Source organism: Ruditapes philippinarum, unplaced genomic scaffold (genome assembly GCF_026571515.1).
Source record: "Ruditapes philippinarum isolate M1 unplaced genomic scaffold, ASM2657151v2 ctg1178_1_1_1_1, whole genome shotgun sequence".
NCBI lineage: Eukaryota > Metazoa > Mollusca > Bivalvia > Venerida > Veneridae > Ruditapes > Ruditapes philippinarum.
This window is the reverse complement of record NW_026863056.1, coordinates 177,186-249,274: the sequence shown is the minus strand read 5'-3', so window position 1 is coordinate 249,274 and position 72,089 is coordinate 177,186. Positions and strand designations below refer to the sequence as shown.

The 72,089-nt window shown below is 32.2% G+C and overlaps 4 protein-coding genes across 4 annotated transcripts in view; all 4 read right to left on the bottom strand.

Annotated features, from left to right (window-relative positions):
• The window catches only part of LOC132721019 (protein jagged-1-like), a 9,478-nt gene extending 484 nt beyond the window's left edge, over positions 1-8,994 (bottom strand). Inside the window, exons 1-6 of the mRNA XM_060705267.1 lie at positions 8,842-8,994; positions 4,778-4,860; positions 3,902-3,998; positions 2,076-2,276; positions 665-772; positions 86-193 (exon numbers count right to left, since the gene is read on the bottom strand). Coding sequence (XP_060561250.1) covers positions 86-193; positions 665-772; positions 2,076-2,276; positions 3,902-3,998; positions 4,778-4,860; positions 8,842-8,905 — 661 coding nt within the window. The 5' untranslated portion in view covers positions 8,906-8,994. The remainder of the gene's footprint in view (positions 1-85; positions 194-664; positions 773-2,075; positions 2,277-3,901; positions 3,999-4,777; positions 4,861-8,841) is intronic.
• A 14,381-nt stretch (positions 8,995-23,375) lies between these two features.
• LOC132721016 (fibropellin-1-like) lies at positions 23,376-39,195 on the bottom strand. The gene is made up of 11 exons (XM_060705264.1): positions 39,119-39,195; positions 38,200-38,296; positions 36,621-36,821; positions 36,356-36,463; positions 35,138-35,245; positions 34,561-34,668; positions 33,472-33,579; positions 25,373-25,486; positions 24,604-24,711; positions 23,827-23,952; positions 23,376-23,453 (listed from the first exon to the last, which is right to left on the bottom strand). Exons 1-11 carry the CDS (start codon positions 39,137-39,139, stop codon positions 23,389-23,391), a joined length of 1,164 nt encoding a protein of 387 aa, XP_060561247.1. The 5' UTR covers positions 39,140-39,195; the 3' UTR covers positions 23,376-23,388.
• A 15,670-nt stretch (positions 39,196-54,865) lies between these two features.
• LOC132721017 (uncharacterized) lies at positions 54,866-58,548 on the bottom strand. Its single transcript, XM_060705265.1, has 6 exons — positions 58,360-58,548; positions 57,449-57,567; positions 57,017-57,089; positions 56,660-56,834; positions 55,779-55,890; positions 54,866-55,113 (listed from the first exon to the last, which is right to left on the bottom strand). The coding sequence occupies exons 1-6, from the start codon at positions 58,487-58,489 to the stop codon at positions 54,940-54,942; spliced, it is 783 nt and encodes a 260-aa protein (XP_060561248.1). The 5' UTR covers positions 58,490-58,548; the 3' UTR covers positions 54,866-54,939.
• Positions 58,549-71,161: 12,613 nt separating this feature from the next.
• Positions 71,162-72,089, bottom strand: part of LOC132721018 (uncharacterized) — a 4,479-nt gene continuing 3,551 nt past the window's right edge. Inside the window, exon 6 of the mRNA XM_060705266.1 lies at positions 71,162-71,350. Coding sequence (XP_060561249.1) covers positions 71,177-71,350 — 174 coding nt within the window. The 3' untranslated portion in view covers positions 71,162-71,176. The remainder of the gene's footprint in view (positions 71,351-72,089) is intronic.

The following is a 72,089-nucleotide window of genomic DNA, read 5'->3' as shown; positions in this document are numbered from 1 at the left end:
ATTATTCAAAGCTCTTTTGACAGTAATTCCTGAAAAAGAAAGCTATTTTAGCTTAATTAAAGATGGGATAATAACTCTTAGATACCTTTCTCGCACTTTTCACCAGAAAATCCTGGCGGACACCCACATGTATAGTCCACCAGTTCTTGCACACATGTCCCGCTATTCAAACATGGGTTGGGTGAACAAATGTCTACAATAAAGGCCATTTTATCAATTCATAATTTTTTGAGAAAAAGAGAAAGAAAAAAGATCCAACAACTTTTTTTCGACAATTACTTTACTGATGTTTATTGAAGTTAATCTACGGAGCGTTATATCTGTTTCAAAGGAATTTCGCTGAAGTCTATAAAATGTGAAATTCTTACAAGATTAAATTTCAGCATCTACTACTGCAAAACTACACAACAAATAATAATAATGATTTATACACAAAATCAACCAATATGTTAAACAAATTGTATGTGAAACCTTTAGGCTAAGCTCAATTTGAGTCAAAAAGTTTAAACGCTTATTTTTCTTTTATTTGTTTTTCGCCTTGCACAATTGAAATCATTATTTATCGGATGGATGGATTGATTATGTTTGTCAATTTAGAGATTTTTAGAAAAGAGTAGCTTATTAAAACTATATTATGAAAGATGGGGTAAAAACCGTAAGATACCTTTCTCGCAGTTTTCACCAGAAAATCCTGGCGGACATTTACACGTATAGTTCACCAGTTCCTGCACACATTTCCCTTCATTCAAACATGGGTTGGGTGAACAACTGTCTACAATGAATGCCATTTTATCAATTTATAACTTTTTGAAATACAAAAAAAACAAAAAAAAAACATCAAACAAATAAATTTTATTCAACCATTACTCGACTGATGTGTATTAAAATTCATCTGCGAACCTGCATATCAGTTTCAAAGGAACTCCGCTGAGGTATATAAAATGTTAAATTCTTACAAATAATAAATGTTGGTATCTACTACGACAAAATTACATAACAAATAATAATACAATGAATAATCACAAAATCGATCAATATGTAATACATTTCTATGTGAAACCTATAGGCTAAGCTCGATTTGAGTTAAAACTTTAACGCTTATTTTGTATATGTCGCTTGTCTTGCACAATTAAAATTTTTATTAATCGGATGGATGGATGAATAAATGGATAGATGGTTGGATTATGTTTGTCAATTAAGAGATTTTTATTAATGTGTAGCTTATCAAAACGATATAAACTACTTGCATTTAGGATACTACCATACTCGTTATTCTGAAAAAGGCATGAGTTAATTTAAACGTATATCGTAATGGAGTTTCCCAGTATTTTCTTCTACAGTACAATGTAATTTGACTGATTGGCTATCCAATGGTTCTTTCATGATTTTAAACTGCGAAAATATTTGACGCCGCCTTTTATATTAGTGACTAGGTCAACTGCTAACAAACAGTATCACGTGTGTTCCTATATGTTATCACATGTGTTCCTATGTGTTATCACATGTGTCTCTATGTGTATCACGTGTGTTTATATGTGTTATCACATGTGTTCATATGTGTTATCACGTGTGTTCCTATGTGTTATCCATCTTTAGCAATTGGATAGCCAGTTACACTGCACTGGATAGGTTCATTGCTACACATGTAGGAACCAAACATTTGGTGGAATCTTAGAAAAACATAAAACAGTTTGTCTTTAAAGTTTTTACTATTCTAGCGTTTATTAGCGCTTATAATTAAAAGCTCTTTTGACAGTAGTTCCTGAAAATGAAAGCTATTGTAGTTTCATTAAAGATGGGATAATAACTGTTAGATATCTTTCTCGCAGTTTTCACCAAAAAATCCTGGCGGACATTCACATTTATAGTTCATTAGTTCCTGCACACATGTCCCCTTATTCAAACATGGGCTGGGTGTACAACTATCTACAATAAATACAATATATCAATTTATAAATTTTTGAAAAAGGTCTATAATATGTAAAATTCTGATAAAGATTAATTTTTGGTTTCTACTACGACAAAACTACACAATAAATCTTCTACAATTTGACAATTATCTTCACAAATTTTACCAGTTCTTTCGCAGATGAAGCAATGTTTTCTTTCACACGGGATATCGTTCCATTTGTACCAGTCACTGGTATACTGCCCACATCGACCGTCGCCATCTGGTTGATTTACATACCACCGACTGTAATGTACAGAGTTCCCACTGGTGTTCCATTTCCATGTATTATCAGAATTTAGTCTGTTTAAACCAATGTAATAGTAGCCTGAAAACAATTAATTTGGCATTCAAGGAGGACACAGACAAAATTTTCATTTCTTCGGTTTGAATTTTCATTCATTACTCTATTAATGTTCTCAAAATGAGTACACTAGGCAGTCATAGGAACAAAGCTTTCCTCCTTATAAAGAATAAAATGGTGGTTTCCTACCTTGACCCAAGTGGGTCATGGTAGAGCGTTAAGATTTCGTAACAATTCGTCAAAGTGAACTCTGGAAACATTAGATAACACGATAAATGATTAACTTAGACTCGTTATATTGTTACATTGTACAGTTCAACTTCATAAATTCCTGATTTATTATTCGGGAATTCACAATTTTAACTCCGTTAATTTACAATTTCAACTTCATGAATCCACGTTTTCAAGATATGAAATGCACCATTTCAGCTTTATGAATTCCGGTTCCGTCTTCGTGAATGTACAGTGTCAATAGTGTTAATTCACGTTTTCAACTTCACGAATTCCCGATTTCATACTCCTTAATTCACAATTTTAAACTCATGAATTAACTTTTCCAGCATACAAAATTCACGAATTCACGATTTCTACCTTTAAACTTCCTTAATTCACAAATTTAACTTCGAAAATTCAATTTTTCTTTACAAACGGAATTCACGGATTCACGATTTCAACTTCGTGAATTCACGATTTCAACATCACGAATTCATGAGTCCGTCACACCCATTTCAAAAACTGACCAATAATTTGAAAGTGAATAAAATATTTTGACTTTTCACAAACCGTGTCCATTAATTACTAAAGCTATTTTGAACCAATAAAAAGAAATATAAACATATACTTATTTCTAAAGAACAATTTGGTATATCATTCTTATTTCGTTGTTTCTTTGTGATTGCAACTGGGTTTTAAATGTTTAAAACGATTAACATTTTATCAAGATTTTTTCTCAAATGCAAAAAATGGAATAAATAATAATAATAATGATAATATCATATTGTTGTTGACAATTTCTAACAGCATTGTTTTCACATAACATTTAGCATTTATATGATTACATCTAAAACAGATCTTATTGTACAATTAGAGCAGCACGCCTCCAGATAATGTTAATTTTCATGAAAATTTTGGAAATATATTAAAAAGTAAAATGGTGTGAGGTGAACAAATAAAGTTGACATATTATATTAATTATTTATATTTACATTTTGCAATCGGCACTTGCAATACATGAAAATTACCAAAAAGTGGTCCATATATGCAAAAACAGCCCGTACAGCGTTAGGAACGCAGTAGAAATATGGTGATAAAATACTGCAGAATCAGTCTGAAACCGTATATAACATGTACAATATCACTTGGATCTTCAATAATTTTACATTTCCTAAAATGTTAGTATGTTTTTCTCAATATTGATCTTTTTTTAAAAATATTTTGGCACATCTGAAGGCGTGCAGCTTTAACAGGAACTTCCTTAGGCGAAGTGAATTATTAGTCGTTCGTGCATAAGAAAATTATAAATTTAAAATAAATTATGGCAAAATGTAAACTTATTTTCACTTTCTCACACACTATATAATGTTGGATATGCATAATATCACGTTAAAAGCAGCGGAAGTGATTTAAGCATCTAGTTAAAAGACACTTACAATCGTATCCAGCATCAGAAGCAATTTTTTGCAGGAACCTGTTTTCAATATCACTTTCTACCTCTGCCAGATAACTGCTCCTCTCCAAACACCATTTCTTCGTAAAGAAGAAAACATAAACACTACATTCCTTTAATTATCCTGTTACACAATTTTTTTATGGTTTTAAATCATAAATATGATGCTCAAGTTAGATTTATCAATATTGTAGTTTCCAAAAAACAATATTTATAAAGATATTACCAAATTTAACATCTCATGTAAATAAATAAATGGAGGTAATTAGATATTTACTTTTTACAAAGTTTAAATCAAATTTTTCAATAAAAATGAATGCATATATTTCAATAATTACAAATATTTGCAGTACATATTTTACATATTCTTCGTTGTTTGATGATTAATTTATTTGCATAATTATTTTAGATATATATAATTTCACTTAGTGTGGTTAACCACTTTGATCACAACATACAGGATCTGTAATTACTTTCCTTACAGGGTGTATAGTTATGAACTTCTATTACAAAGAACCAAGCAGACTTCAGCGATAATATCTTTGACACAGAAAAGCAAACTGCATTAACAATAAGGTAAATTTAGACTTTGCAAGTACATAAACTTCTTACGGATCTATATTAAGAAAAAAAATATACCAGCTTCATTAGTACGTTCATGTTCCTAAAAAAAATGAAATAAATACAAACTGTGAAGTAAACAACATAAGTAATTTACACATCGCAAACGGCACTTTTAATACACATGATTTAAATAAAGCGTTTAATTAGAAATGCAAATAAGTCCTGACTGCGTTAGTCACGTAGTAGAAATATGGTGATAGAATACTGCAACAAAATATAACACAATTATTCTTACCCTAGCATCTGTCCAGTTCAGTTTGTTTTTATTTAGATAATAACAGGAACTATATTGTCCCCTCCAGCCTGTTTCACAGTCTCCTGAAATATGTTAGAATACTCTTAACTTCCGGTTTGCTTCTATTTTGTTAAAGCAGCATGCCACCAGACTCATTTTCATTAATCATTTTTAGAAAATGTAGATTCTATTCAAAAATATTTTGAAGTTGAAGTGAAATAGGATATTAATTTCAAAAATAGTTAAAACAAGCAGTAAGTAACACAGTAAAACAATTAGTGACCGCTGCATTATCAGTCCTTAATCGCACATTACGAGATATGTCAATTATTGCTTAAATTTTAGATTGTTTTTTTTTTTATTTTTCATACACTCTTAGCAGATTCTTATTTCAATCCATTTTGATCATGATTGGTGTTCTTGAAAAGATTTGGCTCATCTGTAGGCATGTAACTTAAAAAAACCTTTAGTAACATACATCATATTTGAACACAAAAACCTCCTTCAACTGATATCTTATAATTGTGTAGTTTTATTTAAAAATTGTTCAGTCCATTTTAGATTATTTTCCGGACATACTGGTGTCGTTTTAGAGCCAAAAAATGAAGACAAAAATAAAATAAACGAAATAAGTAAAAATATGTTATGCAGTATCAATGCTAAGACACTGGTGAGAACACTGGATTTTAAAGCTCACCCGATGAAATTTAAGCTTTGATCTTACAAACAAACAAAGAAAAGGTCCTTAATGACGTGATATAAATGTACCAACCAAGTTTATAATCTACTTTATTAATCAGAAAATTTGTAAAATTTCTGTCCTCACTGCAGCTATCTCACACCATTGGCGACCTTAATAAACAGTGCATTTCTGCATCATTTCGCATCATGGTGCCCGTTATACAGTACACTTATCTCCTCACTGGTGCCCGTAATATACTGCAGCTATCTGTCAACACTGGTGCCCGTAATACACTGCAGCTGTTTTGCATCACTAGTCCCGTAATAAACTGAGGCTATCTCGCATCGCTGGTCCCCGTAATAACACTGCAACTATCAAGCAAATATTGGGGCAGTAATACACTGCAGCTTTCTCAGATCACTGATGCCCGTAATACACTGCAGCTTTTTTGCATCACTTGTCCCCGTCATCAACTGCAGCTACCTTGCATCTCTGGAGCCCGTAATATACTGCAGCTATCTTGCAACACTTGATCCCGTAATACCCTGCACCCGCATTGGAGCCGGTAATACCGTTAGTTAATTACGGTGTTCGTTACGATGACGACAGTTCGAAAGCACAATGGTGACAGTATGACAGAACGATTGTAACAGTTTCACAGTACGATGGTGTCAATACGACAGTTTAACAGGTAAACACAACAGCACGATTGTGACAGTCGAGCGTACTGTAATTTTGTCCCCCATTGTACTGCCATACTGTCACCATCGTACTGACGTACTGTCGCCATCGTGTTGTTGCCTTCCCTCAACATGGCTTCCGAAACTTAAAATTAAACCGTCATTTAAAAAAAATCTCTTATAGAGATTATCTATCAAGTAACTCAAAAGATAGAAAAATGAAAATATGTCTGAATAAATAAGTTTTATGATAAAATGTACACCTGTGTTTTCATACTTATTTTTGAACAGATAGGTCTAATGTAAATTTTTTGTAATTGACTTATTTGTAAAATATTGTATTTTTATAAACGACCTGGGTTTTTTAATCAAACTACTCTCATAAATACATGAATTTTACATACGGAGATAAAAAATATTGTCTTTGCATTTGACGTAAAATTAAAAGAAAAAGCAAAAAATCAAGAACTTTGATATTGGTTCCAAAATGTTAAGCTAGTGTATGAAAAGGTGTTTGCCATAACGTACATTTAATACTTCTAACGGTCATTTCATAAAACCATTGCGACTTTTCTGTAACAACTTTCAAACATTTATCTGCAAGCACAGATGTTTCAATTTCAATATATGTCATGCTCACAGATGTGCAGGGCGGTTTTGCTTCAGAAATGTTTTTATTTTTGAGCATTTTGAGGCTGCGTTAGAATATCCTAATAGTAACTGCATTGGCCGATTTCCTGAACCATCTTTTGCTTCTATTGCCTTTTAATGATTAGAACAATTTAAATACTTAAGTATTTTGTATGGGAGTCAAAATACAACATTGTCATCATTGTGCTACTTTTCTGACAAATTATTTCCGTTTCGCATATTCAGCGCTACTTTCTTCAAGTGATAAGTACTTTAAATGCTTTAAAACAATTCTGCAACTTTATAAAACTCACAATTACCTGTTATAAAGAAGGAGAAATACTGTTTCTTGGGCATATTGTACATTTAAAGTGAATTGGCTTATATGGAAAGGACGAATGTAATGTCAGGAATAATGAATTTGATAGTATTATATATTTAGAACAAACCACGAGATTGTTTTATATGTTGCGAGACATGTTATACAATATTACATATATGTATATACATGTTGCAAATAATAAACTGTTCTAGAATAATATAATATTTTTTATCATATAAATGTTCATAATTAATCAATCACTTAGAAATGTATCATTTTCCATGCAATGTCCATATGAGATATACTTCTTTTAATTTTATCAATATTTAAAATCTTAATCTATCTACAAATGTATTTAAAATTACGATTATACCATCGGAAAAGGCTTAGAAGTCCGGTTACCCTGCGTTATATCTCAGATATAATTACCAGTAACAGTGTATTTATCGAAGAAACTTACTCGAGTAAAAATGACCTACTATGTGTATAACTACGATACCTAACTTATCACGTGGGTTGGTGTCAAGATTGATTTTTTTCCATATATTTATCATTTTATTTCATGTTGGTTTCAGCATCACGAATCTGATTAAATTCATTTTCATTTCAGTTTTGAGACATTTAGCTAATTTTTTGTTTGCACTTTATTTTACCTAGAAACGTCTATCTAGTATCAAGTTATAAGTATTTAAGTGCGTCATAAAAACACACTTTTCTCTTTTAATTTACTGCGACGTCAATTATATTGCGACGTCAAATATATTGCGACGTCACGTGAATTGTTTTCTATCAGGTTCGTGTCGTTGCTATATATATTGTGAGAAATAAAGAAACCTGATGGTTTTTTAAGTACATCAGGAAGAAAACATTTCCCAAATAAGGTTTCCTTTTCATTATTGTGATAGGGATTTTGCTGAAGGAGTTAAGCAAGTCTCCAGAGTTGAAACAAGTCCAATAGTGGAGAAAATCTAGACGCGAAGCAAGTTAGGAGCGCAGCCAGTCCAAAAGCGCAGCAAGTCCAAAAGCACGGCATGTCCTAAAACCAGCAAGTCCAAAAGCGCAGCATGGTTAAGAGCGAAGCAAGTCCAAAAGTGCAGCAAGTCTAGAAGCACAGCAAGTAAGGAACGCAGCATGTCAAAAAGCGCAGCAAGTCCAAACGCGTGGCAAATCTAAAAACACAGCAAGTCCGGGAGCGATGTAAGTCCAATAGTGCAGCAAGTGCAAAATGTCAGCTAGTCCAAAAAAGCAGCAAGTTCAAAAGTGCAGCAAGTCTAGGAGCAAAGCAAGTCCAAAAGCGCAGCATGTCTAGAAGCACAGCAATTCCAAAAGCACAGGAAACCCAGGAGTGCAGCAAGTCCTGAATGGCAGCAAGTACAGAAGCACATTGAAGGCGAAAATCCCTCTGTCTAGCAAGTCCTTTTCGTAAATAAGACAAAGTCACCTTAAGTACTGGACCAACCCAGACTAACGTCTTGCAACCTTGCAATTAGTTCAAAAGACACAAAGTAACTTGCTTAAATTGTTAAATTGCTTTCGGACACACGACTAGGGTCATAGCTCAAACAGTTTACACATTCATGCATGAAAACTGTTTAAAAATTAAGCACATCTTACTGCTGCGACAGAAATACTATTCAATTTACAGCAAATAAAAATATAGAAAATAAAGAAAACTTAACTAAAAAGGAGGAGCACGTCAAACGCAAACTCTAAACATATGTCTATAGGAGTAGCTCATAATATAGCTTACCAGAAGACAAATGAATCCCTTTCAATAAAAACACGATAACCAAGGATTGAAAAAAACACTCCATTATGATGTTATAGCATGTAAAATGAATTCAAATGAGGCTTCTAGCGAACAAAACCTTTTTTTATCGAAAAAAAAACTTGAACTTAGATTACGGAAAGAGTTCAACCGTTGAAAAAAATGAGGTTTTCTATTTCTTTCCAGAGAAAATGAATATTTGTTCAACAGGAATGCGGTGTGAAACTTCCTTGATACTAAATGATGTAAACCACACTAGTAGTTAAGAAATGAGGTCGCACAAAGATACCAGGACGTAAAAAAACATCCATAATGCAAAAAGTCCCCAATACGTAAAAAGACACTAATTATACAAAATACGTCCCGATTATAATGATACATAATAAGAACACCTGCTCGGTCGTATTTTCGAGTCATTATATGACAGTTTATATTGTAAAACTCCTTAATAAAAGGCATTGGGCAAATATTTCGGAACGAACTTTATGGGGTTTAAATCATACAGCAGTGCCGTGTGAAGATTTTCTATTTTAACCATGGAAAACTGATGTTTAGAATATCTCTTTTCAGCTGTCACATAAGAAAAATATCATCAGTCAGAGTTTTTGACTGAAATATAATACTAATTACCCACCATGGCATACTATTTAATCAATAAGGAAATGAAATCTATAATTCAAAACATATAATATTGTTTTAAAAGTGTATTATAAACTCATTTAAAGGTAAGAAACAAATCATATACCCTAGTTTTAAAACAATAGAGGAGCAATAAAAATGTAGGAGTGACAAGAGGGGTGTAAGGATGTAAATTAGGGAATGAGGAGTGTTAAGGAGGCAAAACAAGTCACTGTGGAGATAGAGATGAAATGCACATTTCCCAAATTTTTTGCTAGTCTGTTATGAACAATACAACATAGAGGTATTAAAAATAGCTGCACACATTGAAAAGCAGGATATACTATAATATGTATAGATTTAAAGACTTCAACTGTTTTTTACCAGTGAGTTCCAAAAAATAAATAAAAACGAAACCAGTTCATGGTTCATCGAGAAGATCTAAAAAAAATAGAAAAAGGAATAAGTAAGTACAATATTTAGTTGAGTGACATGGTTTTCAAAATCATTCAACATCTGCGTAGAGGTCGGTGAAGTAACAGATATTAGTGAAACATTTCTATAAATATTATGGATCGTTATATTTATGTTAAAAGTGACAGCAATGATAAGTACTTCACAGACAATAAAGTGTATCAATTCAAAGTACATTTGAATGCATCTTTGCCTTTGATAGGATTTTGGAAAATCGGATTGACAGAATTTTATGCTACCGACACAACCGCTGATAGATTAAAATCTAAAGGACTGAAAAAATGACAATCTCTACATATACACTGACATTTGTAAAGAAAGCATTGTGCATGACTCAAAACAATCATTGTTGAGACAGGTTTGCAAAAAATACTAAAACGGGCTGGAACTATCAGTTTAACAAAGTGCATTATTGACCCGCTAGAAAGAAGGATCTTCTGGAATTTACTGTGTATTTAAAATGCGAAGACAGGAGTAATCACTCATTCCTGTCTTCGCCATAGAATCGAAAACTTCATTTTCCTTTTGAACTCTGAGTACCTCATGCCACCTTATCATATACTCCTTTGAATTTGATATCCTCGTTATCTTAAGCGGTAGCTTGAAAGCCTTCAAATACGAAAAAAGGTGTACAGCCACACACAAGATCAAGTAGGTGTCTTTAATACGGGAATCAACAATCAGCTACAGATTTCAATGACAATATTTAACCCATTTATAACTTATAATGTAACAAATACCTGTCAAAGTTCAGTTTCAGATATGTAGCATCCTGGGTTTAATAGCCCTTTAACACTACAAGTTAAGTCGGTCATCTTTACAAAGGCATATAATTTTGATGACAGTTGTTACTATATAATACCAATTTAACTGTATGCAGATTGGCTCCATTCGTGTTAAAGGGACACCAATGAAGCGTTCTCTTTTTGTTTATGTAATGTGCTTATGATATGCATGGCACGACATCAAGGTCATGTTTGCTATCCTTCAGACTGCCTTTTGATATTTTGTTACAAATTAATACTCAAAAATTTGTTGATTTGTTGTATCAAATATGTAAAAAAAGTAACTAATAGTATACTGTACATGAACAGAAATGAAGACCTTTCAATAAAACATCATAACCAAGGTTTGAAAACCAGCCTCCGTTTTTTTTAGAATGTTAAATATACTGAAATGGAATCCTTAGAAAATAAAACCTTGTTTTACGAAACAATTTTAACTGACATATCGTGATTTCTACTTTACAACTTTTCAATTGCTAAGCAGAGTATAAACATATTTGATACAACAAATCAATTGAATTTTGTGTATAACTTTGTAACAACATATCACAAGGCAGTCTGAATGACAGCTAAATCCCCTTCCGCAGTGAACATGAATGTGCACTTCTTGACCTTTAATCAACCATGACATTTATGTTGTGCCATGCATATCATAAGCACATTGTCTCATGAAAGTGATTATGAGTGCTAATTTATTTAAATCCTTATATAAAGTCAAAAAGTTATTGGGGATATATAACCTTGACATTGGGGTAGCAACCTCGATGTTGAGCTCTGCAGATTGTGTCATGGTGGAGATCGTTTGTGCCAACTAATTTTGAAATGTTTGAATTGTCATTAAGTTGTACAGCTGACATGAAAAAATATATGTTTTTACATTGGACCATTGAGTGTGGCCCTGACCTTCAGGGTTGTGATTTGATTATTATGCTCTACCAATGATGTCATAATGGTAATCATTTTTGCCAAGTTATCTTGAAAATATTGCAGCGGTTTAAAAGTTATGGAGCGGACAATAAATGTAGACGTTTTATTATGAAATGAAGACTATTTAACATTTGACCTTTAAGTAGGACCTTAACCTTTGGGGATATCAATTCTTGTTCTTGAAATTCAATACTTTAGTAAGTCCTATATTATTTGTTAAATAGAAACGTGACATCTTTACAATTTGTGTATTTATATTGCAGTGATGATGTACAATGTACAAGTCCAATATAAAAAAAAATTGTTATGTTCTGTTCTGTACGATACCCAAATAGTCCTGTGGGTTGACCACCTTGCAATCAGTTCAAAAGACACCAAGCTAAAAAAGAAAAATCTTTCGGACGGAAAGAAAAACTATATCAATTAGTGAGAAAACTGAACTAAAAATGATGTGTACGTCATGCACAAACTCGACAAACAGGTTTTTAAGAGTAACCTATAAAGCTTACATGAACAGAAATGAAGACCATTCAATAATAACCAAGGTTTGAAAAACAGCCTCCATTATTTTTAGAATATTAAATACACAGAAATGGAACCCCTAGCAAACAAGACCTTGTTTAACGACAATTTTTTTTTAAAGACATATATGTTGAGCTAAAATGAATTATTGTATCTCTTTTCGTTTAATTTTCCCTGCATTAATAACTTGATTGTTGATTGCGTGTCACAATACTACATCACTTACAACGGAAAGAGTTCAACCGTTAAAACGATTTCGTAGTGGTTTTCTATTTCATTTAACAGAAATTAAATATGTTGTCAAACGGAATGTGGTGTCAAACATCCTTGATACTAAATTATGTATAACCGCACTATTTTACCCCATTCTTACACTGCGATTTTTTTTATAGAAAACCTTCTGTTGTTTGGACGGAGCGATATCAAAACCATAATCGGAACACACGGTACACATTCCATATATACTACATGTAATATTCTTGTAGATTGCCTAGCTACCGAGGATATAATTAACATATTAACAAGTAAAATGTTGATGCTGCACATCAAAGACGCCGCCAAATGATGTGAACAGTCACAGTATTGAAAATCGTTCTCTATTGCAGTTGAATATCCGAATCACTTATCATTTTTCCCCATGCATGTTCCATGCATGTTTCTTGGTATGTGTTCTTTGCTCAATAATCAAGTTGTATTTTTTGTGAAAAAGTAGCACCTAATGCATAAATTCACAAAAAAGCCATGTCTGCAATTCTAAAATGTTTTTTCTGTTTCTACAAAGATTGAAACGTTTGGTCGGAGCAAAATAAATGGGATAAATGATTGGTATACTTCAAAAACATTCAAGTCAATATGCGCCGAGAATATGACAAACGATTTTGAGGACGACCTGTTCTGTTATTTTTACAAATAGCAAAAATGTGTCTTTAATATCAAATAAAAGTTATGAATAAATTGTTAAGTATACTAGTAATCAATTATTAGTTACGATTTGTTTACCTATTTATTAAAGATTACACCACTCGATTAAACTCAAGATTGTATATTTGCCAGGAATCTCGGTATAGAACCAATAAATGTAATAAAAATCTAGGGAAAAGAGAACAATCGTCAGTCACGGAATCCTTCAAAATAACCTATATATTCGTGATACATCTTAAAATGAACGATCTATTTTCACTCAGTTAATCTGTTTTATAACTTAAATGTTAATTATTTTCATGTAGCACACGTGTCGCAGTTTTGCAAAACATATGTCCGCTGTGGCCGTAGAGCTTATAAATCTCAGTTGCGTATTTTAGTCATATCAATGCCCGAATTTGATTCACGTCATTAGACTATAGATGGGTTTGCGTTGTGGGAGAACCGCCGCATTGATAGTGGGCGCGGTTTAGGCTTTGTAACTTGTAATTTAATGATTTGTCAAGTGAACTTGATCATATTTGTCAGCTTCTCTTCCCTCCGTCAACGAAGAGTAAATGCTAGCATACAGAGCATCATATAAAATTTGGCGACAATTAAGGGCAGAGCCGTATTTCAACAGTGGGGTCATCTACTAATCATGACTAACCTCCATACCATTGACTATTGGTCAAAGGTTTCTTAAGTAATTGGGCAGACCAGCTTTATATAGTCAAGACCCCTGTGACCTTGACCTTGACCCAATGACCTCAAAATCAATTGGGATCATCTAATGGTCATGATCAACCTCCATCCCAAATAAGAAGACTGTGGGTTAAAAGTTTCTGAAGTAATTGGGCGGACAAACTTTTTGAAGTCAAAATTCCTGTTACCTTTACCTTATACACAGTGACCTCAAAATCAAATAGTGTCACCTACAAATGATAGCTAACCTTCATGACAAATATGAAGACGGTGGGTCAAAGGTTTCTCAAGTTATTGGGAGGACAAGCATTTTTTAGTCAAGGCCCCTGTGACCTTGAAATTTGATCCAGTCACCTCACAATCAATTGGGGTCATCTACTAATCGTGACTTCCTTAATGACAAATATGAAGACTGTGGGTCAAAGGTTTCTTAAGTCATTAGGCGGACAAACATTTTGAAGTCAAAGTCCCTGCTACCTTTGACCCAGTGACCTCAAAAATAAAAGGGGTCACTTACAAATGATAACTATGATCCCTGCCAAATATGAAGACTGTGGGTCAAAGGAATATTAAGTTATTTGGCGGACAAGCTTTTTATAGTCAAGGCCCCTGTGACCATGACCTTTGACCCAGTGGCTTTAAAATGATAGGGATCATTTGCTAGTTATAAACAACGTCAATACCAATTATGAAAACTGTGGGTTAAAGATTTCTTACGTAATTGGGCGGACAAGCTTTTTATAATCAAGGCACCTGTAACCTTGACCTTTGACCTAGTGATAAAACGGTCAACATGGGTCATCTAGTAGTCATGACTAACCACCATGCAAAATATGAAGACTGTGGGTCAAAGGTTTCTTAAGTTATTGGGCGGACAAGCTTTCTTTAGTCAAGGCCCCTGTGACCTTGACCTTTGACCCAGTGACCTAAAATCAGTATGGTTCAGCTACTCGTCATGACTAACCACTATGCCAAAAGGAAGGCTGTGAGTTAAAGGAATCTTAAGTTATTGGGCGGACAAGGAAAACCCGACGGACGGACGGTCGGACGTCCGGAAGGACAAGCTGATTCCAGTATATCCGCCTTACAACTTCTTTGTGCGGGGGTATACACATAAAATCATCAAATAGTGTAAGAAATCTTGGTGCTGGTTTGGACAACAACATGACAACGGAAAAGCACATTAACTCAGTTTGCAGATCTTGCTATGGACAACTTCACCATATTGGTCACATAAGAAAGTACGTGAATACAGATACATGTATTTTTTTCTTCTACTTCAAGTATAACATGTGATGTTCCCCAGGATTCAATCCTTGGGCCCCTCCTTGTTTTGATTTACGTTAATGAAATGTCAGTGGTAGTGAACAAAATAGACTGTTGTTATATGCTTATGTTTCTGGAATACTTGTTTCTGGAAAAAATTATTCGAGGTAAAATTTCTGTATCTGAAGATTTGTCTCCAGTAAGTCAGTGGTTAATTGATGATACGTTATCGTTGCACTTAGGTAAAACTGATTCCATTTTGTTTGGGTCTAAACTAAAACTCAGGTCACTTTCAAAATCAAATATATCTTGTTACGGCACTGCTATAAAAGCGTCCATATCTATGAAGTACCGTGTGGTAACTATTGATCAGTACCTGTCCTTTGGTTCCATGATATACTAAGTTATTCAGAAGGCTAACGTCAGGTTAAAGATCCTTTACCGTAAGAAAGATTTCCTTACGCAACATAGGAAAAGAATGCTTGTCAATTCCTTAATTCAGGTTCACTTTGTCATTGCCTACTGTGTCTGGTATAAGGGTATTTTTGGTTTCTTGTATTTGGCCTTTTTCAACATGGGTGGTTCCAGTATTCCTTCCTGAATACTGTATAATCACCCTTGGGATATGTTGCCTGCTTTATAAATTTGTTTTTTGACGTCTTGTCTGTATTGTGCAAGCTTCATAACCCCAGATCCTCCACGAACAGGCTCAATCAAACAGAGTCTGCAACATTTTACAATTTTGCCGTGTTGCGCTTTCTTTAGGAATTCTGTTTTTCTCTATTTTAACTGAGGTCTTGAAAAATAGATTACGGACATAACAAAATAAAATGATAAGATTTGTTCTAAAATAAAGAAAAACAGAATCCCTAAAGAAATCCCAACACAGCAAAATTGAAAATGTTACAGGCTTGGTTTGATTGAGCCTGTTCATGGACGGTACTGGAAAGTTCAAGTTACCGTTCACGCCCCCTAGCACCGCCTTAAGCAGAACTCAACATTTTAGACGAAAATGGTGAAATTGTGTATTTTGAAATATCCGCGGATGTGTTCCATGGAACATTCAATGTGGCACAGTAGTGCCATTCCATGAAAAGCGGCGTATGGTCCCCAAGTTAAAGAATGTGTGTGCCCTAAACGAAAACAAAACACTAAAACAATGGGCTGAACTAAAAAAAATTAATTTTGAGGATCTGAGGTTATGAAGCCTGCATATACAGATAAGACTTCAAAAGACATATTTAAAAAGCAGGCAACATATCATAAGGGTGATTATACAGTACTTATGGAGGAATACTGGAACCACCCAAGGTGAAAAGAGCCAAAAAAGAAGAAATTTAAAGTACCACATAACATGTATACACATGGATAATTGGTTACCAGTTTGTAAGAGAGTTGAACAAATCATATTACATGTATGTCATGTTCTTAAGGATAAAAGGGAAATGGCCCCAGAGAACTTAAGTGATTGTTTTGTTTCTCAGAAATCTATGCATTTTCATTGCACCAGACTAAGTAAAAAAGGACATGAAGGAGGGTATTTTCTTCCTAAGGTTCAAGTCTTTTAGTTGTATTGGTGCTTACTTATGGAACAGTCTTCCAACTTGTGTGACTGAAATTAGAAAAAAGGTAGCCATCAAACGTCTCTGTTTAAGTAGCATTAAGGTATTTGTCTTAAAATTTCTTGTAGGAAGATTTTATATATTCTCATTTGTTTATTGAATAATTTTTCGGCTTAGGTTTACTGTTTTACATTTTGTAATTTGTGGTAATTTATTTTTATTAAGACTTTTAAAACTTTTTCTTCTTTTTTTTTGAGTAGTGTAATCTATGGCATGTACCTTCCTTACATACTAATAACTGTATGATCATATTTTAGTTACTCTTGATTCACCATGGTCCCTGTGATCTGTGATAATAAATCGCAATAATCCTTTAAACAGTGATAATTTTTAATGTATTTTTTCTTGGTATACACGTAATTATTTTTTTAATGTGATACTGACTTTTTAATGAATAACATTACATATTCTCTAGGTACTGCTTGTTGTTTTTTTAGAAACTTTTAATACTACTTAATTAACTGTGATAATAATTTTGTTATAATCTTCAAATTGTAATAATTTTAAATGATATCCTTCATTAAAGTGACATTTTTTTTCTTTTATGAAATACCTATCTTTGTCATGCCACCAAATGCTCAGGACCGCACTGGAAATAAGAGCTTGGTCTTTTTTGTGTTATCCTTGGTTTTGGAACATGTTATAATTTATGAAATATAGTATTTATTTATTTATTCATTTATTCATTTATTTATTGATTTATTCATTCATTCACCTACCTACCTGCCTATCTGTCTGCCTGCCTGCCTGCCTGCCTGCCTACCTACCTACCTACCTACCTACCTACTTACCTACCGACCTTCCTATGCAACCAAATCTTTAGTGAATTCTTTAGTCACCTCACGCATGGACCTTTGTAATGCATTTTATATGGTGAACCTAAAACATGAATAAATAATAAAGTACAACTTCTTCAAAATACAGCTGCCCACATCATGACAAGAACATCCAGATTTGACCTAATAATTCAACTATTGAAGGAACTACACTGGATTCTTGTTGTTTACTAAGTGGACTTGAAAATTATTGTGCAAACTTACAAGCCCTACATGACCAGTCACCAATTTACCTTACATATTTACTGAAACTACTTCAACCAACAAAAAACTTAAGATCAACGAACTCTTCAAAGCAAATTGCTGTTCAAAAAAATTAGACTGAAAGATATGGTTAACGCAGTTTCTCTTCCGTTGCACCAAAACTATCACTAACTAAGCTCTCCCAGACAGTTTCAGAGACTCAAAAACTGTAGATATTTTTAAGAAATTAAAAAAAATGTTCTGACAATTTATAGTTACTAATGTGCTGTATTTGTTATCACTGTTAATTGTTGAGCTCTCTTTTGTTCTGAGTAATCTGGGTACACATTTGGAATATTATAGTCTGTTTTTATGTCACATTTAAATTATTGATTCATGCTTTATCAAATTTTATTTAAATTTCAGTTGTCTTATCTTGATTTGTACTTTTTAAATTTAAAGTAGTTTAACCTTTCTGTACATTTTATTTTTTAGTCTTAAATTATGTACATATATTTTTTTGTTATTTTCTTTTTGTACGAACAACTGAGGGTTAGACTTTTATATTAATCATTGTTTTTTATATTTTGTAAATGTATTCATATATGTATCTTACTTTTTTCTTTTTTTTTAAGTCATTTTTAATGGTGAAGCGCTTTTGATCATTTTATTTTTGAAAAGGGCACTATAAAAATGTGATAATCATTATTATAATTTTTAAGATTAGCATTGAGGAAGTATTCTTTATTTAAATTTCAAACAATGAATAAATTTTGTAACAGATATAAATAATTATACACTTTAAGGCAACACGATATTTGTTAAACAACCCACTACATTAATCAATAGCAAAATTTAAACCGTATACAGGTTATGAGGTAACTGATACCTGGCAATTTTCAGATTTAGATATGTATAATATCCTTATAATTGGACAATGTAAAGTCGGTCATCTTTACAACGGCAGATAACTTTGATGACTTTACATTACCAAGTTAAATGTATGAATCGTAAGATAGCACGTGTGAAAAGGACTGCAATGAGGTTGTTGTTGTTTTTTTTTACATGACGGGACTGAAAATAATTTTCCGAGATTTATGTTTCATGTGATGTAGGTCTAGACAAATAAATGGTGGGCTAAATTTTAAATTCATTCGCTCAATGTTTTTTCCTGCATCATTACTCTAATTGCCGACAGCTGAGTAAACAAGGTTAAAAAGTAGTTTATTAAACTAGATCAGCCTTTAGGAAATGTTCGTTTGCTTCCTTGTTGTTGACCGATAAGTAATAGTTAAAGTACATGAAACGAGTTAGTTACGAGGATATAAAACTGGCCGGGGCGACATCAAGGGATGTTTCTGCTAGAAAAAGGCGAGGCCGTTTGCCCGAGACAATTTTTTGCAGAAACATACCGAGATGTCGCCCCAGCCAGTGTTATATCCTCGTAACAAACGAGTTTCATATACTATAACGGTTTCATCGCAATGACATATTTTTCTATTTTTGTAATAAAAATAAATGAATAAATAAATGAATAAATAAATAAATCGTTAGCTACATTACAGTTATTTATGATAAGGTAGTTTTTTTCAAGTTGTTTTTGCTGCTGCAAAGAAAGATATACAAAAGACATCCAATGTTAGAAGCGGATGGTAAACTGCTACTTATATTGATTCAAGATTAAAGGGCTTTTTCAGTGGAAACATTTCATTCAACCTTTTGATTAAATGAGTGTAAATTTCATTTCATTAATTATCTTTGTTTATATTTTCATTGTATTTATTTATTTTATTTTATTGATTACATTTTTTTTCTACTGGAAATGTTCGTTACCACTGCCCCATTGGAGCCTATGTGAAAAAACTACATTGATATATACAAGGTGCGAAAAAAACACCGCTATATAGCAGTCCAGTTTTATTCATTCTAATATGAATCAATGAAAAAACTGTACTGCTATAGATCAATTGAGTTTTCAAATGCTCATTGAAAGTATACTAAGTATAATGTGTTAGTAAGAACAACGGAAAAGTTCCAAACCATGGGATTAAACAAAAAGATAGTTTAAGTAAGAATTTTCTTTCTAGAATAGTGTGTTTTTTTGTGTGAAAAGCGACACTTATCATCGTTTATTGCAGGAATAGTTATTATTATTATCCCATATCACTTTGTCCCGTTTACTGTATATCTTTAAAAATGTACGTATGAACTATCCTGGGAAACATAGCATGGAACCAGTTTGTTGACTGATATATCAAGCCGTTCTCCATGTGGTCGATTAAAGGGAGATGCATGTAATTTACTTGCTGTTAACTACTATGTTGAGTTGCTGATGAGAATGCATGTGGAAAATTAAATTGTCGTTTTCAGAAGGTTCCCACTGTCCGGAGGTGCGGTTTTAAGGGGATTAATTGTAATTATATATTTACAATTTAAGGGAAAGAGTATTACGTCTGTAAAACTATTTTATTTACATTAATTTTATCGATACAAAATACCGACAAAATCGTGTCTAAGGTAGTATGGGAAGTTAATAATTCGACAAAGTAAGATGAATTGAAAATAATGTAACCTAGAATGACAGGCGAGAACACACCGAAAACGAAAGGACAAAACAATTATTGCAGATCAGGACGATGTCACTATTAGAAGTGTAGAATGAGGACAATATATAAATAGAGAAAATCAAGGACGTAAGAGGAGTATGTGTTTATTACTGGAAATAGATGAGGTACCCGGGCAATGAGATGCTGTCGATGTTGACAAGAACGAGTCTGCCACCCATGCATTCTGTTTATATAAAAGTACACAACATGTTTCACTGAAATGCCTCTACAATTCTTACTTTGAATTTTTTATTACTCTGAAAGAAACACTTTTTTTAACGACTGAAAAAAATATTTTCTGATTTAAGTAAAAGACCACCACGTAAGTTTTGGTAGAAAATTAATAAATGCCGAAGTAAGACTGAGAATACAAACTGTGATGTTCATTTTGATGATTTTGTTAATTATTTTCCTAACATGCCAAAAATACAGATATAAATGATCTAAAAGTAAATTAAAGTTAAATATATGTAGATATTTTGGAAACAAAAATCACGAAAGATGAAATCTTAAATGCGATTTCTTCATACAACAGAAATAAAGCTGCATCAACGGATTAAATTGTGGCCGATTTTTTCTTATCGACGCTAAAGATTTCATCACACCGTACTAAGTGACATTAAATAACATTATATTTGATGCTTATCCTGAGTCTTGGACCAAAGGGTAAAATGTCCAAATTTACAAAAATGGTGATAAATCCGATCCTAGTTACAAGGGTATCACTCTTGTAAATAGCATGGCTTAACTGTTATTCCTTGTTGTAAGAAACATAATAAACCAATTGTGCGAGACAGAAGATATGATTTGTGAAAATCAGTTTGGTTTCAGTGATAAAAAAGACATAACCGATTGTATATTTTTATTACATTGTATTATCCAAAACAAGTTACATGATAAAAGGTAATAGTATTGCGCTTTAAATTTATAGACTACAAAAATCCTTGATACAGTTAATAGAGCAGCAGTATTTGTTAAATTGTTAAAAGAGGGAATAGGCAGTAAAATGGTAAATGAGATAAAATCAATGTATGAAAATGTTTCGTCACGTGTTAAAAATACTTGTACATTTTTAGATTTTTTTTGATATAATTATTAGATTGAAACCAGGAGAGCCACTCTCGACGATAATGTTTATACTCTTCATAAATGATGCAAAAACATTGACCTTAATATTTAATCAGATTATGATCTTACCAAATATGTTTATTTATGTTGCTTTTTGCAGATGATATGGCTGTGTTTTCTACCGATCCTTTTACTTTGCAGAATCACTTAAACTGTATATCAATATTCACAATATCACTTAAAATTTATATCAATATTCGAAATAAGGGTGTCTAAAGATCAATATAAAGAAGACCAAAATTTGTATTTATGAAAAACGTTACCTAGGCAACGATGTGACATCTCAAAATTGCCAAAGATCACTATTGTGCGTTGATTTTGTCCGTCGGAATTGATTTCACAGTGCTGCAACTTCTGAATGGATTGTGATAGAGTCAAAGGCTTTTTAGCGTTGGTTACATGTTACCATATGATCGACCTGGGGTCATATTAAGCCTCTCACAAGTCCAAAACTTACTTTGCGAGGAGGGGGCTGCCCTTCAAACCCCCAAACAGAGGGGGTACATCTCTCTCTTCTGACAGCCCCCTGATGTATCTCTTGGATAGGGGGCGGCGCAAAAAACGTGCTCACTTTTTCAAACAATATTTCTCAAACAAAAACAAGTGTTTGGAGCCTAAATTAGGCATTTTTTACCATTTGAGACAACAAAAAGGGGGTTGGTGTAAAAGACGTTAGAAGGCGTGTGTATCTGGTAATGGATTAAGGCAATGTACAATTTGTTAAGTCATTTTACAAGAATGCATGCATACACCAATTCTGCTTTATTCTGCGGAGGCATGGGGAATATTTTGTCCTAAAGAGATTAAGATTCACATAGAATTTTACAAAACCATATTAGGTGTGAAATCGCAGAATCCAAATTACGCTGTTTTAGGTGAATTAAAAAAATTTCCCTTATTGGTTATTTGCCAAGAAAAATCTCTAAAATATTACACTAAATTTAAATAAAATTCATATTCATTAATGTACACGTTATTTTCTATTGAGTGTTATATTAATAATGGTCAAAATTGGGCTCTCTCTGTAAAAAGGCTATTGTATAATCTTGGTTTAAATGATATATTGGATAATTTTAATCTACATGTAAACTATATTCCTACTTTGTCACGAAGATTGAGAGATCAATTTATCCAACATTGGCATTCTTCAATCAATAATTTGCCGACTTTATCTTATTATGTTCAATTCAAAACTGTAATTGAATCAGTGGAATATCTTAATAAAAGAGACAAATTAGTGAAACTGTTTGCATCCGTTAGGTTAAGCAGTCATAATCTAGCTCTAGAAACCGGCCCGTTATCGAGGTGTAGATAGAGAGGATAGATTATGTAAACATTGTATAATGCATGTAGTTGAAAGCGAGTACTATTTTCTTTTAATCTGTACACATTATTCTGAAATATTTGCCAAACACATCATGGCCATCCCTACCTAAATCTTATAGCTTAATGTCAAGTAGAAAACAATCAATTTAACTGATTATATAGAACTTTTTTAATGAAGCATATTTAAAAAATAAATTAAATAAATATGTAAGTTAAAGCATGTCATATTATTGACTGTTTCTCTACATCAGATTTGCAATCATTTAACAGATATGGAACAATTATATATCTTTTGATGCATGCGTGATTTTGTATATATTTTAGTTTGTCAACCTTTGCCAAAGGCATCTTTTATGCTGATTATTACAAATAATTTTTTTAATTGGATTGTATTGTTGAAAAAATATTCATATAAAACATCCATTGTTAAAACAATATTTGATACGTTAAATTTTTAAATCACATGAATAAAAATATGTACTAATGTCACTGATTTCCTGCAAAAGAGATATGTTGAAAGTATAATGTACATCTTGTAAAGCATTGAGTAAATTTCCTAGCCTCTTTATTAATTAGATAAGCGTGAGTAATTTTGCAACACACTCTTTAAATGTAATATGCAACACTGTCTTTATATGTAATTTTGCAACACTGTCTTTATAACAAGGGCCAATAACACTCCTTGAAAGCAACACACTGAAATGATAAAATATCAGGCATTAAAAAAGAAGAAAGAAAGAAACATCAACAACAAACAAAGCTGACACAATTTGAATGATATTACGCACTGGTTGAAGCGATTTAAATTCACAAAATATTTATATAAAATAAACTTTGTTACAAATAACATTTACGTAGAGAGAGGATGTTGTGGTTTCATAAAGAAAATATTGTGTGTGTCTTTAAGGGTCTATAAACATTCCTACACAATCCATAAAACCTAGTAATTAAATTGTATTAATTAATTTTATTAATAGCATATTGTTTAAACAAAATAGCAGTACGCAGACTGTTTGAACAGAAAATGAAAATCTTTACCTTTAAATGTAAAATTAAAATGATAACGTACCTATACCAGCACTGTTGGTACACAGGGTGCCTTCATAGCCGGTTACGCATGCGCATTCAAACCCACTGTTACCACTTAAACAAGTACCATTATTCTTACATGGGTCGGATGAGCAATGATCTATCCCTGAAAATAAGCAGAAATATATTTCATCCATTATCATTCCATGATATGGTTCCATGAATTTGTCAACTATGTTATTTAAGTAAAGTTTCGAAAAAAAGTAAAACATGGCAATAATGTTAATTGTAGCTGTACTATGAAACAGAGAACAAATGTGTTTCACTCCATGTCATATTTGTTTTGAATAAGCTACTTGTGCGAGTTATGTCCAAACCATACATATATATTTCTGACTTTAGGGAACTTAAACGATGTTGTTTTCTATCTATTTTCACACGAACGCATCTGTCGTTTAACAAAGACAATCCATGCATTTTTAATCCATTTGAACTGCAGATTGAATAAATCAATCATTGATATTTTGCATGTTCACGCGCAAGTAACAATGGGGGCATATGATTCAATAACGCTTCTTGATTCTGCAATCCGACCAATCAAGCCATCATGCTTCGGTATTGTACCGATCATGGGATTTTTTACATTCTGGATAACTCGCGCATGATAAATTGAACTATTTGGGCATGCATATGATAGTTGTATTAGGAACAGAAAAAAAAAATATGTCAATAATGTTTTATTATTCCTTTCTTTTCTTATGTTCTACAGATGCATACATTTTTTGTGAGTATATTTTATTATATTTTAGATATTTACGTGTTTCACACGTGTTCCCGGTATATCCATCCGCGCATGCGCATGTGTAGTTACCCACTGTTGAAATGCATGTTCCTCCATTGTGGCACAGATCCGTGGTACATTCGCCTTTCAAACATAACAGTTTCAGATTTATAAATATACTTATATAAGCGTAATTATGCAACTTTTCTTATACTTCCTTATTTTTTTCATTTTGCAGCACAGAAAAGTAATGATAATCAGGAGATTTGACATAATAATATTGCAATGTCCACGTCATTCCAGGTAAAAGATTTGAGCTTTGCAAGAAAACAAATCACTGTCGGTCAAAGGGATCTTTTTGAAGAAGCACGATTCACTTCATTTAATTGACAAGCATGCCCGTAATTGTTTGATAAACGATTTGACATGAAATTCATTTTTTAAAAGATTATTTTTTGGGCTCCTAAGAAATACGTCGTTTTTCTCACTAAAACTTGTCAAACAAGACTGACTGTTGTACAAAGCATATCAATAAACAAGATACATGTCTTAAATACAATGGCTAACGCCCGCACAATAAGCATTGAATGTATTTTCCTACCATATATAAGTCGGTATGAATAAATTGACTCCATGAGACTGGGCCGATAGTGACCCAAAGGGTCATCTAAGCCTTAGACATTGCTGTTACTTGTCGTAGGACTTAAGTATGTTTTATTCCTCTTTTTCAATAAATGTGAATTTTATAAACTATCGTAGAATAATTAAAAAAATATATTCATGAGTTATAGGCAAAAAAACGTACCGTATTCACAGTTGGCACCAGTAAACCCCGGTTTGCACACGCAAAGGTCAGAGTCCAATTCCTGAATACAGGTGCCTCCATTCCGACAGGGGCTTAGCTCACAATCCAGAACCACTGAAATGGTATTCATTCTTGCGTAATTTGTATTCATTGTCACTAATAGTTTTAATAGTTTTTTTTTTTACAAAAATGCATCAATACTGTTCAGACAACAATCATGTTTTGAAGTCAATTCTGATAAGTATCGATTTTTTAATAAACGGCAATTGGTTTAATATAGATGATCAGTATTTGTTTTGACAATAGTCAGTATCATACGTGGCAACAAACCGAAGAAAACTTATATTTAGATGTTGTTGGTAAGTGCATGAAACAAAATTACAAATAAATATATAGCAGGTAATAAAGTGTTCTTGAAAAAAATTGCTGTGTTTTATCAAATGCAGGTATGTTTTCATACAATATCACTTTAAAACTGTATCAACATTTTCAGAAATATTTCGTAAGAATATCCAAATATTAATGAAAATTGTGCCCATTGTTGACATTTTTTCCAATAATTTAATCATTAATATTCGATACTTAAATTCATCAAATAATTGAAGGTATATAGGTACAGGTCATAAAAAGAGAACTAGTTATACGTAATTGTATTTCAAGGAAGTTTATTTATTTAAGATAAATCGATTGGTATATAAAATTTCCAACCGATACCAAAATCATATCAAAACGATATAAATTACAGTAAAATACCACCTAACGACCACGCCACAAATAGGACCACGCCGCTGTTACGGGTACCTTTTAAAAGTAAAAAATATTTGCCTTCTTTATTCATTGAGAAAAATGACCAGTATACCGACCACGTCTCTAATCCGGCATAACGACCACTTCTGTCAGACATTTGTGTGTATTTCTTATCAAATCAATAACCTGTTTTACGACCATGCAACATAATGGCCAGACAACACTTTGTGTTTTTTGCCCCCCCCCCCCATTAATTGTTGTAATCTTCCCTCTGGCGTAAACAAATACACCGGGTCAAATAAGGTCATTAATATATATCGATTGATGAGACGCTTGCTTTACGATGTATCTTTAGCATTCAAGCGTCAACATGATCAGTTTAAACCACTTCTGGCTAATTAATCTAAGCAGCTATGGTGTGAGAAACGATTAATTTGTCAGCGTAATTAGGATGTGATAAACAGGTAAATAGCATTTAAAATTGTATGGTAAAAATTGCTAATTACACCAAATTAACATGGATTTAAGATACTACCATCCTCGTTATTCTAAAAAGGGCATGAGAAAAATAAAACTTTAATCGGAATGGAATTTTCCAGTATTTACTTAAACAGTACAATGTAAATTGACTGATTGGCTATCCAATGGACCTTTCAAGTTTTAAACTGCGAAAATATTTGACCCAACCTTATATATTAGTTTCTAGGTCAACTGGTCATAAACATAATCACTTATTTTCCTATGTGTTATCACATGTGTTCCTATGTGTTATCACATTTGTTCCTATGCATTATCTCACTGTAGCAATTGGATAGTCAAGTACCAATTCTGTTGCATAAAACTGCACTGGATAGATCTATTGCTTCACATATAGGGACCTAATACAATCTGACTTAAGTTCAGATCTTCTTATTTCTTTTATGTAGATCTGATGACGACGGTACATGTTTCGTCTTCTTGATAATAGGGTTTTCCGTGAAAGTTATTTTTAGCCTAGGAATCAAACCGGTTTTTACATAGGCATAAGAAGAAGTATCAAAATACCTTTGTACGTGGAAAATGTTGATTTGTAGTAAAAAAAAATGTTGGAAGTAATTTTGAACATATTACTTGACAAAATAGAGTCAATTTTAATAGACAAGATTGCTTTGCCTGTTCACCTGTCGGCCATATTGACAACGCCATTTTTGTTTTCAAAATATTGAATATAACCTACTCAGTATTGGTTTTCCCAGGGTTAAAATCATTAACCAAATCGCTTTCAAAGTTATAAAAACTCATTATTGGCTGTGTAAATAGTCACCAGAAATAATATCGTACATTGTCATGCTCATATCCAAACGTGGAGCGTGATTAAGAGCCGATTTCAATCAGATTGGGAGCTAACATTTGTTATGATCATAGGAGAGCATCGAAAAGCTTGTCTTTAAAGTTAATACTATTTTAGCGTTTTACAGTGCTTAATATTTAAAGGTCCTTTGACAGTAGTTCCTGAAAATGAAAGCTATGGTAGCTTTATTGAAGATGCAGTTATGACTGTTAGATACCTTTCTTGCAGTTTTTACCAGAAAATCCAGGCGGACATTCACATGTATAGTTCACCAGTTCCTGCACACATATCCCTTCATTCAAGCATGGGTTAGGTGAACAACTGTCTACAATAAGACCATTTTATATATATATATATAAATTTTTGAAGAAAAAAATAACATCAAACAAACAAACACATTTATTTCACCATTACTTAACTGATGTGTATGGCAATTAATCGAGCGGAGCTGTATATCTGTTTTATGAGAACGACGCTGAAGTCTATCAAATTTGAAATTCTTACAAAGATTAAATTTCGGTATCTACTACAGCAAAACTACACAACAAATAATAATTATAATGATAAATACACTAAATCAATCAATATATTAAACATTTGTATATGAAACCTATAGGCTAAGCTGCATTTAAGTTAAACAGTTTTAACGCTTATTTTTATATGTTGTTCATCTTGCACAGTTAAAATCATTATTCATTATTTTTTACATTAATTAGGACAAATATGTTTTGCCCCATCTTGTCAACAATGAATTAATAGATAAATAAATGAATAAATAAATAAATAAACAAGAGGGCCATGATGGCACTGAGTTGCTTACCAGACACAACTGCTTTTCAGTGTTGGATTTTTTTTATCAAATTTGAGCATAGAATATGCTTAAACAATGATTTGAGGAAACGCCATGACCTGGGGCATTTAAGCTTTAGCTTAAACAGGGCTAATCAAATAAATATGAGCAAACTTGATAAAAGACTACATGAAAATGCTACAGACAAAGTTTGGTGATAATCCATCAATACGTTCTGTAAGAGAAGATGTTTAAATTTTTTTCTATTTTTAGCGCTAGAGACCCCTAAAAGGGGCCAATCAAAATAATATTAGCAAACTACTTCCTAAGAATGCTACAGACAAACTTTGGTGGTCATACATCAATTAGTTCTGTAGAAATAGACGTTTAAAGGTTTTTCTATTTTTAGCTTTAGCGGCCCCTAAAAGGGGCCAATAAAATTCATATGAGCAAACTTGAAAAAAGTCTACCCAAGAATGCTACAGACAAAGTTTGGTGATCATCAATCACTTAGTTCTGAAGAAGATGGTGTTTAAAGGTTTTTCTATGTTTAGCCCTAGAGGCCCATAAAAGTGGCCAATCAAATTAATATGAGCAAACTTGATAAAAGACTACCGACTACCCAAGAATGCTACAGACAAAGTTTGGTGATCACCCATCAATTAGTTCTGTTGAAAAGGATGTTTAAAGGTTTTTCTATTTTTAGCTCTGCTGACCCCTAAAAGTGGCCAATTGGAATGACATGAGCAAATTCAAGTGTGACTGTCACAAGAATGATACAGACCAAATTTGAAGTAAATCTGCTTCGTAGTTTCAGAGAAGAAGACGATTGTTGACGCACGACGACGGGCGACGGAGCATCCCCTTTGATACTAATAGCTCACCCTGAGCCTTCGGCTCTGGTGAGGTAATAAATACATGAATAAATAAATAAAGGAATAAATAAATGGATGGATGGATGGATGGATGGATGGATGGATGGATGGATGGATGGATGGATGTAAATTGTAGATTTTTTGAAAAGAGTAGCTTATCAAAACGATACAAATTACTTGCATTTGGTATATTAAATAATTGTTATTCTGTAAAAGGCATAAGTAAAATTAAACGTTTATTGGAATGGAATTGTCTAGTATTATTTACTTTAACAGTACAATGTAAATTGACTAATTGGCTATCCAATGTACCTTTCAAGTTTTAAACTGTGAAAGTATTTGAACGCGACTTTTATATTAGTAACTAGGTCAACTTTTCATAAACAGTATCACATGTGTTCCTATGTGTTATCACATGTGTTCATATGTGTTATCACACTGTAGTTATTGGATAGCCAGTTACCCATTCTTTCTTGCATAACTCTTCACTGGATAGGTCCATTGCTACACATGTAGGGACTAAACATTTGGTAGCATAAAACAGCTTGTCTGTAAAGTTTCTACTATTCTAGCGTTTAACAGCGCAAATTATTAAAAGCTCATATGGCGGGAGTTCCTTAAAGAAAGAAAGGTATGGAAACTTCATTAAAGATGGAATAATAAATGTAAGATACCTTTCTCACAGTTTTCACCAGAAAATCCTGGCAAACATTCACATTTATAGTTCACCAGTTCCGGAACACATTTCCCTTCATTCAAACATGTGTTGGGTGAACAGCTGTCTACAATAAAGGCCATTTTATTAATTTATAACTTTTTGAAAAAAAAATCAAACAAAACAAGTTTTATTCGACCATTACTTGACTGATGTGTATTGAAGTTAATCTACAGAGTTGTATATCTGTTTCAATGAGACTCAGCTGAGGTCTATTAAATGTGAAATTCTTACAAGATTAAATTTTGGTATCTAATATGACAAAACTACACTAGAAAGAATAATAATAATTATTAGTACATAAAATAAGTCAATATGTAAAACATAATTATGTGAAACTTATAGGTTAAGCTCGATTTGAGTTAAAAATTTTAACGCCAATTTTCTAACATATCGTTCGTTTTTGACAAATACAGTTATCATTCATCATTTATTACATTAATTAGGACAACTATTTTTGCACCATCTTGTCAAACATAAATAAATGAAAAAATGCATAAATAAAAAATAAATGAATTTATGAATAAATAAATGAAAGGATGAATAAATAAGTGGATGGATGGATGGATGGATGGATTATGTTTGAAAATTTAGAGATGTTTTTGAAAACGATATAAATTTCTTGCATTTAAAATATAACCATACGCGTTATTTTGAAAAAGGCATGAGTAAAATTAAAAGTATATCGAAATGGATTTTTCTAGTATTTATTGTACAATCTAAATTGACTGATTTGCTAACTACTGTTAGATACCTTTCTCGCAATTTTCACCAGAAAATCCAGGCTGACATTCACATGTATAGTTCACCTTTTCCTGCACACATGTCCCGTTATTCAAACATGGGTTGGGTGAACAAACGTCTACAATAAAGGCCATTTTATGATTTTATAAATTTTTGAAGAAAAAAAAAAAATAAACATCCAACAAATTTTATTCGACCATAACTTGACTGATCTTTATTGAAATCAATCTACTGAGCTCCATCTGTATCAAAGAAGGTCTATATAATGTGAAATTCTTACAAAGATTAAATGTTGGTATCTTTCTCGACAAAACTACGCAACAAATGATAATGATAAGTACACTCAATGAATCAATATGTAAAACGTTTTTATTTGAAACTTATAGGCTAAGCTCGATTTGAGTTAAACAAAGTTTTAAGGCTTATTTTTCTATTTGTCTTGCACAATTAAAATTATTATTCATCGGATGGATGGATGGATGGATGAATTATGTTTGTCAATTTAAAGATTTTTAAGGGTAGCTTATCAAATCTATATAAATGAATTGCATTTTAAATATATCAAAACTCGTTATTCTGAAAAAAGCATGACTTAAATTATACGTTGATTGGAATAGAATTTCCCAGTATTTTCTTAAATTATTATTATAGCACAGTGTAATTTGAATAAATGACTATCCATTGGACATTTCAAATTTGAAAATGCTAACATATTTGACCCCACATTTTATATCAATTACTTGATCAACTGCTCAAAAACAGTATCAAATATGTTCCTATGTGTTTTCACATGTGTTTCTATGTGTTATCCCACTGAAGCAATTGGACAGCCAGTTACCCATTCTTTCTTGCATAAAACTTCACTGGATAGGTCCATTGCTACACATGTAGGGACCAAACTTTTGGTAGAATCATAGGAGGGCATCAAACAGTTTGTCTTTAAAGTTAACACTTTTCTAGCTTTAAACATCGCTTATTATTCAAAACTGTTTTGAGAGTAATTCCTGGAAAAGAAAGCTAGTTTAGCTTAATTAAAGATGGGATAATAACTGTTAGATACCTTTCTCGCAGTTTTCACCAGAAAATCCTGGCGGACATTCACATGTATAGTCCTCCAGTTCCTGTACACATGTCCCGTTATTCAAACATGGGTTGGGTGAACAGCTGTCTACAATAAAGGCCATTATATCAATTTATAATTTTTTGAAAAAAAAAAAAAAGATGAAACAAATTTTATTCGACAAATATTTGACTGATGGTTATTGAAATCATCCACGGAGCTGTATATCTGTTTCAAAGTAACTTTGCTGAGGTCTATAAAATGTGAAATTCTTACAAAGATTAAAGTTTGTTATCTACCTCGACAAAACTACATAACAAATAGTAGTGATAAGTACACTTAATCAATCAATAAGTAAATCATTTTTATGTGAAACCTATAGGCTAGATTCGATTTGAGTTAAAAAAAGGTTTTAACGATTTTTTTTTCATTTATCTTTCGTCTTGCAACATTTTATAATTATTACTGATCGGATGGATGGATGGATGGATGGATGGATGGATTATGTTTTGTCAATTGAGAGATTTTTAGAAAATGGTAGCTTATCAAAACTATATAAATTAATTGTATTTTATATATTACAATACTTGTTATTCTGAAAAGGCATGACTTAAATTAAACGTTTATTCCAATTGAATTTTCCCGTATTTCCTCTAATTATTATAGATCAATGTAATTTGACTAATTGGCTATCCATTTGACATTTCAAATGTTAAACTGCAAACATATTTGACCACACATTTTATACTAGTTTTTAGGTCAACTGCTCAAAAACAGTATCAAATATGTGCCTATGTCTTATCACATGTGCTCATATTGAGTTATCCCACAGTAACATGCAATTGGATAGCCATTGACCCATTCTTTCTTGCATGTAACTGCACTGGATAGGTCCATTGCTAGTATTGCTACACATGTAGGGACCAAACATTTGGAAATATCGAAGAAGGAAATCAAACAGCTTGTCTTAAAAGTTAACACTTTTCTAGCATTTAATAGCGCTTATTATTCAAAGTTCTTGTGGCAGGAATTCCTGAAAAAGAAATATTTTTTAGCTTAATTAAAGATGGGATAATAAATGTTAAATACCTTTCTCGCAGTTTTCACCAAAAAATCCTGGCGGACATTCACATGTATAGTCCACCAGTTCCTGCACACATTTCCCGTTATTCAAACATGGGTTGGGTGAACAGCTGTCTACAATAAAGGCAATTTTATCAATTTATAATTTTTTGAAAGAAAAAAATCAAACAAACACATTTTATTCGACCATTATTTGACTGATGTGTATTGAAGTTTATCTACGGAGTTGTATATCTGTTTCAATGAGACTCGGCTGAGGTCTATTAAATGTGAAATTCTTACAAGATTAAATTTTGGTATCTTGTACGCAAAACTACACAACAAAGAATAATAATAATTATTATTACATAAAATTAGTCAATATGTAAAACATAATTATGTGAAACTTATAGGTTAAGCTCGATTTGAGTTACTAGTTTTAACGCCCATTTTTTAATATATCGTTCGTTTTTGACAAATAAAATTATCATTCATCATTTATTACATTAATTAGGACAACTATTTTTGCGCCTTCATGACATTTATGAATAAATGAATGAAAGAATGAATAAATAAATGGATGGATGGATGGATTGATTATGTTTTAAAATTTAGAGATGTTTTTGAAAACGATATAAATTTCTTGCATTTAAAATATAACCATACGCGTTATTCTGAAAAAAGGCATGAGTAAAATTAAACGTTTATCAAAATGGAATTTTCCAGTATTTATTGTACAATCTAAATTGACTGATTTGCTAATAACTGTTAGATACCTTTCTCGCAGTTTTCACCAGAAAATCCTGGCGGACATTCACATGTATAGTTCACCTTTTCCTGCACACATTTCCCGTTATTCAAACATGGATTGGGTGAACAAACGTCTACAATAAATGCCATTTTATCAATTGATAAATCTTTAAAGAAAATAAATAAATAAATAAATAAACAAATTTTATTCGACAATTACTTGACTGATGTTTATTGAAATCAAGCAACGGGGCTGTTAACTCTATCAAAGGAACTCCGCTGATGTCTATAAATGTGAAATTCTTACAAAGATTAAATTTTGGTATTTACTTCAACACAACTACACAACAAATAATAATGATAAATACACTTAATCAATCAATATGAAAGACTTTTGTATGTGAAACTTATAGGCTTAGCTCGATTTGAGTTAAAAAAGAGAGTTGTTACGCTTATTTTTCTATTTGTCTTTAGTCTTGCACAATTAAAATTATTATCCATCGGATGAATGGGTGGATGGATGGATGATAAATGAATAATGTTTGTAAATTTAGAGATTTTTATAAAAGGTTACCTTATCCAAAACTATATAAATGAATTACATTTGAAATATTACAATACTCGTTATTCTTAGAAAAGGCATGGCTTAAATGAAACGTTTATTGGAATTGAATTTCCGAGTATTTTCTTTAATTATAATAGCACAATGTAATTTGAATAATTGGCTATCCATTGGACATTTCAAATTTGAAAATGCAAACATATTTGACCCCGCATTTTATATTAATTACTAGGTCAACTGCTCACAAACAGTATCAAATATGTTCCTATGTGTTATCACATGTGTCTGTATGTGTTATCCCACTGTAACATGCAATTGGATAGCCAGTGACCCATTCTGTCTTGCATAAAACTGCACTGGACAGGTACATTACTACACGTGTAGGGACCAAACATTTTGAGAAATCGTAGGAGGACATCAAACAGCTTGTCTTTAAAGTTTACACTTCTCTAGCGTTTAACAACGCTTTTTATTCAAAGCTCTTTTGACAGTAATTCCTGAAAAAGAAAACTATTTTAGCTTAATTAAAGATGGGATAACAACTGTTAGATACCTTTCTCGCAGTTTTCACCTGAAAATCCTGGCGGACACCCACATGTATAGTCCACCAGTTCCTGCACACATGTCCCGCTATTTAAACATGGGTTGGGTGAACAAATGTCTACAATAAAGGCCATTTTATCAATTCATAATTGTTTGAGAAAAAAGAAAGAAAAAGATCCAACAAATTTTATTCGACAATTACTTGACTGATGTTTATTGAAGTTAATCTTCGGAGCGTTATATCTGTTTCAAAGGAATTTCGCTGGGGTCTTTAAAATGTGAAATTCTTACAACATTACATTTCTGTATCTACAACTGCAATACTACACAACAAATAATAATAATGATTTATACACAAAATCAATCAATATGTTAAACAAATTGTATGTGAAACCTTTAGACTATGCTCAATTTGAGTCAAAAAGTTTAAACGCTTATTTTTCATTTATTTGTTTTTCACCTTGCACAATTAAAATCATTATTTATCGGATGGATGGGTTGATTATGTTTGTCAATTTAGATATTTTTAGAAAAGAGTAGCTTATCAAAACTTTATTATTAAAGATGGGGTAAAAACTGTACGATACCTTTCTCGCAGTTTTCACCAGAAAATCCTGGCGGACATTTACACGTATAGTTTACCAGTTCATGCACACATTTCCCTTCATTCAAACATGGGCTGGGTGAACAACTATCTACAATAAATGCCACTGTATCAATTCATAATTTTTTGAAATAAACAAAAAACACCAAAAACATCAAAAATAACAAACAAAGAAATAAATTTTATTCGACCATTACTTGACTGAAAGTGTAAAGGAATTTTTAAAGGAACCGGAGGCTGTAAAAATTTTTCAAAGGGACTCCCCTTTGAAAGCCTAAAAAACTCGATTTGTTATTTGGAAAAAACACCCTTTTTTTTTTATATGTCGTTCGTCTTGCACAATTGAAATTATTATTTATTATTTAGTACATATATAAGGATTTTTTTTTGCCCCATCATGTCACACAATAAATAAATAATAAATATTAAATAAGTGAATAAATGAATAAATAAATAATAAAGAAATGGATGGATGGATGGATTATGTTTGTCAATTTAGAGATTTTTAGAAAAGAGTAGCTTATCAAAACAATATAAATTACTTGCATTTTAAATATTACCTTACTCGTTATTCTGAAAAAAGGCATGAGTAAAATTAAAGGTTTATCAGAATGGATTTTTCCAGTATTTACTTTAACAGTACAATGTAAATTGACTGTTGGCTATCCAATGGTTCTTTCAAGTTTTTAAACTCGGAGTTTATTTGAAGCCGCCTTTTATATTAGTTACTCGGTCAACTGCTAAAAACAGTATCTCATGTGTTCCTATGTGTTATCACATGTGTGCATATGTGTTATCACATGTGTCTGTATGTGTTGTCAGATGTGTTCCTATGTGTTATCCCGTGTGTTCATATGTGTTATCACATGTGTTCATATGTGTTTTCGCGTCTGTTTCTATGTGTTATCACATGTGATCCTATGTGTTATCACATGTGTAACTATGTGTTATCCCACAGTAACATGCAATTGGATAGCCAGTTAACCATTCTTTACTGCATAAAACTGCACTGGATAGGTCCATTGCTTCAGATGTAGAAAAAAAACATTTGATCATAGGAGAGCATAGAACGGCTTATCTGTAAAGTTTCTACTATTCTAGCATTTAACAGCGCTTATTATTAAAAGTTCTTTTGGCAGGAATGCCTGAAAAAGAAAGCTATTGTAGCTTCATTAAAGATATAGTAATAACTGTTAGATACCTTCCTCGCAGTTTTTACCAGAAAATCCTGGCAGACATTCACATTTATATTTCATAAGTTGCTGCACACATGTCCCCTTATTCAAACATGGACTGGGTTTACAACTATCTACAATAAATACAATAAATTATATCAATTTATAATTTTTTGAAAAAAAGGTCTATAAAATTTGAAATTCTTACAAAGATTAAATTTTGATTTCTACTACGACAAAAACTACACAACAAATCTTCTACAATTTGACTTTTAACCTCACAAATTTTACCAGTTCTTTCGCAGATGAAGCAATGTTTTCTGTCACACGGGATATTGTTCCATTTGTACCAGTCACTGGTATACTGTCCACACCGGCCGTCTTCATCTGGTTGATTTTTATACCACGAACTGTAATTAACAGAGTTCCCACTGGTGATCCATTTCCATGTCTTATCGGCATAACGTCTTTTTAAACCAATGTAGTAGTAGCCTGAAAGCAATGAATGTGGCATTCAAGGGAGACCCAGGCAAAATTTTCATTTCTTCGTTTTGAATTTTGCATTCATTACTCTATTAATGTCCTCAAAATGAGTACACTAGGCAGTCACAGGAACAAAGCATTTCGCCTTACAAAGAATAAAATGGTGGTTTCCTACCTTGACCCACGTGGGTCATGGTAGAGCGTTAAGATTTCGTAACAATTCGTCAAAGTGAACTCTGGAAACGTTAAATAACACGAGAAATGATAAACTTAGACTCGTTATCTTATTGCATTGCACAGTTCAACTTCATGAATTCTTGATTTATTATTTGTGAATTCACAATTTTTACTTCGTTAATTCACAATTTCAACTTCATAAATTCACATTCCCAACATATGAAATACACGATTTCAACTTCATGAATTTCGATTTCAGCTTCGTGAATTCACAGTTTTACCTGTGTGAATTCACGTTCTCAACATATGAAATTCGAGATTTCAGCTTCATGAATTCACAGTTTCGTCTTTGTGAATTTATAATGTCAACTTTGTTAATTCACGTTTTCAAAATACGGAATTCACCATTTTAACTTCACGATTTCCCGATTTCATAATCCTGAATTCACAATTTTAAACTCGTGAATTCACTTGTTCAACATACGAAATTCACGAATTCACGATTTTTACTTTTCATCTTCCGAAATTCACAATTTTAACTTTGTAAATTCAAATGTTCAACAAACGGAATACACGGATTCACGATTTCAACTTAAGTGAATAAAATATTTTGACTATTCACAAATTGTGTCAATTTATTACTAAAACTATTTTGTACCAATAAAAATAAATATAAACATGTACTTATTTCTAAAGAACTATTTGGTATGTCTGTTTTAATTTGTTGTTTCTATGTGATTGTAACCGGGTTTTAAATGTTTAAAACGATTAAAATTTTATCAAGTTTTATTCTCACAAATGCAAAAATGAAATAAATAATAATAATAATAATAATGAAAATAAAAATAATAATAATAATAATAATGATAATAGTAATAGTAATAATATTAATAATAATAATAATGATAATAATAATAATAATAATAATAAATCATAATAATAATGATAATAATAATAATAATAATTATAGTAATGATAATAATAATATTAATAATAATAATAATAATAATAATAATAATAATTATAATAATGATAATATCATTAGTGTTGTTGATAATTTCTAACAGCATTGTTTTCACACTTTACATTTATACGGGGTTACATCTAAAACAGATCTTATTGTACAATTAGAGCAGCACGCTATGTTAGGCATAATATCACGTTAAAAGCAGCGGAAGTGATTTCAGCATCTAGTGAAAAGACAACTAACACTTGTATCCAGCTTCAGAAGCAATTTTCTGTAGGAACCTGTTTTCAAGATCACTTTCAACCTCTACCAGATAACTGCTCCTCTCCAAACACCAATTCTTTGTTAAAGAAAAAAAACATACAGACTACATTTCTTTAAAGATCCGGTAACACATTTTTTTATGGTTTTAAATCATATATATGATGCTCGAATTAAGATTTATCAATATTGTAGGTTCCAAAAAGCATTATGTATAAAGATATTACCGAATTTAACATTTCATGTAAATAAAGGTAGGTAATTAGATATTTATTTTCTATAAAGTGTAAGTCAAATTTTACAATAAAAATATATGCATATATTTTAATGTGTACATATAATATGAAAAAAGTTTTGCAGTACATATCTAGTACATATTTTACATATTCTTCGATGTTTGAAAATTGATTTATTTGCATTATTATTCTTACATATATATATATAATTTCACTTAGTGTGGTTAACCACTTTGATCATAACATACAGGATCTGTAATTATTTTCCTTACAGGGTGTATAGATATGAATTTCTATTACAAAGAACCAAACTGTTATTTGTTAATGCAGACTTCAGCGATAATATCTTTGACACAGAAAAGAAACTGCATTAACAATAAGGTAAATTTAGACTTTGCAAGTACATAAACTTCTTACGGATCTATAAAAAGAATGAAATACTAGCTTCACTAGTTCGTTTATGTTTCTAAAAAATAAATGAAATAAATACGAACTGTGAAGTGAACAACTAAAGTAGTTAACACATGTCAAACGACAATTATAAAGCCCATGAATTATAAAAAGGGTTTAATTAGATATGCAAAAAAAGTCCTGTTTGCGTTAGTCACGCGGTAGAAAAATATCCTGATAAATACTGCAGCAAAATATAACATAATTGCTCTTACCTTAGCATCTGTCCAATTCATATTGTATTCATTAAGATAATAACAGGAACTATATTGTCCCCTCCAGCCTTTATCGCAGTCTCCTGAAATATGTTAGATTTCTCTTTACTTCCGGTTTGCTTATATTTTATTAAAGCAGCATGCATCAGGACTACTTTTTCATTGAACATTTTTAGAAAATGTAGATTCAATTTAAAAGTATTTTGAAATATACAGAGTTGTTATTTACAAAAATAGTTAAAAACAAGAAGAAGTAGCCCATTCTGCTTTAGTAACACAGTAAAATAAATTGCTAGTAAATGCTGCAAAATCAGTCCTTAATCGCACATAATGTGTCAATTATTACTTGAATTTAAAATTCATTGTATTTTTCATACAATCTTAGTAGATCCTCTTTTCACTCTATTTTGATCATGACTTAGGTGGCTCATCTGTAGGCATGTAACTTTAAAAGTTTAACTTTATGAAGTAACATACACAGAAACTCCTTCCGCTGATATCTTATAGTTGTGTAGTTTCATTAAAATACCTTCAGTCTATTTTAGGTTATTTCCGGGCATACTCGTGTCTTTTTAGAGACAAAAAATGAAATAAATAAAACGTGTACTGCAGTGTCAATGCTAAGCCACTCGCAAGAAAACTGAATTTTAAAGCTCACTCGATGAAATTTATGCTTTCATCTCACACACAAACAAAAAAACACATATATGGTGGCTTATTTATGACACTCATGTTTTCGCCCTGTGATCACACCACGCGAAAAGTCGAAATTTTAATAGGTTATAATGAAGGTGGCGCTGAGCGAAAACACGCTATTACGCGGGGGCGTTTGACGAGCCCCCGTCATTTTATTTCTTAAATCTTGCTCCGCGACCCCGCTAATAAGCGTGTTTTCGCTCCGCATTTTAACTTCTTAATGCTGGACCTTTCGTTTGGTGGGGTCGCGAGGCGAAAACACAAATGGCTCAAATCAGCCACCATACAATATCATTCAAACATTTAAGAGCAGTAAAGTAAGTGGCATAACCCATCAGTTGTCTTTCATCGGCAGCTCAATTTTTTTTGTAGCCCACTTAGTTACCTTTTCTACTTCTGGAAGGATAAGTCGAGTCAACAAAGTCAAAGCATATGATGGCAAAATTTCCCTAGGTATGGTGTAAAATATCACATTAAATGGAGTTAAAACGTTAATGTTATGCAGAAAAAAAGGTGTTTATATTTTAAACATGAAAAAAAGAAAGAAAGACGTCCTTGTTGAATTAAAAAATTAACACATATTAAAGGAGTTTCGAAAGCCTAATGGCCACTTTGGTATATTTACAAAAACAAACTAAGCAGTAAAGTAAGTGGCATAACCCATCAGTTGTCTTTCATCGGCAGCTCAATTTTATTTTGTAGCCCACTTAGTTACCTTTTCTACTTCTGGAAGGATAAGTCGAGTCAACAAAGTCAAAGCATATGATGGCAAAATTTCCCTAGGTATGGTGTAAAATATCACATTAAATGGAGTTAAAACGTTAATGTTATGCAGAAAAAAAGGTGTTTATATTTTAAACATGAAAAAAAGAAAGAAAGACGTCCTTGTTGAATTAAAAAATTAACACATATTAAAGGAGTTTCGAAATCCTAATGGCCACTTTGGTACGTTTACAAAAACCAACTAAGAACATTTTCATTTTAAATAGGAATTGTTCAATCTTAACTGGGACTTTGTTTCTTCAAATCGTTTCCTAAAACTAAAAAAAAAAATAGGAAAAAAACCCCAAACAGGGAATAAAGATTTATCTTAACCTGCCATTTTTAACTGGCTCAGAGCATTTTATTAAATGGGGAAACGTGTCCAAAATCATCTAATAGTATTCCCAGTCAATGCATAGTAAATCTATAGGTATTTAGCCATGAACTAGTCCTTATCGACGTGATATAAATGTACCAACTAAGTTTATAATCTACCTAAATTAGTCAGAAAATTTGTAAAATTTCTGTCTTTACTGCAGCTACCTCACATATTATTGGCAACCTTAATACACTGTGCTATCCTGTATCATTTCGCATCATGGTCCTCGTTATACACTGCACCTATCTCCTCACTGGTGCCCGTAATATACTGCAGCTATCTCGCATCACTAGTCCCCGTAATATCCTACGCCTATCTCGCATCATGGTCCCCGTAATATCCTGCACCTATCTCCTCACTGGTGCCCGTAATATACTGCAGCTATCTCGCATCACTGGTCCTCGTAATATACTGCAGCTATCTCGCATCTTTGGTACGCGTAATACATTTTAGCTATCTCGCATCACTGGTACCCATAATACACTGCAGCTGTCTCGCATTACTGGTCCCCGTAATAATCTGCAGCTATCACGCATTACTGGTCGCCGTAATAATCGGCAGCTATCTCGCATCACTCGTACCCGTAATACACTGCAACTATCTCGTATCACTGGTTCCCTTGATATACTACAGCTTTCTCGCACTGCTGGTACCCGTAATATACTGAACATATCTCGCATCACTGGTCCCCGTAATATACTCCATATATTTCGCATCACTGGTCCTCGTAATATCTTGCATCTATCTCTTCACAGGTGCCCGTTATGGACTGCAGCTATTTCGCATCACTGGTCCACGTAATATGCTGCAGCTATCTCGCATCACTCGTACCCGTAATATACTGCAGCTATCTCGCATCACTGGTACCCGCAATACACCCCAGCTATCTCGCATCAGTGGTACCGTAATATACTGAAGCTATCTCGCATCAATGTTACCCGTAATATACTGGCAGCTATCTCTCATCACTGGTACCTGTACGCATCACTGGTACCCGTACTACACTGAACCTATATCGCATGACTTGTACCCGTAATATAGCCGCAGTATATTACGGGGACCAGTGATGCGAGATAGTTGCAGTGTATTACAGGTACCAGTGATGCGAGATAGCTGCAGTATATAAGAGTACCAGTGATGCGAGATAGGTTACTGGTACCCGTAATACTCTGCAAGTATTTCGCATCACTGGTCCCCGTAATATACTGCAGCTATCTCGCATCACTGGTCCCCATGATATACTGCAGCTATCTTGCATCTCTGAAGCCCGTAATACACTGCAACTATATCGCATCACAGACACCTAAAATACACTGCAGCTATCTTGCATCACTGGTACCCGTTATACACTGCAGCTATCACTGGAAACCCAGGAGTGCAGCAAGTCCTCAAGTGCAGCAAGTACAGAAGCACAAGGAAGACATCAGTCCCTCTGTCATAGCTCAAACAGTTTACACATTCATGCATGAATACTGTTTAAAAATTAAGCACATATTACTGCTGCGACAGAAATACTATTCATCTAACAGCAAATAAATATATAGAAAACAAAAAAAACTTAACTTAAAAGGAGGTGCACGTCATACGCAAACTCTAAACATAGATCAATAAGAGTGACTCATATTATAGCTTACCTAAAGACAAATGAATCCCTTTCAATAAAAACACGATAACCAAGGATTGAAAAAAACACTCCATTATGTTAAAGAATGTTAAATGAATTCAAACGAGGCCTCTAGCGAACAAAACCTTTTTTCATCGAAAATAAATTTGAATTTATATTACGTTGAAAAAATTAAGGGGTGGTTTTCTATTCAAGAGAAAATGAATATTTTGTCAACAGGAATGTGGTATGAAACTTACTTGATACTGAATGATGTAAACCACACTAGTAGTTAAGAAAGTTAACAAGGCATCCATAATGTACAAAGGCCCCAAGACGTAAAAAGACACTGATTATACAAAATACGTCCCAATTATAATGATACATAATCAGAACGCCTGGTCGTAATTGCGAGTCATTAAATGACAGTAAATATTGTAAAACTCCGTAATAAAGGGCATTTGGCATATATAATGAACTTTATGGTTTCAATCATACACCAGTACCGTGTGAAGATTTTCTTTTTCTAACCTTGGAAAACTGATGTTTAAAATATGTCTTTTCAGCATTTGTTGTTTTCTTTTAAAGCAAATAGAGCTGACACATATGGAAAATTTATCAGTTGAATAGTTCAGGTCAGTGTCTTGGACTGAAATAGCATACTAAGTACCCATCATGGCATACTATTTAATCAGTTAGGAAAAGAAATCTATAACTCAACACACATTATATTTTTACCAAAGTGTATTAAAAATGATATACAAATAAGTAACAAATCAAATACCCTGATTTTAAAACAAAAAGGGTCTATATAAAATGAAAGGAGTGACAAGAGGGGTGTAGGGAGGTAAAATGAGAAAATGATGAGCGTTGGGAAGGCAAAACATGTAACTGTGAAGATAGAGATGAAGTGCACATTTCCACAAGTTTTTGCGAGCCTGTAATGAACATATGAAATGACAACGGATGAAATAAACTGGCACAAAACAGAAGCAATTAAAGGGCTCCAAAGTTATGTTAAACGGTTTTTCTCGAAATATAAATGATAAAAATCCTAAACAGAAGAGATCAGTTACCGACAGAACGTTAAAGGAAAATACCCAAGAAGAGGAAAGCATCACAATTATTCAACAGGTATAAAACTGAATGACCAAAGGATTCCTCCTCACTTTTCGTCGGGTTAATTCTACAACCCCGTAACTCAATTTTTGGCAAAATTGAGATTTTAATATCATTTTTTTATCGTCTCAGTGAGCTCTTCACAGTGAACATACTTAATATGTAGTTGTACTAAGAACTAAAATAAATATGTTTATTTCCAATTCCACAAACCCGTAACTCGCTATTTACATCAAACTTTAATTCTAGACTCCAGTAACTTCTCGTCCAATCAATCTTTCTTATTTTGTACCACGTGATACATGACATATCTGTAATTGCTGCCTACTTTATTACAACCAAATATTTGAAAAACCTTTAGTGATTAATTTAAAGATAATTATAGTATATTACCTTACTGTGTATATATATATATATATATATATATATATATATATATATATATATATATATATATATATATATATATATATATATATATATATTATATATATATATATAATTTGGAGAAATAAACGTTCATACAGTGCTAAAGTATAAATACCCAAGTACTTTCGACGTATTATGCCTTCATCAGGGGTGTATTACATGTATAATGTGCACACAATCGAGCAAAAAATCTCAATATGTGTGTACTGTACAGTATCAAAAATTGAATTTTTATATATTGATGATTTAGTTTGTATAGCTCTAACATCATTTTGAATTATATAGAAATTGCCTTGAATAGATGAATATGTAAATACTACATTTATTCGGATAATTACCATTTCGGACAGCCTCGATGAGTACTATAATTTTTTTGTTTCCCCGAAAGCTTCTTATTTTCAAGTTTTAACACTTTTTGATAGGATACTCATTGGCTATATACATTGTAGCTGAAGCTTTTTTTCCATTTGCATTTTGATCATTCATGAAGTTATAGCTATTAAATATTCTTGAATGGAAGACAAAATACCACTCTGTTTACATCTAGATGCAATCAGGATAAATTGTTTCAGATTCATCGCTGTTTTCTAAAGCACGAAAAGCATCTACTTGATGTACACTCTAAATCAAAAATTGAAACATTATAGCAACATAGGTATGTAACAGAAACGCATCGTTGGATACCCACGGTTGATAAACATGTAACATAACAAGTGCATACTTTTGAAAAATTGATATGGATATTACTTGATAGTAGCATTGATTTTCAAACAGACGTGTAATATTTTACACAGAATGAGAAGTTAATGATATTTTTTACTTGAATTGTGCTATGATTCCAGCCGAAAATTATTACACTTAGTCAATTTTGCTTCAAATATTTCACTTAGAACCCCGTATGTCACTTTAATGGTGTAGAAATGACCTGAATGTTTTGCCAACAACCCAGTATCTCCCGAATGGGGTTTTAGAATTCAGAACATGTATGTGTTTTCTTTTTTTATTATGAAAAATTGAAACAAATTATTTGAGATTTTAGCTTTAAAATTGTATGCACAGAAATAAAATTTGGTATATATGTATAACATACAGATTCCTAAATTCACTGAAAAGTTTATCTTTATACGGTTTATCATTAAAAAGTTATTACAGTTCAAACTTTCAAATGCGATTTTCTAAAAATGACAAAAAATGACATACGGGTTTGTAGTATTAAGCCAACGTTTTGATAAAGACGTTGATAGTGATGCATCAGTGTGATATTGGTTTCAAACTATTTTTAAATAGGATATGAAAAACACTTACAGAAGTGTCCTTGTAGACTGATTACATTAGAACCCCACTAACAAGACCACTCACCACCTGTGGTTCTTATACAAAGTTGCCTTAATAAAGAGTTGGTCTTAATATAGGATTTCCTTCGGTGTAAAACGGTTGGATCTTTTTCTTTATTTAGTACGAATTACAACTGTTGTGCACTTCATCTCTATCTCCACAGTTGTTTTGCCTTCCCAACGCTCCTCATTTCCTCATCTTACCTCCTCGTACCCCTCTTGTCATGTGACGCCTAGTTATCATACATAACATTTAAACAGTCATTTCAATTGTAAGCTAATACGAGTATTTACTTTTCTTTTTACAGCACTAGTTTATGTTCGCAAAATTGAATGTAATATTTTACGAAACAGAAATATTCCGTTATCTTACGATCGATCATAGGCCATTTTAGCCATGTCCACAATTTTCTTGGCGATCTTGTGCGTCATCATTTCTATACTACTCACATTATTGCCCCTCTTAACTTTTTAATAGAAAACCTATTGTTAGGACAGAGTGATTTCAAACCATACTCGAAACACACGGTACACATTCCGTATTAATAAAGATTAAAGAGCATAATTATACATTACTAATATCACAATAAGGTTTCGGTCCACTTTATACCTACCAGACAAGATTAAAAGCATACGATATTGACACAATCTTAAATTTTACTTATAAACAATCAGTAATTGCATGTTGACGTAATTTTCGAATACAAGAAATTTAAAAATGCATTTAAATGACAAATAGTGTTATGTGCATTTAAAATCGTAACGTCGAGTTAATCATCGTATGATCAATGATGACCTTACGTTCTGAAAACAAATTTATTGTTCGAATTATATAAATTTTAGCCGTTGAAAATAAACAGAAAACGTTTATTCATATTGGTATAATTTGTTTTTGTACATTTAATATACTGGTTGATTGCCTGACTACCGGGGATATATTAAACATATAAATAACACATGGATATTTGAGTAATGGTAAAATATCATCCCGAGGAAAATATTGATACTCCAGGCGTTATCCGAAATTTACAGTATTTTACTAAAGGATGATTTTATAGAAATAACACATGGGTCTGTGAGTAATGGTAAAATATCATCCCTAGGAAAATATTGATACTCCAGGCGTTAGCCGAGAGTTACAGTATTTTACTAAAGGATGGTGATATTATATAAATAACATATTGGTTTGTGAGTAACAGTTTATAAATAACATAGATATTACGGACTTATAAAGTATTACGTGGGAGTTATACATTCTTGATTAGGCTACGTAGGAGTTATCTTTTTTTACCGAATATGTCCAGTACATTGGTCATTTACCAGAATAATCGTTTGCTTCTGTTGCCTATACGGAATTAGTAGAGTTAAGATAGGTTTCTGAAGTTAAAATCTGACTTTATTTACATTGTGTTTCTGTAATAGCACATAATTGCACAGTCAGTGCTATTTTCTTCAAATAAGTGATAAGCATCTAACATGATCTAAAACCATTTTAAACAATATAAAATAATGTGAGCCTCTTATTAAGGAAGAAATGTTAATTCATGTCTGGGGCCTATAATTTAACCTTTTTGGATGATATATTGTAATTGAAACTAAACTGTATCTATTCGTCTGGTTATTTTAGTACTGTGTGTAAATATGATATCCCATTATAAACATCTAACTACCTTAAAACTTCTATTAAATCGATAAACTTAATGCTTTTCTCAACTGATATGTCCCTTTTGCTCCAAAAATTAAAATATATGTTGTACTATATGTGAACAATACAATAGATAAAATGAAATGTAATTAAGGGTATATAGCAGGACCATATATGATATTTTTATGACATTTATCAAATGCAAAATAATGTTGCTTCTATAATATCGTCGTTGATTATCCAGGAATTATTGTACGTAAACACAATAACATGTTTTCTGGATCAAAAAGCTTTTTTCTGATTTAAGTATGGTTTTATCCGTTAAGCAATTATTCATTTTAAGGCAATTTATAAGAAGTGTTATTCTCAATTCTCAATTTTCAAGCATTTCGAAAGTATTCTTTATTTGTATGTCAAATAATATATAATTTTTGCCACAGGTATATAACCAGCATTATAAGATTAAAGGGGATACGATATTTGTTAAACAATCACCTAGTACATTTATCACACTACATTTGACAACATTTAACCCATTTACAACTTATAGCGTAACGAATACGTGTCGAATTTAAGTTTAAGATATGCAACATCCTGGATTTAATATCCCTTAAAAAGTAGAATGTTTAGTGGGTCATCTTCACAATTATTTTTTACAGTTTTTATTGTACAATACCAAGTTGAAAGTATGAAGATTGATTACATTCGTAAGATAGCACATTACGTTATAATGGGACTCCAATGAGGGGTTATTTTTTCGCTCCTTTTTTTTTTCTTTTTGGACATGACGGGACTGGAAATAATTTTCCGAGATTTATTTTTCATGTGGTGAAGTTCTTAACCAGTTAATTTCGTGCAAACTTGTTCATACTTTTTTTCTCAAAGAATAAGTATTCCAATATTGAAAAAAGACAATAAAAATAGTAAAAGCGTTACAATGCTTTTCATTCAAATCAGATGTAATTGCACATTAAGATACGAATTTCAATTTATTTTCTAGGCATGATATTTCAAAATATTGTTTGCATATTTTCCGATTTGTAGTGAAGGATTTGATCTATGTCGGAAATTTAATGTCTAATGATGGTTTTAGGCGTATGGACATCAGTGGAGTTCCTTTAACCCTTTAAACCCTAAAATATTATAAATTGACTTCCCTATCTTTAAGAAAATGAAAATATTTATTGACTGAAAAGTTAACAGTACCATGATCGGACGACACAGATCTTCAGGTGCACTGATTTCATAGTAGTAGTAGTAGTAGTAGTAGTAGTAGAAGTAGTAGTAGTAGTAGTAGTAGTAGAAGTAGTAGTAGAAGTAGTAGTAGTAGTAGAAGTAGTAGTAGAAGTAGTAGTAGTAGTAACAGTAGCAGTAGCAGAAGCAGTAGCAGTAGTAGCAGCAGCAGCTATAGCAGTAGTAGTAGCAGTAGTAGTAGTAGTAGGAGTAGTAGTAGTAGTAGTAGTAGTAGTAGTAGTAGTAGTAGTAGTAGTAGTAGCATTAGCAGTAGCAGTAGTAGGAGCAGTAGTGGTAGTAGTAGTTGTTGTTGTAGTAGTAGTAGTAGTAGTAGTAGTAATAGAAATAGCAGTAGTAGTAGTAGTAGTAGTAGTAGTAGTAGTAGTAGTAAGTAGTAGTAGCAGTAGCAGTAGCAGTAGCAGTAGCAGTAGCAGTAGCAGTAGCAGTAGCAGTAGCAGTAGCAGTAGCAGTAGCAGTAGCAGTAGCAGTAGCAGTAGCAGTAGCAGTAGTAGTAGTAGCAGTAGCAGTAGTAGCATTAGCAGTAGAAGCAGCAGCAGTAGCAGCAGCAGTAGCAGTAGCAGTAGTAGCATTAGCAGTAGAAGCAGCAGCAGTAGTAGCAGTAGTATCAGCAGTAGTAGCAGCAGTAGTAGCAGTAGCAGTAGCAGCAGCAGTAGCAGCAGCAGCAGCAGCAGTTGTAGCAGCAGTAGCAGCAGTAGTAGTAGTAGTTATTATTAGTATTAGCATTATTATTATGATTATCCCATACCACTTTGCCTCGTTTACAGTATAACTTTTCGATAAACGGATGTATTATGCCAGGAAACATAGCATGACATCAGTCGTTTGAATAATTTTGCACAAGTGATCACCATAACGAGACGATTTGCAGAGCGCAATGATTTGGTTCCTACCCATAAGGTCAATGTCACACTTAAAGGTCAAATGTTAAAAAGTCTTCATTTCATGACAAAAAAGTCAACATTTCGTGTCCGCTCCATAACTTTCTTTAAAACCGCTGATTTTTTTTAAATAACTTTGCACAAATTATCTTCATGATAAAACGATGTGCAGACTGCAACAACTGGGTTGCTATCTCAAAGGTCAATGTCACACTTAGTGTCCGCATCATAACATTTAAACCGCTGCAATGTTTTTTAAGATTACTTGGCAGAAATGATTACCATTATGACACTATTTGTAGAGCACAATAATCAAGCCACAAGCTAAAGGTCAGGGTCACACTCAAAGGTCCAAGATAAAACATTTAGTTTTCATGTCCGCTGTATAATGTATTGACAATTCAAAGGTTTTAAAAATATTTGGCACGAATGATCCCCACCATGACACAATCTGCAGAGCTCATCATTCAGGTTACAACCCTTAGGTCAATGTTATATGCTCCCCATAATTGTTTGACTTTATGGAAGGTTTTAAATAAATTGGTACAAATAATCACTATCGTGAGACAATGTGCTTTTGATATACATGGCACAGCGTCAAGGTCATGGTTGGTAAAAGGTCAAGAAGTACACATTTATGCTCATTGCGGAAGGGGTATAAGCTGTCCTTCCGACTGCCTTGCGATATTTTGTTACAAATTTATACTCAAATTTCAATTGATTTGTTGTATCAAATATGTTTATACTCTGCTTAGCAAATTGTTTTATAAGTGTTAATGATATTCTTTTAATCCATAAATGTTCATTTTCCGGCTTTACATGAAATTCAATACTTTAAAGTAAATCCTATGTGTTTTGTTAAATAGAAACTTGAAATCTTTTAAATTTGTGTATTTATATTGCAGTGATGATGTACTATGAACAAACTGACATAGAATTATTTCCTGTTCTGTTCTGTACGGTACCGAAATAGTGATGTGGGTTGAACGCCTTGCAATCAGTTCAAAGGAAACAAAGTAAAAATGAAATTGCTTTCTGACAGAAAGCAAAACTATATCGAAAAGGAAGACAACTTAACTTACAGGAAGTGTACGTCATTGGCAGCACCGTCTACACACAGATTTATAAGAGCAACTTATAATATCGCTTACTTTAACAGAAATGAAGACCATTCAATAACAAACATCATAACCAAGGTTTGAAAAACAGCATCCATTATTTTGTAGAATGTTGAATGCACTGAAATGAAACCCCTAGCAAACAAAACCTTGTTTAACGAAAAAAATTAAGTGATATATCTTTTGTACTAAAATGAAATATTGTTGCTCTTTCCGTTTAATTTTCCCTATGTCAATCATAATAATATAGTAACTTGAATTCAGAATATACATGTATATGACAATACTACATCACTTACAACGGAAAGAGTTCAACCATTGAAACGATTAAGTAGTGGTTTTCTATTTCATTCAACAGAAATTAAATATTTTGTCAAAATGAATGCGGTGTCATACTTCCTTGATATTAACTGATGTAAAATAGAGAAAAGCAGAATCTCTAAAGGCAAACTTGTAAAATGTTGCAGGCTCGGTTTGGTTAAGCCTGTTTATAGACGGTTCGGGAAAGTGCAAGTTAACGTCTACTCTCCCCTAAAACCGGCTTAAGCAGGATTCAACATTTAACACGAAAATGGTGAAATTTGAAACATCTACTGATTGCTTCAAAATTCTCATGTGACCCAGCAGTGTGTTAACATTCCTATCAATAAACCCATAACACCTCAACGAAATTTTCTACTGTTAAAATGCATGTCGCAGTATTCGGGAAATCAGCATTTCACTCAAACCACCATCAAACCAAATGCCTTCAAACAAAATGGAATCAACTTCTAATAGCAAAATTGCGGGACACCAGGGTCGATTTAAATAATCAGGGGAGCTATTAATTTACTTTATTTTTTTGATAAAATTGTTATAAAGGGTTCACTATATGGCTGAATATGTTTGCATTTCATTCTGCATACCTCTCCAGTTCTTTTCAATTACCATAGCGGTTAATTAAACTACTTTCTATAAATAGATTTTCGGACATTCTCAATGTTCAAGTTATATATATTTAAAGCTTTGTTCCCGTTCTCATTCATTAATATGACATGCTGCAAATCACCGAAGGGGGGGGGGTGCAATATATGACTTTACATGACAGAAATAGAAAGGAAATCGTACTTCCGAATTTATTTTTAGGTTTAAATCGAAGCCATTAATTGATAAAAATCAGGTCCATGGACAAAAAAATAGTAAACACAAATAGCTTCGCGCCTGTGGGCGCGCAGCAATAAAGTAAAACATCTTCACCACATCATCACAAGAACATTCAGATTTGAACATAAAACTCAAGTATTGAAGGAGCTATAATGGATTTCTTTGGTTAATCGAGTGGACTTTAGAATTCCTGTGCAAACTTACAAAGTCCTACATGACCAGTCACCAATTTACATTACACATTTACTGAAGTTATTTCAACCAACAAAAAGCTTAAGATAAACGAACTCTTCAAAGCAACTTGTTGTTCACAAAAGTAGGACTGTAAGATATGATGAACGAAGTTTCTCTTTCGTTGAACCAAAACTGTGGAAAGCTCTCCCAGATAGTATCAGAGACTCACAAACATTAGATATTTTGAATAATTTTTTAAACAAATCCTGAAAATGTATAGTAACTAAATGTGCTGTATTTTTTATCACTGTGCATTGCTGAGCTGTCTTTTGTTCTAAGAGAGAGATCTGTGTACACATTTGAAATATAATAATCTGTTCAATTATTGATGAATTTTATCAAATTTTGTTTAAATTTCAGTTGTTTTATCTTGATTTGTACTTGTTAAACTGTAATAGTTTTAACCTTTCTTTACATTTTATTTTTAAGTCTGCATGTATTTTTTATCATTTTCTTTTTGTACGATCAACTGTGGGTTAGACTTTTATATCATATATTGGATTTTTTATATTAAGTAAATGTAAATATATATGTATGTTATTATAATCATTACATTTTTTAAGTCAATGTAAATGTTTAAAATTTTATTGTTAAGCGCCTTTAAACATTTTATTTTTTAGAAGGGCGCAATAAAAATAAGGTAATTATTATTATAGTTATTAAGACTAGCATTGCGGAAGTATTCTTTATTTAAATTTCAAGCAATGAATAAATTTTGTAACAGATAAATAGAATTATACACTTTAAGGCAACACGATATTTGTTAAACAACCATCTACATTTATCAATGACGACATTTAGCCCGTATTCAGGTTATGATGTAACTGATACCTGGCAATTTTCAGTTTTAGATATGCAACTTCGTGGATATAATATCCCTTTAATAGGACAATTTAAAGTCGGTCATCTTTACAAAAGCAGACACTTTTGATGACTTTACAATACCAAGTTAAATGTATGAATCGTAAGATAGCACGTGTTAAAGGGACTCCAATGAGATTTTTGTTGTTGTTGTTGTTTGACATGACGGGACTGAAAATAATTTTGCGAGATTTGTGTTCCATGTGATGTAGGTCTAAACCAACAAATTGTGTGCAAAATTTCAAATTCATTTGCTCATTGTCTTGCTCTGCATCATTATTCTAATTGTGAAAAATGGACAAAAAACATAAAACCGTTACAACGCTTTTCACTCAAATCAAACTCATAATTGCACATAAAAAATACCAATTTCAATTTATTTCTGAGCACAAATGTTTTATAATTGTTTGATATATTCCGGTCTGTAGTGCATGAATTCATCTATGTCGGAAATCTTTTAAGGCGTATGGAGTTTCTTTAAACCTAACAACCTTTAAATATTAAAAATTATTTTCTCTATCCTCTAATCTTGACAAAAGCAATTACCATCTTTAAAAAAATGAAAATTTTTATTGACTGACAAATAAACAGTTCCATGATTGGAGGGCTCGTATCTTCAGGTGCACTGATTTAATATTAATTTGCGGCTGTTGTAAACAAGGTTACCATAGTAGTAAAGTGACTTTCTTTCTTTCTTTCTCTTGTTTCCTATCTCTTCTTCTTTTCTCTTATTACTTCTCCTTCATTGCGCATGTTTTAATCATTAAATATTCTCAACATATTTAGTTTAATAGACCAACCACTAACTTAAGCAATATATCCCTTTAAAAATGAATTCATACTCGTGCTTATACCTCTAATCTAACAGAAATGTATCTTAAATTTAGTTCATGAATACTTGACATAAACATAGTATGTATAGTAAGAAAGCAAGTCGATATGATATGTTTAGTTTAGTTTAGATATTTATATTTTGTTACCATTATTTGTAATTTGTTAAAAACTGATTACGGAGAGAGTTTTCAAAAAAGCTTTACAAACTTTCAACTCAATCCGTAAATTTTATTTTATGTACTTCATTATGTAAATGTGTGAATTATTAATAAAATATTGTTTAAACTAACAAGGTTAAAAAGTAGTTTATTCAAGTAGATGAGCCTTAAAAATGTTCGTTCACTTCCTTGTTGTTTACCGATTAGTAATAGTTAAAGTACATGAAACGAGTTAGTTATGAGGATATAACACCTGGCGGGCGACATCAAGGGATGCTTCTGCTAAAAAATGGCGAGGCCGTTAGGCCGAGACAATTTTTTGCAGAAACATCCCAAGATGTCGACCCAGCAAGTGTTATATCTTCGTAACTTACGAGTTTCATATACTTTAACTATTTTATCGCAATGATATAATGTTTTCTTTTTTTTTGTAATAGAAATAAATAAATAAATAAATATAAATAAATAACTTAATAAAAAAATAAATTAGATAATCGTTAGCTACATTACAGTTATTTATGATAAGGCAGTTTTTTTCAAGTTGTTTTTGCTGCCGCAAAAAAAAGATATACAAAAGACATCCAATGTTAGAGGCGGAAAATAATTTCGTAATAATTCGTTACCACTGTCCCATTGGAGCCTCTGTGAAAAAACAACTACATTGATATATACAAGGTGCGAAAAAACTCAAACCGCTATATAGCAGTCGAGTTTTTTTTCCTATATGAATCAATGAAGCAACTGTACTGCAATATAGTTTTCAAATGCTCATTAAAAGTGTACTGAGTATACTGGATTAGTAAGAACAAAGGAAAAGTTCCAACCCATCGATAAAACAAAAATATAGTTTTAGTGAGAATTTTTTTTCTAGAATACAGTTTTTTTGTGAAATGCGACATTTATCATCGTTTATTGCAGGAATAATTATTATCCCATATCACTTTGACCAGTTTACTGTATATCTTTAAAATGTACGTATGTACTATGCTGGGAAACATAGCATGAAACCAGTTGGTTGACTGATATATCAAGCCCTTCTCCTTGTGGTCAATTAAAGGGAGATACAAATAATTTACTTGCTGTTAACTACTATGTAGAGTTGCTGATGAGAACGCATGTGGAAAATTAATCTGTCGTTCTCAGAAGGTTCCCACTGTCTGGAGGTGCGGTTTGAAGAGGATTAATTGTAATTATATTTAATAAATGTAATTGTAATTGAAGGGACTGTACTTTTTGTATTTTCAAAAAAGCAATTAGTTATATATGAAAATGTATATATGTATGTATGTATCTACATGTATACAATTATTTATTTTTCATCATTTATTTTCTGGAAGAAATGATTATGCTTTATTTTCTTAGAGTACATGTAAATTATGAAGTAAACTGGCAATGCACGTGATCTCCTTCATTCTGGCCCCATCCTCCCATGCTCGTGCACAGACTAAGCATTGTACTTGACTGTCCGGATGGGTTGTGAAGGTCAACAGCACGGCCGAGATAATGTTTGGATGTACAGCTGTGACATGCACCAGCAACTTCATTCACCTGAAACCAACAAGACGCATCCTCTTTTATAATCTTAAAACAATTAACGAAGCAAAAATTTCAAAAGCAATGAGAATCGTATAGATTATGGCTTTTAGAATGTCCAAATCTCCGGTAAAAGCACGTCCTCTTCGTTAACAGTCAAATGGTTAAACATATCACCTGTAAAAGCATATCCCCTTCGTGGACATTCAAAAGGTTACCCCCCCCCCCCCCCCATTTAATTTCATGATTGCAAGTTGATCATATTCGTTATTATTTGGGTGCCATTTACAAACCAAAAACAATGACACATCCACTAAAAAGATGAACTATCATCAGCTCTTCCGTAACATTCAGTAAAATTCTAACAAGGTGTCGAGACTCCAAATACCACTTACAAGGCAATTAAGTAATGAATTTTAAACGGGATCAATTTGCTTTTTGTCTTTTTTTTTACTACAGGACCAGCTTCAAATTTAATCTGCTAAGAGACATACATGGCCATAAAAATAAGGACTTTACCTAAATGAATGTAGCTAAGTCTTTGGTGGACTACATAAATTTAGTGTTATAGAAATATACGGGTCAAAAACTAAGGACGTTCCTTGCCTGCATGTAGCCAAGTCTTTGATGGACTAAATAAATGTATATAGTGTTAGAGAAAAGCTAAGGACTTAACTTACATGAATGTAGCCTAGTCTTTGATGGACAGCATAAATATAGTGTAGTAAGTTTCTACTTAAACAAACGTGTCCCCCTGGAGCACCAGGGCTTCGACATTCTGAGCATGTGTAACTGAAAATTAAAAATACACACGATATTTGCAAACCAATTTTACCGCTATTTTTACTTGCGTTTTGGTTAATCCCTAATGTCAAAGCATGTTGAAAGAGCAGCAGCTCTGTCTTAAATGAAATGTTAGGCGTCAAGAAACAATGTCTGCCAAGAACTTGCCTTTTACGTTACATTATTTTACACCGTTTCCGTTAGACCTTTTTGAACAACAAATACTCCGTTCGGGGTTGTTGTCTATTTTTGCACGTCCACATACAGACCCGGTCATATAAAACAGGTGCAAAGATAACTCTGCCTACGTGAAGGAAAAAAAGATTGAAATAATTTATAATCATAAATTAAAACCGGACACAAAAGCTCAAGATATTCCTTCATAAAACACTAGGGCCATAAGAAAAATAATCGTTTAACAGTCAATTTTGATAGCAATCATCGATTTAATAACGATATTGCAGTATTACTTACAATAATTCTACTGCGTTGCTAATGCAGTAAAAGCTATTTTTGTATATTTTGACCTCTTTACTTTTAAAGCAATTCAAAATATTAATAAACATTAGCATGAATCTTAATGCGTGCTTCTTCAATACAAATGCTTTGAACCGTTTGCCTCACACGATGACAACGACGTAGCTATATTATTGTCTGAACGTACTAAGACTCTAAATCAATCGTTTTAAAGCGATCAATTTTGTTGATACATGTACTCGCGGATTAACTCACATGCAGCAAAATATTTAATTAATTTTAAGTAATTTTGGACACGTACTGGGATCTAGAAGCAGCGTGACCGTTACAAGCGTCCTTGATGTTATTGTACGAGTAAGCGTTGTCATGAACACCGGATGGATGTTGCTTCCACAATGTGATGGTTCCTGCATCCGCAAGATGCAACAGTTTACAAGCGTAATCCTTGGCTGTAGCATCGGAACAGGTACCAGATCCTTTATGAAATAGAAAACATTCGATTAATCTATTACAATGATGGCATGTTGATGTTAAAGAGTACATGACGAGAGCGTACCGATTATCAAGCGGAGAAAACTTATGTTAAACCAAATGACTAGAACGACGACGGCAACATTTTTAATTCATTAAAGGAGTGTGTGTATTATAAAATTATTACCGGAAGTAGATGAGGCACCCGAACAATGAGACGCTGTCGATGTTGACAAGAATGTGCCTGCAACCCATGCATTCTGTTCATATAAAAATACATTCACCATGTAAACTGATATGCCTCTAAAAAATCTTATTTTGAAAAAACCAAATACATTTCAATGTTATCAATGATAATTAATTTACACATTTTCTCTTTCACACAGATGTTAACATTTTGTTGTGTTAAAATTGAGTTTCGTCATTCTCAAGAGATAATTTTCATCATCATCATCATCATCATCATCATAATCATCATCATCATCATCATCATCATCATCAACAACAACAACAACAACATCATCATCAACAACAACATCAGCATCAGCAGAAGCAACACTAATATTAGTTATCATAAACAAGTTTTCTTTTCTCCTTTTTAGACATTTCTGTAACATACATGTCCATTCACGTGCTGTAGCTGGTACCACGTATAACCGTCCTTGGTGAGAATACCACCGTGGAATTTGTAACATTCTGGTTTGCTCACAGTTGCAACAATTGATCCACTTAGTCCCGCTTGAATGGAGAGAAAAGTACATTTTTACATGACAAACATTTCCTATTATTGTAAATTAAATATATAAAGTAGAATAATAATTTGTAAAAAGCCATTAGGGACAATTCCGTCAACCAATGCATTTCTATCATTTAGTGATTTTAAATCAACAAAAATACGGTTATGGAAGATTCTGCTGAATAAAATTCTTAATGTGATGGATGTATCATTCACTACAAAATATTGAATAATAAAGATAAAAAAACCCAGATCATTTCATATTAAAGCTGACTGCTTAAAGCATTAAGCTTTCAGAGTTGCTTTAAAATCATAACCGCGTTAAATAAATGAAATTGACCTGTCCTGTCCACCTTTCAATGTGATGGACAAAACCATTCATAATTTTAAGGGGGGGGGGGGGTTCAGAATTATAAATACTGCCTGAATAGCGAATATTACGGTCCATGATTTTTGGTCTGCAATGGTTGCATTGAAAGATGTATACGCCGCCAGCAGGTCGAAGTTTATTGTGTCTATTGCTAAATAGTCTTTGATTTTATTACTGCATTACAAAGATAGACTCGTAGATATATTTAGCAGCACCGGTTCAGCGCCTCTCTACTGGACCTCTCTTAATATATATCAAAATATATGTAAAATATGTGTCTCTTTTAAATGATCTCAACATTAAATTTTATTTTGTATTTTTAAAATTAAGAATTAAATTACCGACATTAATCTGTCTAAACATTCTTCTTTTTCTCTGTATTATATATAGAGAGAAAAAATATAGAAACAAATATTTCAAATACCCGAGCTTCTAGCGTGAACGTTAGTTCCGGTTAGACATAGACAGGTGCCCGATGCCGGATGTTGACCGGTGATGTTAGCAGAGGTGACAGTTACGCCCAATATCACACACAGTATAACAGTGACATGCATGGTTACGTTCTATGCAAACTTATACCCTGACGGTGTATTAAACCTAAATAATAGGAAATGTTAACATGAGAATGTCAATTAAGTTTTGACATAGTTCATTCCTTACATTGCATGTGGCGCACAGTTCATATCAATTGTCACCACGCATTTCCAGAGAATCGCGGTGATCTCGATATTCTTCTTTTGAAAGCCATGGTAGAAAGCCCGGTTTTGAGGATTATTCAGACGGTAAAAGTCCCGCTAAATGCAACTTTTCGTGTTAAACATATCCCCAACTAGATATTGACACAAAATAAATACAAATATTTTACAGAGCGTGGGGACAGACGGACATTTCAACTCAGTTTATTGAGGGGGAGCGTTGGCCTTGTGGTTAAGGTGTCTGCCTCTCAACCCAGAGATCATAGGTTCGAGCCCTACTCGGGTCAATACCATTTTCTTCATACGACACCAGTACTGGTTGGTTCCAGGAAGCGGACTCGAAAGTGATATATATAAGTTGCAAGGAACTTGTTTCGCAATCGAGCTCAAATAAATATGTTTAAACCAGTTTATTGCCCCCCCCCCTTCCCCACGAGGCATTGCTGGGCATGGGAAATTAATCATGTGTGACCGTGCAAAAGCATCAACAGATACAAAGATACGTGTTATACTAACGTAACTCTACATGAATATCAATTTGAATGTGCTAAACTAACATGAATTGTTACAAAATTAGTGGTTAGATTTTTTTTTTTGTTCAGGATAATTTGTTCAAGTTAAAAAGGATACGATTTGCTGTAAGTAGCAATTAAATTATTCTGCATTACTTCCTAAATCATAACAAGAAACGATTTAAATGTACGCATATCCAGATAAATAAAATTACTTAATTCATCGTAATAATATTTGTTTTAATTAAAGTGAAGTAAGCTTACCTTACTTTAGCTTGTGATGAATGAACTAGTTTACAGGAAACACTGCGTTTATCTTATCTTTAAATTGAAATCGTCACGAGGCCATTTAGGTCAGAATTATCTAAAAGTTGTGTTGCCTGTCCCCGTTTATTTAAAATAAGATTAATTATGACTGTCTATAATTGAAAATTTTTAAAATTTCATTCACGGACATTCTTCCCAAGCAAATGATTCGGCGAACGTAGGACATAAACGTTTTCATTGAATTCACATGACACTTGAAAAAAACCCTTTATTGAAATTGTGCAATTAATTTGCCCTGTTTTGAATTTGGAACAGTCAATTTGAGGATATCAAAAGACCAACATTGATAAATCAGCATTATAGAGCCTGGTACGATTGCAAAGTTAATTAAAATCTTAGTGTTTTCTACGTAAACGTGTGTGTTGTCTTTATTTTTTTGCACGGAATTATTTATACATTTTTTTTCAAACAATATTGATAAGCATTTAAAGTGAAATGTTTTTAAAATCATTGAGAATGTTCCTTGCAGGAAACCATTTTAATTTGCTATCTACTGGATAGTTTACCAGTAAATCGGTAAGATATCAATCTCCTACGCAGTGATCTCCCCTTATCAGTACAGCGCTCTCTGCCACCACAAACATTTAAATATCAATATTTTGATATTTATATTGTTTAGATTTTTAATTTATTTTTCATTATTTTGTATACTTTTGATAATTATTTGATAAAATATAACGGACGTAGGTTGAAAAACTTAAAAATAAAACAGAAAAAGAAAAATGATGTTAGAATTTCAATGTAACGGTCGATATTTACATTTGAATTTCGACGTTACGTGATGTGAATTTCATCATCATGTGACGTCTGTGAAGGCAGTGATTACAATTCTGCCAAGGGAAGTAATCACTGTGAGGAGTTTGTCAAGATATAACCAATAAAATGTGAAGGCCTGGTTTTAAACCGGAACAAACAATAAACAAGTATGTCGGAGATTGACAAATCAACAAGCATGTCAGATATGTACAAATAAACAAGTTTGGAACAATTGGCTTAATTTTGTCCGGGGTTTACAGATTGTGACGACAGCAAAATCAGTTTATTATTGGATTTGATACAAGAGAACGAACATTAAAAGAAACTCGGCAATTGGGTCTCTTGTCTATGGATAACACATTTCTCTTTTTATCAATTAACTTTATGAATAGTATGTTATCCTATATATGTGAAAAGGGACACTACTGCTGTTTATGACAAGGTGAGACAGGAAACAATTGTCTGTTGTTAAAACAAAAAAAAAAACTTTGTCTAGATAAGTAACTTTTATACATTATTTCAGGTTATTCGCTCACTCCGATTTTCCAGAATAAGTTGGATAATTATAATTATAATATTACCAAAACTAGAAAAGCGTTGCAACGCTTTTCAGTCACACCGGGACGAGAATAGCAGAGACATACCATTTCAGTGTATATTTCTTAATTATCGTGTGCATATTTTTTCTGTTCTAAGTGCCGAAGCTGATATATGTAAGACATTTAAATTCCATGTATTAGGCCTTAGAACTTCAGACGAGTTCCTTTAATAATGTACTGGAAGTAACGAAATGATGACGTTAAATTTGTTTCTATCGTTATATGAAAATAAAAAAAAAAACTCTCATTCAATTATATCTCTACATGGGAAAATAGTCGTTTGGTTATATCATGAATTCGTGAGAGAATGTCATTCGTTCTATTATCTTCTCTTTCTAAATCAGGCTATGGTCTTGTAGGTAGGTCACTGGCTTTAAAAACGACACGTGTCTGTTGTCTTAAATGTTACTTTGTAAACTGAAAACAAGCATTGTATTTTTGCAGAAGGTATTCAGCCGTTAGAGATATATACCTTATTAAATGGCTTTACTTATTGTTCTATGTAATATAACCATAACATGTTTCTATATAATAATAATAAAAAAATATCTTTGGCGGGGATTCATTTTATTTAATTTTATTTATTTATAATGTCTAAGGGAACATAGTTTTTAAGGGAATATGGTGGGGCTAAGAGAGACGTTTGGTGCACGATTTACCGGTTTAAACTCCCCAGCAGTGCTTATGTTGCCTACCGTTCCAAGGAGGCGCCCCTCTGTGCTCCCCAGATATATTCCTTTGTTGTTTCATACTATTTTGGTGACACTTTTGTTTGTATTCCTTGTTGATTTCTCGTCTACGGTAAGTACCTTCCATTTTGTCCCTAGTTTTATTTTTTTTTTAATTCCCCCCCCCCCCTTCTTTGAATCTTGAGTCCCCTTCCCCTGTGCACCGTTACTTTGTAGGCCTATTAATCTATCAAGTATTCATTTTCTTTAATTTCCTTGTTGGTGAATTTCATTTCTTGTTAAGTATCTTTTATGTTATTATCATGTCCGGTGTCTGCCGTTCGCCCTTTCCTTTTTTGTCTGGGGTCATCCACGGCTCCTTGTCGTTTGCTCTTGTTGCTAGGTCGTGTTTGGGTTGCGTTCATTGACCGCTGCCTTTCCTTGTTGATCTTGTTCATCATAGTTTGGAGATAACATTATTATATATGTTATCCTTTCCTAAATGAAAAAGCCAACTTAAGGTCAAAGTTAAACGATCCTTTTGCTAAAGATAACGTGTACGTACATATTTAAGACATGTGTTTAACACATTATCTTCCCAGTTCAAGCGAACTAAAGACACACTCACACAACAAGGGAAGTAACAAATAAATACATTTTGAGCTAACCTGAAACAGTTTGTGTTCCTTGTAAAAAATACATCTCCTAAATAAGTGATGATTGTTTTGACATTCTACACGTTTTAATAGGGTAATCAAGTGCATTATTACACAGCAGAAAAGCGAATGCTTAACATACGACGTCAAGATATCGAATGATATCAGGAAAACTACTACAATCAAGAATGTAGTTCAACATAATTTTATCTAATAAAATATCTCTTGCATTATAGTATGCTTTTGAACGGTTTATATTGGAACTAAATTCGTGCATTATTTTACAACAAAGCACTTAATATGTTTTTCCTTAATTATAAATCATAATGAGGCATGTTGAGAAAATTTCAGTTTCATATTTTCTTACAGGAGCTTTAATTGTTTTATAATTTTAGAGCAGAACGACATACCCGTGCCGATTTTGCAACTCCGTTGTATATTGATGAGACGTTATTTGCATTATACAATCATTATTATTATTATTATAATTATTATTATTATTATTATTATTATTATTATTATTATTTTTATTATTTAGTTTAGATATCATACACATATATCATGCTCCGAGAATAAGAACTTAGATGTTTTAAGTTTATAATCAGTCAATTTTAAATCAGAATCGACTAATTATTTTTAAACTTATAGAAGGCAAAGGATAGAAAAGTAAGGTTTGATGAAGCGTCATTCTGATTAAAAATAGCGCAACTCAGCAAAACCAGACGAAAATTTCCCGGCATGAAAAGCGATAAGTTTTATGGTTAACACTATTTTTACCCTGACATACAAACATTATTTTAGACTGACATATATAACGAACATCTTTGTGCTCTTCTTTAATTTTAATACCTAAATTGCTTGCGTTTGACAGGCATTTGAAAAGTAAGAAATGAAACAAATGGACTTTTTATGTCATTTTGTCAGCTCGTTGATTAAAACTGTCCGCCAAGAGATCAACTTTAACAGATGTAACTATATTTTCTAAAGACCTGTCTTACGATCTTTGAAAGCAATCTTAGATATAACCGACATTCTTTAAAAATCGAATGACTAAGTCTATGCAATTCTAAATATCAAGGACAATTTGAATAGAAGCCTGTTAATTCCGTTATAACCCAGGCATTATATACAAGCTTCACATAACTCCCCTATGGAAAGGGTTTGCGAGTGCAAACTTATACAATATACAATGTACGTATGACATAGGAATTTTTAACAAGATACCAAAAGTTAATTTTTTTGAGAAATTAAAATGATAGCCTTTCTCAGTCATAATGAGCCTTAAACCTCATGCAAATATTGTCACTATGTTGCATGTTTTTTTAGGCGGATGCTTCACATACAGATTTGAGATATTCGATGATTGCTGACTTTTGTTCAGCAGCAATTTGATGGAAATAAAATAGCTTCTTTCAGTTTCAGTCTTGGGTTCTGTAATAAATTATCTCGATGCAGTTCTTGCATCAAGTGTTTGACATTTTATCAGCATGTGTTTGTTAAATAATTCCTTGACATACTTTCTGTAGACAAGAAGTAATACAGACAAATTTTTCAGCATAGTTGTAGGATTACATGTCAAGCAACAGTAAATCTTGTATCATTGTTCTCTAGCAATAACAGCATTTATAAGAAATTAACTTAATTTCGGTTCCATGTCCGTTTCTGTTATTAGACGCATAAATGTGTGGCGTCCAATAAAACGATCAAAACATATCAAGTTAGGAAAGTGACTATCAATCAATTTGGTTGTTGGATCATTATTGTCTAGCTGGCTCTACTTTAAGGCTCATATACCTCTCAGAAATCAAAAAGGAAGATACCGTTAAAAACGTGCAGTAATGTGTCATAAAGCTATCAGAACACCATCACTGCGGATGTTCACGTGACCAAAATCGTACAATGGGCTTATAAAATGGCGGCCTAAACGCTCGAGTAAAGCAGTAAAATTGAGGTAAGCTTACATTTAACGTTAAATTTATATGTAAAACTAGGCCGCACGGATCCCCTGTATAAAAACCACATACTGTTCTGTTATTGGGTACTTTGTAGCTCTCTGTGTTTAGGCCTTAAAGTTAAAAAAGTTGTTTTGGTTGATGAGTACAATGGCTGAACAGTTACTAAAATACGTTGTTTTCAGTAAAAGGAACGCATTTTGAGCAAAATTAGCAATGACATCTTGTGCACAATTGCAAGTTTACTCGTCAAGAACAATTTCCATTCTTTGTAAAGTTGCATAACGAAGTTGTGCATCTTTTTAAAAACGAGTACAATGATCGAACCAAATTTAATGAGTACAATGGCCGAACAATTTTATTGCCTGTCCTATTTCGTCATTTTTTTCATTGAATTATACTTGTTTCTTGCTTCCGGACTTTGAAATCATACAAATATGATATTTGAAAGTGAAAAGTAGGACTAAGTATTAAATTAAATGAATTCAGTTAGCTTGTTATAAATTCTCATCCAAAAAGTATTCTGCTTTGATAACACACGTGTACATCAGCTTAAAAGTACGAGGGATGATCAAAAATTATCCGGACTTTGTGGATGATTCTTTACCTGTTAAATGCATTTACATAAAAGTAAAGGAACATTAATCGGAATCTATTCCCTAATACCAACAAGAAATATAAACAATAATCCCCACCATCACACAATCTGCAGGTCAATATTATATGTTCCCCATAATAATTTGACTTTATGGAAGGTTTAGATAAATTACACTGCAATTTTTGAATAGCAAACCGTCTATTGTTTAGACGGAGCGATATTAAACCATAGTCGAAACACACGGTTCACATTCCTTATATACTACATTAAATAAAAATTGCATAGCTACCGTGGATATGTTAAACATATAAATAACGCATGTGTTTGTGAGTAACAGTAAAACGTCAACCCGCGGAAAATGCTTTTACTTGAGTGAAACAGTATTTTACGAGGGATTATATTATATAAATGACACATAGGTTTCTTGGAGACAGTAAACATATCATCCCGAGGACAATACTTATGCTGAGAGTTACAGTATGTTACGAAGGGATGATATTATATAAATAGCATATAGATTTGTGAGTAACAGTATATAAATAACACATAAATTTTTGGGTTATAGTAAAAATGTCATCCCAAGGGAAATACTGTTACTCTATATAACAGTATTTTACGAGAGATGCTATTTTCGCTGTTACTAACAAACTTATGTGTTATTTATTCTATTAACCCGAACAAATACTTCATTTGGAACACTGTTTCTTTTGCTTGAAATATTTCAGATTTTATATTTTGAAAAAATACCTTTGTAAAAGTACACAATTTTATTGCAATTTGTAGCTTGGTTGAAATAATGGTTCTAGATTAATGTTTCATAATAATCTATAGTTGAGTGCAGTGTCTTCTTTATTTTTTTGGCAGCGTTTATATATGGATCAAAGAACAAACCTATATATGTATATGATCTTACAGTTAATCTTTACTCCGTGTGTCTGTCTTGATAGTTGGTAGTTGCTTGAAATCAGTTTGTCCTTGTTTATCTGATGGCAATGAACTGTATATGCAGTTTGTATTTGATTTCGGTTGGCATCGGCTCCACGGAATTCCTTGAACGACTACTAATACCTAGCTCCACGTACACTGCTGATTAATTAGTGGTTAGAGTGCTGTTTTGTGTTTATGTGTCTTTTTTAGTCTTTTTTTCACTTAAATAAACAACATGTAACTTCGCCAATATATGTCTTTTTGGTAATCATTCCAAATCGATATTGTTTTAATAAAGATCCATTTGTGTTGCCGTCAATATATACATATCTATGTACAATAAATACAACATCAAAGGTATATTTTGTCAGCTCCTATATTGTTAAAAGTTCAGGCTTATTAACATTTCGATCTATTGACGCCATTCCCCTTTGACTGTTATTTGTATTTATATTGTCCTGTTAAAGGTGCCAAAAAAATTACGCTTTTTTTTCAATTTCCATAACAATCGATTTTTTCTGTTGCCTTAAAGGGATTAGTAGAGTTAAAATACTACTTTGTTAACATTGTGTTTCTTTCACATAACATAATTTCTCAGTCAGTGCTATTTTCTTCAATTAATTTAACATGCTCTAAAATCATTTTAAACAATATAAAATTATTGTGAGCCTCTTCTTAAGGAGAAAATATTTATTCGTGTCTGGGTCCTAGAGTTTAACTTTTTTGGATGATATATTTTAATTGAAACTAAACTGTTTTTATTCACATAGTTTTTGGGGGGTTTTGGGGTTTTTTTTGTATTTGCAATATACAGGAAATACGTTTCTTACCTAATAGTGTGTAAATATGAAATCACATTTTTAACTATCAACTTCTATGAAACTTTTATTAAATTTATAAACTGCCAAAAATCATGATTTTCTCAACTGCTGTGCCCTGTTTGCTCCAAAAAATAAAATATATAATGAGTGTACTATATTTGAACAATACAAAATATATCATGAAATGTATTAAAGTGTACATAGCAGTATCATATATGACATTTTTATGAAATTAATCATCTGTAAAATTATATGACTTCTATAATATTGTTTAATAATCGTTTTAAGGCAATTTGCAAGACGTCTTATTTTCAGTTCTCAATCTACAAGCATTTCGGAAGTATTCTTTATTTAAATTTCAGACAATGAATATTTTATGCCAGCTTTATAAGATTTAAGGGGACACGATATTTGTTAAAAAAAACAACTACATTTATCAATGACAACATTTAACCCATTTAAAACTTATAATGTAACAGATACCTGTCGAGTTGCAGTATCAGATATGCCACATCCTGTATGTGATATCTCTTTAATTATAGTGCAATGTTAAATCGTCCGTCATCTTCACAAAGGCATATAATTTTAATGACAGTTTTTATTTTACAGTACCAAGTTAAATATATGAAGATTTAATAATTGTTCGAGATTTATGTTCATAAATTCAGTTATGTGCTTAACTCTGGAACAGTCTTCCAACTTGTGTGACTTAAATTAAAATAGGTAGCCATCAAAAGTCACATTTTAAGTAGCATTAAGGTATTTGTCTTAAAATTTCTTAAAGGAAGATTTAATATGTTCTCATTTTGTATTTAATAATTTTTCGGCTCAGGTTCACTGTTTTACTTTTTGTAATTTGTGTTATTTTTTTTATTAAGACTTTAAAAACTTATTTTTGAATAGTGTAATCTATGGCACGTTTCTTCCTGACATACTCATAACAGTATGATCATATTTTAGCTACTCTTAATTCAACATGGTCCCTTCGATAATAAATCGCATAAACCCTTTAAGCAGTGATATTTTTTTAAATGTAATGTTTTCTTGATATGCACGTGATTATTTTTTAATGTGATACTGACTTTTTAATGAATAACATTACATATCCTCTAAGTACTGCTAGTTGTTTTTTTAGAAACTTTTAATACTACTTAACATGCTTAATTAACTGTGATAATAGTTTTGTTAGAATCATCAAATTGTAATAATTTTTAAATGATATCCTTAATTAATGTGATTATTCTTAAGTGATATATTTTTTTAATTTTATGAAATACCTCTCTTTGTCATGTCACAAAATGCTAAGGACCACACTGAAAATAAGAGCTTGATCTTTTTTTGTGTTATCCTTGGGTTTGGAAGATGTTATAATGTGTGTAATATAGTATTTATTTATTTCTTTCTTTCTTTCTTTCTTTCTTTCTTTCTTTCTTTATTTATTTATTTATTTATTTATTTATTTATTTATTTATTTATTCACCTACCTACATGACTGTCTGTCTGCCTACCTACCTACCTACCTACCTACCTACCTACCTACCTATACCTACCTACCTACCTACCTATGCAACCGAACCTTTAGTGAATTCTTAAGTCACCTCACGCATGGACTTTTATATGGTGTACCTAAAACAACGTTGAATAAAGTACAACATCTTCAAAACACAGCTGCTCACATCATCACAAGAACATTCAGATTTGAACATATAACTCAACTATTGAAGGCACTTCAATGGATTCTTGTGGTTTACTGAGTGGACTTTAAAATTCTTGTGCAAACTTACAAAGCCCTACATGACCAGTTACCAATTTACCTTACACATTTACTGAAGCTATTTCAACCAACAAAACATTTAAGATCAACGAACTCTTCAAAGTAACTTGTTGTTCACAAAAGTAGGACTGTAAGATATGGTGAACGCAGTTTCTCTTCCGTGGAACCAAAACTGTGGAAAGCTCTCCCAGACAGTATCAGAGATTTAAAAACTGTAGATATTTTTAATAAATCTTCAAAAGAAAATCCTGAAAATTTATAGTAACTGACTGTGCTGTATTTTTTATTACTGTGAATTGTTGAGGTGTCTTTTGTTCTGAGTGATCTGGGTACACATTTGAAATATTAAAGTCTGCTTTTATGTCACATTTAAATATTGATTAATGTTTTATCAAATTTTATTTTAATTTCAATTGTCTTATCTTCATTTGTACTTTTTTAATTGTAATAGTTTTAACCTTGCTCTACATTTTATTTTTAAGTCTTCATGTACATATATTTTTTTTTTGTTATTTTCTTTTTGTACGATCAACTGAGGGTTAGACTTTTATATTAATTATGGGGTATTTTATATTTTGTAAATGTATACATATATGCATCTTATTATTATCATTCGTTTTTTTTTTCTTTTTATTTTTAAGTCTTTGTAAATGTTTATCATTTTATTGTAAAGCGCCTTTTAAGATTAGCATTGCGGAAGCATTCTTTATTTAAATTTCAAACAATGACTTAATTTTGTTACAGATGTAAAGCATTATAAACTGAAAGGAAACACGATATTTGTTAAACAACCCACTACATTTATCAATGACAACATTTAACCCGTATACAGGTTATGATGTAACTGGTACCTGGCAATTTTCAGTTTTAGATTTTCAACTTCCTGGATATAATATCCCTTTAATAGGACAATGTAAAGTCGGTCATCTTTACAAAGGCAGCTAATGTTGATGACTTTACAATACCAAGTTAAATGTATGAATCGTAAAATAGCACGTGTTAAAGGGACCCTATTGAGATTTTTGTTGTTGTTGTTGTTGTTTTTTGACATGACGGGACTGAAAAAGAGATTTATAATCCATGTAATGTAAATCTGGACCAATAAATGGTGTGCAATCTTTTTAATTCATTCGCTCAATGTGTTTTCCTGCATTATTATTCTACTTGCGAAAATGGACAAAAATACATAAAAACCGTTACAACGCTTTCCACTCAAATCAGACTCATAATTGCACAAAAAATACGAATTGCAATTGATTTCTGAGCACATATGTTAAATTATTGTTTGTTTATCTTCCTGTCGGTAGTGCATGAATGCATCTATGTCGGAAATTTAATTTCTATCTATTAAGGCGTATGGAGTTTCTTTAAACCTCACAACCCTTAAATATTATAAATTCACTTTTCTATCCTCTAATCTTGACAAAGCAATTCTCATCTTTAAAAAAAATGAAAGAATTTAATGACTGAAAAATAAACAGTACCATGATCAGACGGCACGTATCTTCAGGTGCACTGATTTCATATTAATTTGCGGCTGTTGCCGACATCTGAGGAAACAAGGTTAAAAAGTAGTATATTCAACTAGATCAGTCTTTTGGAAATGTTCGTTTGCTTCCTTGTTGTTTACCGATTAGTAATAGTTATAGTACATGAAACGAGTTAGTTACGAGGATATAACACTGGCCAGGGCGACATCAATGGATGTTTCTGCTAAAAAGTGGCGAGGCTGGTAGGCCGAGACAATTTTATGCAGAAACATCCCGAGATGTCATCCCAGCCTGCCAGTATTATATCCTCGTAACAAAAGAGTTTAATAAACTATAACTCTTTAATCGCAATGACATAATGTTTTCTATTTTGGCAATATAAATAAATAAATAAATAAATATAGATAAATAAACAAGCAAATAAATAAATCATTAGCTACATTACAGTTATTTATGATGAGGCAGTTGTTTCAAGTTCTTTTTGCTGCCGCAAAAAAGATATACAATAGACATCCAATGTTAGATGCGGATTGTAAACTGTTATTGATTCAAAATTAAATGGCTTTGTTTTCAGTGGAAATAATTCATTCAACCTTTTGATTAAATGAGAGTAAATTTCATTTCATTAATATCTTTGTTTATTTTTTCATTGTATTTATTTATTCATTTCATTTTATTTATTACATTTTTTGTGCTACTGGGAATGTTCGTTAACACTGCCGTATTGGAGCCTCTGTGGAAAAAAACTACATTGATATATACAAGGTGCGAAAAAAGCTCAAACGCTTTATAGCAGTCGAGTTTTTTCATATATGAATCAATGAAAAAACTCTAGTGATATATATCAATACAGTTTTCAAATGCTCATTGAAAGTGTACTGAGTATAATGTGTTAGTAAGAACAAAGGAAAAGCTGTAAACCATGCGATAAAATAAAAATATAGTTTTAGTGAGAATTTTCTTTCTGGAATAGTGTTTTTATTTTAGTGAAAGGCGACATTCATTATCGTTTATTGCAGAGTTATTATTATTATTATCCCATATCAATTTGTCCCGTTTACTCTATATCTTTAAAATGTACGTATGTACTATGATGGGAAACATAGAATGAAACCAGTTGGTTGACTGATATATTAAGCCGTTCGTTATGTGGTCAATAAAAGGGAAATACAAATAATTTACTTGCTATTAACTACTATGCAGAGTTGCTGATGAGAACGCATGTGGAAAATTAAACTGTTGTTCTGAGAAGGATCTCACTGTCTGGAGGTGCGGTTTGAAGAGGATTAATTGTTATTATATTTAATAAATGTAATTTTAATTTAAGGGAGTGTACTTCTTGTATTTTCAAAAAAGCAATTATTTTTATATGAAAATGACATAAAGTAAATACATGTATACAATTATTTATTTTTCATCATTTTTTGCAGTAATAATTATGCTTTATTTCTCAGAGTACATGTAAATTATGAATTAAACTGGCAATGTACGTGAGTTCCTTCATTCTGTCCCCATCCTCCCAAGAACGTGCACAGACTTAACATCATAGTTGACTGTCCAGATGGGTTGTGAAGGTCAACAGCACGGCCGAGATAATGTTTTGATGTACAGCTGTGACAGGCACCGGCAATTTCATTCACCTGAAACCCACAAGACGCATTATCTTTTATAATCTTATAACAATTAACAAAACACATGTTTGGTAAATCCATACAACAATCCAATGAGAATGGCATAGATTATGGGTTTTAAATTGTCCAAATCTCCGGTAAAAGCAAGTCCCCTTCGTTAACAGTCTAATGATTAAATACATCTCCTGTCAAAGCATATCCCCTTCGTGAATATTCAAAAGGTTAAACCCCACCCATTTAATTTCATGATTGCGAGTTGAACATATTCGTTATTATTTTGGTGCCATAAACAAACCAAAAACAATGACACATCCACTAAAAGTTGAACTACTATCAGCTATTCTGTAACGTTGAATTACGGTGGTAAGATAAAACGCGATTCAGGTTAAATATAAAGGTCAAAGTTTCCAAACTTATTCATTATTATACAGAGATTTGTTTGTCACTTATTTGGTGGTAAATTTAAACATAATGCATAAAAATGTATCCATTTTCCAGCACAAAAATGCTTCTTCGCTTTTTTAACGAAATTATGATTGTTTTATGATAATTTTATGTATTAATCATTTCCAAATTCAAACAAGGTGTCGATGTTCCAAATACCACTAACACGGCAGTTAAGTAATGAATTTTAAACAGGATCAATTTTCGTTTAGTTTTTCTTACCACAGGACCAGCTTAAAATTTAATCTGCTAAGAGACATACGTGGCCATAAAGCTAAGGTTTTTGCTTAAATGAATGTAGCCA

Bases quoted from the DNA above. Each gene is read 5' to 3' on its own strand.
- LOC132721016 (XM_060705264.1), bottom strand. From the start codon at position 39,139: ATGAATTGGACAGATGCTAAG. The intron at 36,464-36,620 runs GTAAAATTTGTG...TATTTATTGTAG, and splicing joins CTTCATCTGCGAAAGAACTG to ATAGTTGTAAACCCAGTCCA. The intron at 23,454-23,826 runs GTACGTTATCAT...TTATCATTTCAG, and splicing joins TACCAACAGTGCTGGTATAG to TGTGTTGCTTTCAAGGAGTG.
- LOC132721017 (XM_060705265.1), bottom strand. From the start codon at position 58,489: ATGCATGTCACTGTTATACTGTGTGTGATATTGGGCGTAACTGTCACC. The intron at 57,090-57,448 runs GTATGTTACAGA...TTATATGAACAG, and splicing joins TACAGCACGTGAATGGACAT to AATGCATGGGTTGCAGGCAC. The intron at 56,835-57,016 runs GTAATAATTTTA...TATTTCATAAAG, and splicing joins GGGTGCCTCATCTACTTCCG to GATCTGGTACCTGTTCCGAT.